Source organism: Sminthopsis crassicaudata, chromosome 2, assembly GCF_048593235.1.
Source record: "Sminthopsis crassicaudata isolate SCR6 chromosome 2, ASM4859323v1, whole genome shotgun sequence".
NCBI lineage: Eukaryota > Metazoa > Chordata > Mammalia > Dasyuromorphia > Dasyuridae > Sminthopsis > Sminthopsis crassicaudata.
This window is the reverse complement of record NC_133618.1, coordinates 467,134,491-467,192,574: the sequence shown is the minus strand read 5'-3', so window position 1 is coordinate 467,192,574 and position 58,084 is coordinate 467,134,491. Positions and strand designations below refer to the sequence as shown.

Sequence of the window (58,084 nt, the reverse complement as noted above, 5' to 3'; positions counted from 1 at the left end):
GGGCCTTTGGAGAGCCCAAAGGCCAAATCCCCCATGTTGAGAAAACCGGGGCCTAGAGGAATGAGAAATGCTCTGCCTTTAGCAGGTGCACTCAGTTTGGGGACATGGCAAAAGCTGCCAGGACCACCTGCTGTGTGATACCGAGAGGGGAGTGGGGTGGGGGGCAAAGCCATCAGGCAGCAGGCCAAAGCAAGCATTTCTGAAGTGGGAGGGAGCCTCGGGCTGGGCCAGAACTGGGGGGAGTGAAAGGAGGGGAACAAGCTGATGAAAACGGCTCCCTTCCCGACGTTTCCTGGCACGCAGGCACTTACTGCATTCTTGGGCCCCGACTGCAGAAATAGATGACAACATTTATGAATTACAAAAGAAAAATCATTGTAGAAGAGAGGGAGAGGACGTTGGAACAAGTTCTCGTGTTTTCTTGGTATTTGATTTCAGGCCGGCTCGTGGGTGACTGTGGAGGGATGGAATGTGAGTCGGACAGTGTGCAACAGCATCCCAGGAGACCCGGAGCCAAGGGCCTGAATTTATATGGGGCGGCCTGAGGCTAAAACAGCCCAGGCTTCCAAGGACAGGAAAACAATGTTCCCTTAACTGGGGTTCTCTTTGCATACAGAAGATGCTTAATATTTGTTGAGCTGAAATAAGTCTATAAAACCACAGGATTTAAAGTTGGAAGGTTTCAAGAGGTATTCTAATCTGATTCCCTCACTTTCACAAAGAAGAAACTGAAAGTGACTGAGCTGAAGGGGTATTGGTTCAAGTCCACGCTGGTAAAAGTCAGGACTTGAATCCAGGACTCCCAGTCGAAGCACAAACAGGTCCCCCTTGCACCCTAGTCCAAACCCCTCTTCTCTGTTCAACAAATCATAAGATTTAGAGCCAAGAAAAAATTTAGAGGTTAATTGTCAGGACTTCTTAAACTTTTTCCCCAAGAAATTTTTACATGATCCCAGGCATATAAAACAGGTATAAAAATCAAACATTTACTGAAAATAAATCATAATTTCATGACCCCCACATTGTTATCAGACCCCTATATGGGGTTGTGATCCACAGTTTAAGAAGCTGGGATCTAGTTCAGTTCCTTTGTTTAATAGAGGAGGAAGTGGAAGTCCAGAGAGGGGGCCTGATTTGCCCAAAATCTTTCATCAAGTCAGCTGTAAAATCTGCTTTTAAAAAAATTCATAATTAGTGCTCTTTCCATTAGGCTACACGGCACTGAATTAAATTAAATTAAATTAAACCCAGGGAAATGACTGCTTCTTGGGTAGACAAATAGGGAGAAAAAGACCAACCAAGAATGCCTTCTCCTACCTGTTTCGCCACATGCACACACACGTGCACATATGTATGGATATGTATGCGTGCACATACGTGTATATGTATGCAGACACGTGTACACATACAAATACACATTCCTATCATTGTAACCTCACCCATGTTTCTTTCCCTGATACATCCTTCCGATGCAGGGGGGTCCTGGTTCTCCCAGCCATGCCTAGGAAGCCAAGTTCTGGTAGGAGAGCCCAGTGACAGACAGTGCCTCGCAAAGGGCAGAGAGGGGCTCTTCCCAGAGGACGGCCACCAGGAAGTGAACTTTTTGGCCCGGAAATTCATTAAACCGCTCACTTTGGAATGAGGGCCTGGAGCCAGTTAGACAAGAAAGAGTAGCCATGTCAAGAGCATCCCTGGTCTTGGAAGTGTTATATATATATATAATCTTTCTATAGTGTACTGTCATATGCATTTACTCAGGTGAGAAATGATGGTGACCCCTGATTTCTGTTAGAGAGGGAAAAACATTTCAGCCTCAGACAGGGTCAGTGATGGCCTCCAAGGGCCCTTTCAAAGCTAGAGCTTCTAGAATTCTCTCATCCCCGTGCTCCAGTGACCAGTCTCCTGGTTCTGGCTGCAGGAGGTCCCCTGGGAACACAAGAGCCACGGACTTTTATTTCAAGAATGAAGAGACAGAAGAAGGGGGAAAGTGGGAGGGAGAATGGGGTCTAGCTCTGGAAAGCTTGCCGGGACAGGCGAAGGCGGTCAGGAGACTTCGGTGGAGCTGCCCCCTCTGCGCTCGGTTCTCCTCCCCGCCCCCGCCCCCGCCCCCGCCCCCGGCCGCAGTCCGGCCACCCCAGAAACGTTCCCACACGCCCTGTTTGGGGGGAGGGCTCTCCGAGCGATCTCAGAAGGGGGCACCGGCTCCCTGCGGCCTCCGGCTCTGTGCCTGGGGCCCCCAAAAGTGCTGGCGGGAGGACCCCCCTCCGTCAGACCACGAAATGGAGGGCGTAGGTGACCTGGTGGCCGTTGTCCCAGGCGTAGAGGACCTTCTCCTTGGGGTTGTAGTCGATCTGGGTGGTGAAGGCGTGCTCGTTGAGGAAGGGCAGCCGGGGGGCGGCGTCGGTGCCGGTGTGGGTGTCGAAGGCGTAGGAGATCTGGCCCTCGCTCCGGTTGTACACGTCCACAGCGTACAGGATGCCGCAGACCAGGAAGCAGTTCCCGTAGGAGTTGCGCCGCAGCCGGGTCCTCCACGTGGTCTCCCGCCTCACGGACAGGTCCCCGGGGTCCAGGCGGCTGAGCACGATCACCTCCTGCTGGGAGAAGCCGCCCTCGTCCGCGGCCGGGTAGATGACCCACAGGCCGCTCTCGTCCACGGCGAAGTCGATGTCGGAGTGGCCCCGCCACTTCCAGGGCGTGGTGTCCTCGTAGACCACGTCGGGCAGCAGCGTCCAGGCCGCCACGTAGCGCTGCCGCAGGTCGTACTTGATGATGTTTTTGGTGAAGGCGCGGTTGTAGTAGAAGGCGCCCTGGAACACCACGTGGCCCGTCCCGATCCAGTTGTACGGCAGCTTGTACACGTTGCTCCAGCGGCCTGCAGCGGGAGAGCGGGAGCCGGTTATCACAGCAATAAGCAACTTACTTCATATCAATTTCACGTTAGTAATAAACAGTTTTAAAATAAAATAACAAATTAGCCCCTGCGGGAAAAATGTTTCAGGGCTCTTGGACCTGGCCCCGCAAAATGATCAGAGAATTCTAGGGGCCTCAGAACAGGTCGCTCCCAGATCAGCACCCCAAGGGCGGCACGGATGGCCCAGAGACCCTCCCGGTCCCGCTCCCACAGCTCGGCCCGGGCAGGGGAGCCCAGGAGTCAGAAAGCGCGCGGCCGCGCCGCAGCCGCCGCTGCTGGGACCGAGGGCCAAGGCCCGGAAGTGGCTCCCGTAGTCGCGGGGACCCGCCCAGGACAGGCCGCGGTCTGAACCAGGATTTTCTGCCTCCAGATTCAGAGTTCTGGGTCAGGGCTCTTCCAGCTCTAACCCGCTCTGCTTGAGGTTCCCTTTCGGCTGTAAATCTTAGAGGGAGGGAGGCAGCCTCCAGGCTCTGAAGCCCCGCCTGGCACTTCCCTGCGGGGAGAACCGAGCACTTCTGGCATCTTCCCTTTGGGTATGTAAGCCGGCCCGCAGGTTCCGGCACTGTCCTGTTCCCGCTGGGCACCGAGCCAAGCCCAGGGAATCCCGGAGGGGGCTCCGCTCCGAGCTCATGATCTTGTTTATGATCTCTTATCTTGTTTAAACACCCGGATCGCATTAGGCACATTCCAGCCCTCTCCCTGGCCCCCCGCGGCTCCTGACCCCGCGGCCTTTCGGAGGAGGCCATCTTTCCTAAGGAGAAAACCAGGGCAGCCTCCCTTGCTGGCACCCAGGGCTCCGTGGCAGAGAGGGGGCCGGAGAGCACAGACCGCCGGCTGGAGGGGCCGCGCTTCACTTGTCTCACTCATGACCCCTTGGAGGTTTCTGGCTATGGCAGTGGGGGCCATCTCCTTTCCCACTTCATTTTGCAGGTGAGGAAAGGGAAGCTGAGAGGGTGATGTGACTTGCCCAGGATCACATAACTAGTGGGTGTCTGAGGGCAGATTTAAACCCATGAAGATGAGTGTTCCTGCCCCCCAGGCTGAGACTATTCCCTGGGCCACCGACTGCCCCAGGAGGACTTTAGGTATTATTTAGTCCCATTACTCCAGTTTTCATGTATGAAAACTGAGACCCAAGAAACAAGATTTGGACAGAACCTGGAATAAAACTTCAGTTGTCTAACTCTCACGACAGCGTTTTTTGTTTTTTCCATCATATTATACCCAAACAAAATCCATTCTCAAATGTTCTCTCTATCACAACCCAAGTGCTTTCCTGGCAGAATGGGACACATTTCCCAAAACAGACTAAGTGTGGAGACAGATTAATTGACTTCTAAGGTTCCTTATGGATTCTGAGATGCTGTGATTGTTTGGTTCCATCAGGTCCCTCGTTCCCGTTTGACGTTCTGGGTTTTACAGTACATTCTGTAAACCAACACCCTTTCTACTCCTATCTGTTTGCTGTATCCTAATAGCCTAGGTTTTGAATTTCAACTTTGAATTTTCTACATTTTGAATTCTAATCTTTTGTCATTCATAAATATGAAGACACGAAACAGGAGAAGCTATTTAGAGAGAGAGGGAAAGGTGCCCAATCCCAACCAGTCAAGTCAAGGGAAGGCTCTACAGACTATCAGGTTTCCCTAGACCATATGCCCCATTTCCCGGGGGGGAACATGATTCTTTTGTGTCCCACCGGCTTCTGTAAATACTCCCCACGCCCTTGGGAAGGTTGGTTCTGAAAAACTGCCCCATACGCAGCGGAAGCCAAGGGCCTCCACTTTTTGTACCAGCCCCTCTCCCAGAGCCCCCACGGGGTCCCTGACCTTGTTGGAAGTTGTACAGGTTCCGGAACTCCACCAGGCTGTTCCCATAGTAGTAGTTGGTGATGTAGATCTTGTCATCCCGGGCCGTGGGGTCCTTCATCCACGCCCCCTCATTCCGCCCATAGCTGTGCTGCTTCACAGGGGCATCAACAGACTTGATGGTGCCTTCACACCCCACTTCTTTGACTGTACAGAGAAAGGATTTTCATTAATGAAGCTTCCAAACCCCAAAAGTGTGGAACAGTGGACAAAGAGCAAGGTCAGAGGAACTGGGCGACCTTGGGAAAGCCATCTAAATGTTGTGAATCTCGGTTTCTTCCTTTGTAAAATAAACAGGTTACACCAGATGCTCTCTGTGGTCACTCCCAGCTCTAAAATCAATGATCCCAGGTAAGTCCTGATCATCTCAGCCTTTCTCCTGTCTTTGAACATAATCATTCCTCTCTCAGATCAAAGAAGACAATCATACCTGTTGTTAAAGGCCTCCAAGGATTACAGCAGCTCTCTGTCTGAGATCCCATCCTTAGAGACCCAGCCAAATGTCACTTCTAGGAAGTCTTCTCTCACATCCTCGTTAGCCAGAAATGAGCTTTCTTTCTTTGGACCCCACATTACTCTTAGTCCTTCTCTTATCGACATTCTATTCTGCATTATTCTTGTGTGCTATATCTTCTAATCGTTAGATACATATACATATTGCACATCCCAAGGCTCTCACAACTTAGCAAGGCTCTTCTATTCAACAAAACAAATTACAGAGAGGAGGTGCTTAATAATGATTTTCAGATTGTGATTTGCATCCACATTCTCTACCTTGGAATCATCCTTAGCTTCTCTTTCTCCCTCACCCCATCTCCCATTAGTTGCCAAGTTTTGTCAAGTCTACTGGACAGTCTCTATGTCTACTATATCTCCCACCAAATTCAGGCACCCTTTACTTTCCACCTGGGTTACTGCAATAGCTTCCTAATTGCTTTCCTTCTGAAAAATCTCTTTTCCAAATACATCTTCTACACAGCTGCCAAATTGTGCCTAAAGTATAATTCTGAGGGGCAGCTACGTAGCACAGTGTATAGAACACTGACCCTGGAATCAGAAGGACCTGAGTTCAAATTCAGACTCAGACACTTAACACTAGCTGTGTGACCCTGGGCAAGTCACTTAACCCCGACTGCTCTGCCAACAAATAGACCAACTTAAATCTGACCATGTCTTTCCTCTCTTCAATAAACTTCAGTGATTCCCTACTAACTCTAGCATAAGTACAAACTTCTGTTGGGCGTTTAAAGTCTTCCATAATATGTTTCTGACATTCCTTCCTCTCTCCCTCCCTCCCTCCATTCCTTTCTCTTTCTTTCCTGAGAATGAGGTGTTTTTTTTTTTTTTATTTTAATAGTATTTTTCCAAGTGCATACAAAGATAGTTTTCAACATCCATCTTTACAAAAACACAAAAATTCCAAAATTTTCTCCCTTTCTTCCTCCTTCACCTCCCCTCTCCCCAAGACAACAAGCAATCTGATATAGGTTAAACATGTGCAATTTTTCTAAACATATTTACATATTTATCTGACATCTTTTCAGACTGACTCCATATCCCTGCCCCTCATATTGTCTGCATTTCAGCAAGGTGACCAGTTTGCTATTTCCTGCATATGACGTCCCACTTCTGAGCCTTTGCACAGGCTTTTTTCCGTACTTGAAGTATTCTCCCTTCTGATATTCTCCCTTCTGACCTTATCTCTCACAATCCCAGGGCTCATTCCACTCTCCCTGACATTTTAAAGGCTGATACCATACCTTGGTTAGGACTTTCTGACCCATTGGGGCTTGCAGCATTGTAGCCAATGGACAGTATGGTGACTGGAGGGCTCCTGGGGCTGGTGGTGGTAGGGGTGGCGGTGGTAGTGGTGATGGTACTGGGAGCCATGGTGGTGGGAAGAGGGGTGGTGCTGGTGGGAGGACCAGAGGTGGGATCTCCTTCATCTGTAGCCCCCACTTCCTCCTGTTCATCCGAGTTGTGCTCCAGGTGTCTTCCTTCTAGTTTGGTTTCCTGCTGCTCTATGACCCCTTTGAGGGTGTTTTCTATGAATAATAAAAATATTAATCAACCACATGTTAAATATCTCCTATGTGTCAGGCACTATGCTAAGCAGATAAGACAATAACGAAATAAATCCAGTTCTCCAATAGATAGAGCAGCAGCTCTGTAGTCAGGAGGACCAGTCATGTAACTGATTTCCTCCACCAAAAAAGTCCCTCTTTTCGAGGGGCTTACTTTTTTTTTTTTTTTTTTTGGCAGGGAGCAGGGAGGGAGGCAACTCATATACATTAAAATACAATCAGAATAAATACTAAATAAATTCAAGGAAATTTAGGACATTAGAAGTTGAGGGGAGATCAAGAAAGATTTCTTGCAAAAAGTATTGCTTGAGTCAAGTCTTGAAGGCAATAAGGCATTCTATGAAATAGAGGTAAGAAAATAATAATAACAGCACCCTTAAAGAATAATTTACAGGGCAGTTAGATGGTGCAACGGGGAGAGCTCCAGTCTTGGAGTCAGGAGGTCCTGAGTGCAAATTCAATCTCAGACACTTACACTTCGAAGCTGTGTGACCCTGGGCAAGTCACTTAACCCCAATTGCCTCACAAGAAAACAACAACAACAAAAAAGAGCAATCTACTACTGGTAAGTGCTTTATGAAGTCACATAAGTTGATAAGTATTATTTATGATATTTATGCATAATTTCTATATGCTTAAGTATTATCATCACCACTTGGAATGGCAGAACCAGCGATATAATTCAGCCCCTTCACTTTGAAGATAAGGTACCCCAGATGGGAGTCTAGGGCCCAGAGTTTCAGGGCCAAGGGGTCCTTTGCCGCCCAGGCCCTCGCCTCTGGGAAGCAGCTCTGGGGGTGTGCAGGCTGGCCGGCTGCGGCCCCGCTCCTCCCCTCCTCCCCTCCTCTCTCTCCAGCCTGCCTCCCATGCTTTGCGGAGTTCCTTCGGAGCACACTGCTAGCTGGGGGAAGGTGGATGCAGATTCAGCCAGCCTTGGCAGGGTGGGCGGGGGCCCTTTCTCCTCAGCTATGCTCCTCTGACAGGGGTAAAGCAACAGGAAGGAAATGGATTCCTCCAGCCTTGTTTGTGATGGCAGCCTCTGATGCTTGAAGCCACATGGGGCTATTAGTATTCTGAGCCCACGTATCTCGGGCAGCCTGCGGGCCCCTAGTCAGCAGCGGGGTGTCTCTGCGTTTTTAAAAGGGCCTGAGGCTGTCCCGTCCCCAAAAGTCATATTCCTAAAGACAGTTCCTTGTCATGGAAGGAGCATTTGGCAGAGGACCAGAAGGCCTGGATTCAAGTCCTCTGCTATTACCGATGGTCTGTGCTACGGACTCCCTTATAGGCTCCGTTAATGTAGCACTTCATACTGGACCTTTCTTCATGCCTTGTTCATCCAGCATCTTTTCCCTCCTCAAACAATCCTATATTGTGTGAGCTCTTTACAGCTGTATGACCTCCAAGAGAGTAAAGAGCATTTCACTTTCTGTCTGTGTTCCTCACACCTAGAAAAGGGCCTTGCACACAGCTGGTGTTTAATAAATGCTTCTTGGGTGGGGTTGGGTTAAAAGAGTAAAAGCCTCAGGCTCCTCAGGCATAAACTGAGAATCCAGGATAGTCAAGGTCTCCTTCAGTTTTGTGAAGGGGGAAGAGAACTGACTTCTTGTTCATTATAATGAAAAAGAGCTGAACTCCTAGAGGAGAAGTCCTGTTTCTGCCCCGTGGGGGTAATCCTGGGTCCTTCCCATCAGCTCTCCTTGTCCTGGGTTCTTCCTTTGATGGGGAGGAGGCTCCTAGGAAACCACCCTCCATCTGGATTTAGACAACCTAATGTTAGGTCCCAGCTCTCCCACTTACTGTCTGTGTAATATAGAGGCTAGAAATCCTCTCCAACCTTGAATTTACAACCTCATCTGACAAGGCCATGGTGAAGAAACTTAAACCTAAAAGTGCTCTCTCCAGAAGTGCAAGACGCAAGAATTATTTCTTGGATCTATTTCCTCTCTTTCATTGCCTCTGCACTCCCTCCCCCCCAAGTCTAGCCCTCCTTCCCTCCATCCAGTCTTTCTTCTCCCCAGTCCAGAAGGGCTTCACTGGTGTTCAGGATGCCCATGATCAAGGTCCCCATCCCTCTTGCATTAACAGTAGTTCCTCATTACTTAGAACAGGGATTCTAAACCTGGGAGTCTTTGGATAGATTTCCATTGCTCCATGAACTTTAATAGGGAAAAAAATTACACTAATTTCCCTTGCAATCCTACCTATTTTATTTTATGCATTAAAAAATTATTCTGAGAAGGGGTCATTAGGCTTCACCATACTTCCAAAGGGGTCTCTGACACAGGAAAAAATTAAAAATCCTTAGCAGAGAGGTCAAAACCTACCCATAGTCTGGATTTCATTATATCTATATATCCATTATGTGTGTGTGTGTGTGTGTCTATAGATAGATGGATAGAAAATCCTATACTTACCTTTTCAGCCTTCAGTTACACTCTTCCCTTTCACATACACAGAGGCAGCTAGGTGAGATATTGGACCTAGAGTCAGGAAGACACTAGCTATTCACTTAACCTCTCTGTCTTTTTCTTCAACTGTAAAATGGGGATAATAATATGCATTTATCACCCAGAGTTGCTTTGGATGGGATGGGGGAATCAAAGGGGATGATTGTAATGTGCTTAGCACAGGGGCTGGCATACATAGGCTTGATATAAATACTGGATTTTTACTTTGTTATCTTGCAAATTTGCTAAAGTTTTTAATTTTTTCTAGTAGTTTTTAGTGGATTCTGTAAGTATATTATCATATCATCTGCAAAGAGCGATAATTTGGTTTCCTCATTACCTGCTCTAATTCTTTTAATCTCTTTTTCTTCTCATTGCCGAAGCTAGCATTTCTTTTTTTTTTTTTTATAATATTATCCCTTGTATTCATTTTTCCAAATTATCCCCTCCCTCCCTCCACTCCCTCCCCCCGATGATAGGTAATCCCATACATTTTACATGTGTTACAATATAATCTAGATACAATATATGTGTGTAAATACCATTTTCTTGTTGCACATTAAGTATTGAAGCTAGCATTTCTAATACAATATTGAATAGTAATGGTGATAGTGAACAACCTTTTTTCACCTCTGATTTTACTGGGAATGGTTCTAGTTTATCCCCATTACATATGACACTTACTGATGTTTCAAATAGATGCTGATATAAATGCTTATTACCATCCTAATTCCTACTTATTACCTCATGTTTACATTCTAACTAATGCGACATGCTTGTTTTGCCCAAAAATGTCTTACTTTTCCCCACTTCTGAGTCTTTCTTCAAATAGGAAATTGGAGATGTTATAAAATTAGAATTAAAATGACTTTGTAAGTAATTAGACATGAGAGGTGAAGAAAAAAGAAAACATCCAACTGAGGTTTCAAATGCAAGAGGATGGATGAGTGAAGAGAGCCCTGCCAGAAAGAGAGAAATCAGGAGAAGATACAGTCTTGAGAGAAGTTAGCAAGACTGCAACATATTGACTTTGAGGTAAACTCTAAATCTTTTCTGAGAGTCACCTTATCTTGGTCTGGACTTGAGGAGCACGGGAGTGGAAGGAATGGTGGAAGAGACTGGGTTTTATTCCTGGCTTGACCATGGACTTTACATGACATAGTACATGCTACTTTCTCTCTCTGGGTTGCAGTTTTCTCATCTACAAAATGAAAGCATTGAAGTAGATGGTCTCTAGGGTCCCTCCTGGTGCAAATAATCTCAGTTTTATGCTTCACCATGTCCCTTCCAGCTCTCAGGTCCCTTCTGCCTCTGACAACATTCTAGCGCCTAACACTTGGACCCTCAGGGTGCTGAGTCCGACTCCATCCTTACACCATCGCACTCCCCTTTATCTCTTTTTCCCTTTTGTTCTAATACTTTTCCCCTACATGCTTCCTTTTTGTTGCCTTGACTTTATTTGCCATGGAGGTTAAAGGTGCCAAAGCCACCCGCCCTGTACATGGGATCCTGGAGAGACAATATTGTTTCTGCCACTGCCATCAAGACATCAATCACATTGGTCCCTCTCCCTGAGAGAAAAGACATCCCCTTCCTCTCACAAAAAGATTGCTTGAGACAACTTGGCAGCAGGACAAAGGCCCCTTACCAGCCCAGCCTCTTGCTTCTACAGCTGTGGGCGAGTAATAGAAAAATATACAGGAAAAATGAAGGAGGTCTCTTGGGACAATAACTTATAATCTCAGAGAATGTTAGAACTGGAAGGGACCTTAGAACATAAAACGTCTAGAGCTAGAATGGACCCTGGAACAGAACGTTAGAACACAGAATTTTAAAGCAAGAAAAGACTTTAGAACAGAGGAAGTTAGAGTACAGAATCTGATAGTTGGAAAAAATATAGAATGTTAATTAGAAAGGACTTAAGAAGTCATATAGTACAACCTTTCATTAGACAAACTGAAGACTAGATAGAAGTGAGTGGATGAGGGGATAGTTAGCTAACAAGATCCCATGTTTCATGAATTGTGTACCAATCCAAAGTTGCTTCCACTATACCATCCTACTTGATTTCCACCAATTGATTTGTCTTTGAAAAGTTTTAATCCTTGCTTACTGGAAAGACTAGCGTGGTTCTAGAAAGGAGAAGTCCCCTTACCTTTTCTTTCTTTCTTTTTTCTTTTTTTTGGTTGTGTGTGTGTGTGAAGGGGGGGGGAGTTTTTGCAATTCATTTATAGTAGAGTTCAAATCCTCTCCATCCCAATCAACCTAGATACTGGCTGAGTTTTCCTTGGGCTGCAGCCAAAAACCACAGAGCCATACCAGCCTTGGTCTCCGAGCAATAATCTTTTATCCTTTCTCTCCTCAAGGCTGTCATGGTGATGGGGTCAAACAACATCCAAATGACCCCAGCATCCCTCTTTATCCCTGGGCTATGGCCCTAAACTACAGAAACAAACCAATCTTGGTCTCAAAGCACTAACTCACCCCCTTGTCCCCACCAGGACAAGTCAGAGTGACAGGCAAAAACCACCCAAAGTTAGCCACAGCATCCCCTTTTATGCCTATCTCCACATTCTTCACCTAGAAATCTCTCCCTTACAATTCTGCGATTCAGTTCAGGTAAGCAGGTGGCTGCCTACTCAGGGATAATAACATTTCTGTGGGACTTTAAAGTCCACATGGTACTTTCCCTTCGACAACACCTTTGTGAGGAAGATAGTATAAATAAGTTATTCCTATTTGATGGGTTAAGAAACTGATTCTCAGAGAGATTAAATGACTAATAGTCATAGCTATTTCTTAGTGACCCGTAACTGAATTAAAATACCAGCTCTACCTTTGTGATCTTGGCAAATCATTTAATTTCTGTTTCATTTTCTTTAACTAAAAATGATGGGTTGAGCTGGTTGGAATCAGCTTGAAACAGAAAGCTGATTTTCACTGTGAGCATTTATACTTGGTAGATAAGAACTTACAACCACTACAAATCAAGGCTTGATTTATTATTTTGTTGATTATTTAGACTCAAAAAACTGTCAACCAAGCAGATAAGACATAAAAGTCTGTCCTGTAGCCATATCCCTCCACTTCCCATAACTGTTGTTAAACACTTTCTGGCATGTCCCTTGTCTAGATGGCCTCTGAGGTCTCTTCCCATTTAAGAGTTACCCTCTTGTACCCAGTTTGCTTTTGGGAAGGGGGTTAAGGCTGAAACATGATGATTCACCTTAATACTAAGTGAAGAATATGTAGAATGAGGGAATGACAGTGTTAGAACATAGAATCTCAGTGCTGGAAAGGACCTTGGAACAATAAAATACACACACAGGTATGTATGGTAGGCGGAACAAGAGATAGAGCACTGGGCTTCGAATCAAGAGGACTTCCTGAGTTCAAATCTAACTTTGGACACTAGGCTGTGGGACCCTGGGCAAGTTAACCATTTGCCTCCATTTCTTTATCTCTAAAATGGGCTGGAGAAGGAAATGGCACACCACTCCCGTATTTTTGCCAAGAAAGCCCCAAAATGAGTCACAGAGTTGGACACAACTAAAACAACTGAATAACAAACATGTATACATACACACACACACACACACACACACACACACACATATATACACAATACAGATACAGTCTTATAACCAAAGAGAACACTGAACTGCAGAATCTTGCCCCTGAGTCAGTATATGAATTTTTGTCTCCTCCTGGCTGTTTTCCATTATACCTCAAGCACACACAATGTGAAATATAGAAATGCAAAATACAGATTGTGAAAGCACAAAGGGACCTTAGAAATCACTTGCTCTAATTTCATTTTACACAGGAAACAAGCATTGGATCGGGGGGGGGGGGTACCAGAGAGGAAGGGGGGCCAGACCTCGTCTAGACCAGGTTTTCCCCCCAGCCTCCGTTGCCTTTGATGTGCTAACAGTTTTTCTAGGACACATCCGCATTTCCTGGCCTTCTTCCTGTTCACAAGTCAGGCCTGGCCCTGGAACTCCTCCCAGTCAGAATGTGAAGGTGGACATTAGGGCCTCACATCCCTTTTCAGAGTCCTTGCCATTGGCCCGGCCAGCCCAGCAACATGGGAGGGAGAGGGTAGATGGGTCGTGGGCTCCTTGCCAGGGACAAAGCCTTGTTTCCCACAGGTCTTGTTGGCAAAGTGAGACTCCTGCAGCTGTTTTTCTGCTGTGTGCCTTTTTTGGCAAAGTAAGGAAAGGAACAAATAGGGGGACATGGAGCCAGGCCGTGTCCATTCCTCAGCTGAGCTGGGCAGAAGGAGGCACCTGATGCTGGGGAAGTCCTGCCATTGTGTGAGCCCTGTGGGCTGGGAGCAGCAGCAGAGGAATCCCCACATATGCTGTCTGGGCTTGACAACAGGCTCAGTTCAAACACTGGCAATGTAAGGCCCCCTCTAGTTTTAACATTCGGTGGTAAATATTATAAAATTCTATGTTTTCCGGTTTATCCATCTCTAAAAGCCTCTATTCTTAGATTAGTTCTAACACCCTATTTTCTTTCTTTGTTTTTCTGTTTTCTTTCTGTATTTTCTTTCTTTCTAGGCAACTGAGGTTAAGTGACTTGGCCAGCATCACACAGTCGGATTTGATTTCAATTCCTCCTGACTCTGGGTAGGTGGTCTATCCACTGTGCTAACCAGCTACCCCCAACATGCCATTTTCTAAAGCTCCCTTTCCACTCTCACATTCCATGCTCAATTTCCCTTGCCATCCCGACCCCCCATCCCAAGCTTCTCCAGCATCCAAGGACACTCAACCATCTCCTAACGTTATCTGTATCAGAGAAAAATCTGAATCCTCCTCCCCAAAAGACTTACCAGCTGCACCCTCCACCTCTTCCTGCCTTGTGGACTTGTAGTAGGTGATGCCCCGGATCACTGCTTGTTGGTGCGGGAGGGCCCGGGGCCTGGCTGTGGCCTGCGGGGCTCTGCCCTTCACAGTGTCCTTCCTCACCTTCTCCACTTTCAGAAGCTTGTCTTTGGGAGGCCTTGGGACAGACTTGTCCACAAAGTTTTTCTTGACTCCAGAATATTTGCTGGCTTCCTTGCCTTTTCCACCAGCTGTCTCCTAGGAAAGAAAGAGGGGGGAAGCTCCTAGAGCTGGGGGCGCCTCTGACCCCAGCCTCAGACTGGCCGTGTGACCCAGGACGGGTCTCTCACTCTGCCCCAGCGCGCTCATCTGTAAGTGAGCCGGAGAATGACAAACACTCCAGCATCTGGGCCAAGAAGGGCCCAACTGAGCCACAGGGAAAACACAAAACTTCTCATGTTTCCATCATGCCTTTTTCACAGCGACCTGCCTATCAGGTGGGACATGTTAGGAGACAAAAGCGTACCAGCATTATAATCACCTTGTCATATTCATCTACACTGACAGACAAAACAGCCCCGTGAAAGAGCCTCTCACCTCGTACAGGAGAGGTGGACGAGAGCAAAGGAGTGCGTTTGTCCAAGGTCACACAGCAAATTAGTGGCAGTTGGAGCTGAAACCCCAGCCTTCTGACTCTCAGTGCAGAATGTATTCTCTCTCTGTCTCTGTTTCTCTCCCTGTCTCTCTCTTTCTCTGTCTCTGTCTTTGTCTCTTTCTCACACACATATGTATACTCCGCTGCATTGCTTTCCCTTTTCTGCACACCCAGGAGCTCTACTCTGCCTTACGGGTAAAGATAAATGTCCCATCATCTCAATATTCCCCTCAGAAGAAACATCTGAGCCTCTTGTTGATCCTGGCTAATCCAAAGCTTTTTTTATCCTATTGTTCTGCTCCAAACTAAAGAAGTGTGGTACTTCCTGACAAGAACAGTTCCAAATTCAGATTGAAAAAAGTACAAAATACTCAAGTGAAAGTGATGATCAGGAACTGTCTTATTATTTGTATTGGTCTGAATACTCCACCAACCAAAGGAAAATGGTAGAGAAGGAGCTTCAACTCAATGGGAAGAAACACATCTTGATAATTAGAGCTGCTCCAAGCTGGGGGAGGAAGCTGCCTTGAAAGTCCCTCTTCTAGTGGAGGATTGAACGACTACCTGTCTGGGAAGATACAGAGGAATCTCCTGAGGTCCAAATTAGATTAGATATTTTATCAGAGTGCTTCCAATTGTGGAATTCTGAGATTACTAGCAACATCATCAATCAATGAATTACATATGAAATGTAGAAATCTAAAATAAATATCAAATGAAAGTCACACATTACCTTCAGGGGGAAAAAAGATGATTGACAGGATTGGGAATTGGATTATATATGTGACATTTATCATATCATGAAGAATTTTTCTAGACTGTAAATTATGGTAAAATGTGGGAGAAACCCCAAATATCTGGGTTGGAAGGGAACCCTTAGAAGGTCATAGAATGTTAAGAGTAGAATTAGCTTAAGAATCACTAGTTCAAATCCTTCAATTTTAAAAAAAAATTCTTATTTCAAATTTTATTTCTCCTTTGTGGCAAATAATTTGATCAAAGCCTCCTAATGAATTAATGGAATAGCCAGAACTTGAACCCAGATCTCTGGATTCCAGTGGGGTGTGCAGTTCCTTACTATGATTCTTCCCTGATGTACTTCAACAATAGATTATGTAATGGACTTGGCCCATAGGGCCCCCATGCTGTTATAGTGTGTTAACACCAGTCATCTGAGCAGTAATAAAAAAAACATTATTCATCCTCATAATAATAATAGGGAACAGGATCTCTAAATGCCTATACACTAGAAACTATTCCTAGGAATAGAGTGAGGTCATGTTGTTTAGTCATTTTAGTCGTGTTGGAATCTTCATGACTCCATTTGGGATTTTCTTGGCAAAGACACAGGAGAGGTTCGCCATTTCCTTCTCCAGCTCATCTGACAGGTGAGGAGACTGAGGCAAACAGGGTGAAGTGACTTGCCCAGGGTCACAAGTGTCTGAGGCCAGATTTGAACTCAGAGCCTCCTGACTCTAGGCCTGGCACTCCATTTACTTCACCACCTCAATTCATGAAATCCCAGACAATCCAGACACCTTCACTGAATCACTCAACCAACCAACAGAACAAACTTGGTATTAAAGAGTTTTTCTAAGACTTTTACCACAATGTGTGAATAAGTCTTTTAGTCAACTTGACAGAATTATAGTGTTTTGGCCATTGGATGAAGGCAGATGATATTGAAAGATATCAAAATATTTTATGAATAGCTGAATCAGACACGTCTCTGAGCCTATGCCCTGGGCAACTCATTTAATCCTGCTTGCCTCAGTTTTCTCATTTGTAAAATTTGTAAAATGAGTTGGAAAAAGGAAAGGAGAGGAAAATCCCTCTAGTGTCTTTGCTAAGAAAATCCCAAGTGGGATCCCAGTGAGTCAGGAACATTGCTGTATCGGTAAGTGTCTGGCAGGGGGCCTGGAAAGCAGTACATGCTATGGGAATCCCACTCCCTTCCCTTCCCCTATGCACAGTATGGTGATAATGCAGTTTTCAGTGGCGAAGGACTGCAAATCATGGAGTTGGTGATTCCAGTTTCAGAGTCAAGCCCCTGAGAGGGAATTATTAGCCAGACTGGTGCAGCAGCAAGCAATGCATCCAGCTAGAAGCAGAGATCCTGGATTGGAAGGAGGCGATGCAACCAGATGACCACTGAGGAAAGCAGATGTGGAAGGAGGGTCCCCTGAGGAAGAAAGAAGCATGATCCTTTGCCTTAAAGAAGAATGGTGGCTAAGGACTGAGAGAGGACTTCCAGTCAGAAAGCTCCAGTCATTGGCACTTTTGTACCTTGGGGGAATCATCCAGTTCTGGGGAATCAGACACTCCCGCCTGTTGCAACAACCGTTATTAGTAAAAGCTTTTGCTTAAACCTAATTAACGGTGTCTGCCAGATTGTTACCAGGACAGAGAATGGTGGGGGCTCAGAAGAATTGGTATAGACACAGAGCCCCTCAGAGGTACCCGCTGGACCTGTGGGAGTAGCCGGTGATCCCTTAGAGACTAACCTGACACCAAAAATGGTGATGAGCAGCCAAGAAGGCCTACTGTACTCCTGGTTCGGTTGTGTGGCCTTAGGCAACGACTTTTTCAGTTTCCTCATTTGCAATACAAGGATAATAATATTAGCATGACTTACCTTAAGAAATCAGATTGCAAACTGGCCATAGTCAAATCTCTATAATCCCCGGCTGGCTTACCTGGGCTTTGCTCTCAGGGCCGGCAGCCGCATCCTTCTGTAGCAGCTGGTAGCCCAGGCTGGAAATCTCCTTCTTAATACTCATCATGATGTCCGAGTAGTTCTCATAGCGCTTCATCTGGTGGGTCAGGTGAGCCACGCTTTCTTTCATGAAATCATTCTCCCGGCTCAGGTTTGTCTTAATGGTCTGCAAGGGACATGGACAAGTAGCAGAACGTTGGACTTTTGGGTAGAAACATCTGGATTCAAGCCCTGCATCTGGTAGTAGCTGCATGACCTTGGTCAGGTGGGTCACTTTCTTCTGAACCTCAGTTTGTCCATCTGTATAATGAAATAGCAATCCTAATATTCTCGCTCTCTCAGGACTATTGTGAAGAAAGTGACTTCTAAGAGTGAGATGGCAGAGTGAATTTAGTGCCTGCCCTGGAGTCAGGAGGATCTGAGTTCAAATTGAACCTCAGACACTTACTAGTTATGGAATGCTAGACAAGTCACTTAACTCTGTTTGCCTCAGTTTTCTCATCTGTAAAATGAGCTGGAGAAGGAAACTCAAATGGGGTCACAAAAAGCAGGATATGACTGAATAGCAACAAAGCTCTATAGTACATTGTAATTATTATCTTTACATCCCAGGGTCTCTTCTGCACTCCTTAATCCTCATCCCCTTTCCTCCTGTCCACCATGTTGTGTACTAGGGGAATACTGGAACTGGAGTAAGGTTGTAAGACCCGAGTTCAAGTCTTCCCCCTTTCGTAACCTTAGAAAAGTCACTTTGCTGTGCTGAATCTCATTTTCCTCACCTGAAGAATGGTACTCCCGTGGGCTGCCTTCCACATGTACCTCAGCTGACTATACAGCAACTCTGGGAGGAAAGCCATGTGCAGTTCATTTCCTTCACTTTACAGGTGAGAAGACTAAAGTGGGGGAAATTGTGGAATTGTGCCAAAGTGACTGCCCAGGATCACAAGTTAATGGCAAAGTTTGGACTCACACCCAGATTTTCTGAATCTCCGCTTCCTGGGGCTATTGTGAGGATTCAGTGTAGTCATTAATACATGCTTTTTGCTAATAGCCTGGATAAAGCCAATTTTAATTCTTCACAGATCATGGCATTTCATGACTGGAGGTCAGTGAATATCACCAGAAGCAGCAGACTGCAGGGAGATGAATTCTGATTGGGAGTCAGAGAGCTTGGGTTGAAATCTTTGCTCAGCCACTTAGCACCTTTGTGACCCTGAACAAATCATTTAACTTTCTTAAAATTCAGTTTGTTCATCTACAAAATGGGTCTTTTTAAGACTAGATGACCTCTAAATTCCCTTTCAGTTCCACATATTTTTCTCCTAAAGTCAACCATCACTATTATATACATATAATTATTAATATTATTAATAATTAATATTATACACATATAATTATTAATATAATTAATAATTAGGATGTAAGTTATGAGAGTATCTCAACCATAGGAAATCCATCCCTCCCTCCCTCCCTCCTCTCTTCCTCCCCTCCCTCCTCTCTTCCTTCCTTCCCTCCCTCCCTCCCTCCCTTCCTTCCTTCCCTCCCTCTCTCCCTCCCTCCTCTCTTCCTTCCCTCCCTTCTCTCTTCCTTCCCTCCCTCTCTCCCTCCCTCCTCTCTTCCTTCCTTCCCTCCCTCTCTCCCTCCCTCCTCCCTTCCTTCCTTCCCTCCCTCTTCTCTTCCTTCCCTCCCTCCCTCCCTCCTCTCTTCCTTCCCTCCCTCCCTCCCTCCTCTCTTCCTTCCTTCCCTCCCTCTCTCCCTCCCTCCTCTCTTCCTTCCCTCCCTCTCTCCCTCCCTCCTCTCTTCCTTCCCTCCCTCCCTCCTCTCTTCCTTCCCTCTCTCCCTCCCTCCTCTCTTCCTTCCCTCCCTCCCTCCTCTCTTCCTTCCCTCTCTCCCTCCCTCCTCTCTTCCTTCCTTCTCTCCCTCCTCTCTTCCTTCCTTCCCTCCCTCTCTCCCTCCCTCCTCTCTTCCTTCCTTCTCTCCCTCCTCTCTTCCTTCCTTCCTTCCCTCTCTCCCTCCCTCCTCTCTTCCTTCCCTCCCTCCCTCCCTCCTCTCTTCCTTCCTTCCCTCCCTCTCTCCCTCCTTCTCTCCCTCCTTCTCTCCTTCCTTTTTTCCTTCCCTCCCTCCCTCCCTCCTTCTCTCCTTCCTTTTTTCCTTCCCTCCCTCCCTCCCTCCATCCTTCCCTCCCTCCTTTCCTTCCTTTTTTCCTTCCCTCCCTCCTTCTTTTTTTTTTTTTTTTTTCTTTTTTCCTTTTCCTGAGGCTGGGGTTAAGTGACTTGCCTAGGTCACACAGCTAGGAAGTGTTAAGTGTCTGAGATCACATTTGAACTCGGGTCCTCCTGACTTCAGGGCTAGTGCTCTACTGCACCACCTAGCTGCCCCTCCTTGCTTCTTTTAAAATAACAACATGTGGTTTTTTTTCATAGCTTAAAAAATGTACTTAAAGGTCTCGAGTGATAATTAAGAAGCTTGGTCTCAGTTGGGCATTAAATCTGGCTGGAAGCAGCTGGAAGATAGAACACTGGATTTAAATTCAAGAGGACCTAAGTTCAAATGCTATCTCAGGTTAGTAACTCTGAGCAATTCACTTAACCTCTCTGCATCTAAAGTAGGTGTAATAATAGCACCTGTTTTCCAGAGTCATTTTGCAGATAAAACAAAGTAATATTTGTAATATGCTTTGTAAACCTTAAAGCACTGTGTTATTGTTGTTGCCCACAGAAGAAGGTCCTCGCTGAAGCTGGAGGAGTCTGAGGGAATTGGGAGACAAGAAAGGCTGGGCACAGAAGGGGGCAGGGGAAGGAAGCCTGAGAAGACAGGTCTCTTTTCCCAGTTGAAGCACTGTGGGGGGTTTGGGGGGATGCCCCCCCAGGCCAGCCAGTAAAGGCAAAGGACAATATTACCTGCTCCTGTTTTACTATTTACAAAGTGCTTTCATCTCCATGGTGTGGGGGAGTGCAAGGATGACTATCCACAGGTGAGAAAAATGAGGCTCAATTACATTCAGTTACAAACATTTATTAGCTATTCACTATTGTGAGCTGAGTCTTGGGCTCCATGCCAGTAACACAAATCCACATCCATAGGGTGTTTTAGAAATGCTATAATCGGTATCTTGGTTATTATTTACTGTTTACAGAGCACTTTATTCACCCTATTTCACCTTAGCTTCAAAGCTACATTCCGAGGCAGACAATGCAGAAATTGCTGAGTCTGACTGGAGGAAATTAATGCCCACAGTGAGGGCCTGCTTACCTCTCCTCCATAAACCAGGAGCACTTTTCGTTCTCCCGGGAAGCCTCTAAGAACAAAGTGGATGGAGAGCTGTGCGTAGATATTCTCTACCCCATAACTTCCTCGGGTCAGGAGGCAGGTTTAGGGAGTGGTGAAACAATGAAGAATAAAAACCACTCGCATTTCTGTCATGCTTGAACATTCCAGGAGGGCAAGGATTATTATTCCATTTTATAGAGGAGGAAACTGTGGCTCGGAGCGAGTGACTTTTCCAGGATCCAGGAAATAACAGAATTGGGATTTGAACTCACTCACTCACTAACAAATAGAGAGTGAGCACCTTTACCTGCCAGACTGTATGCTAGGGAAGGAAAGTTAAGTCTCCTCTTGATTCTGTGGCAACAGAACTAAGGGCTTGTTCTATTTGTTTGGGCTGTGCCGGCCCTGAAGGAGGGAAGGTATGGAAGGACACATAGACAAGATTAGGGGGAAAGTGTCTCCTGTATCTGAGCCCATGTGGAACTTTGCTTCCACTCCGATCATTAGCCCATGCCCACTGCTCTCTGGGAAAGGCCAGACCCTCTTACCTCTTCCAGCGTGTTCATCTGAGAGGCCACTTTGTTGATGTAGGCGTGGACTTTCATCAGGTCCATGCTGTACAGTGTCCCTTCCAGGAGGTCGACCATGGACTGGAGCTATGGAGGGAAAGGCCACAGTTTTCCTCCAGATCTCATACTATACATCCAGGACTCTCCTCAGGGCCCCTAACTGTGTGGGAAGATAGTGAGCTCCCTATCAAAGGAGATAATTGAGCAAAAGTTGGGTAAATGCTTGTTGGGGGTGGTCTTGAGAGGATGCACCCTCTAGCAAGGGGTTGGACTGATGACCTCTGGCTCAGGAAGCTTGAGCAGCAACAAAAAAGAGCTATACTAAGCATCTCCTCCATCACTTTCCACTTCTCAGCCACTGGGGCTCCATTGCTGTTGAGCTCATCTCTATCAAGAATTTACTTTGACTCTCTGAACAGTTGTCATGGGAATTAGATTTATTCTGGTTAGCTCCAAGTGCTGGACTTGAAGCAATCAGAGTAAATTATAAGGAGGTAGAGCTCAATGTGAAATAGGAAAGAACTTCTTCATAATTAGAGCTCAATATTGGAAAAGTTTGCTTCAAAAGATAGAGTTCCTCATCATTTGGGGTATTCAAGCAGAGTCTGGATTTTGGAGGTACAGAGGGTGGAAGGTAACTTCTGAGATACTTCCCAAACAAGGTCTCTTTGATACTCTGGTTTTAAGGGAAATTGGTGTAGCGGAAAGAATGCTGGACCAGGACTCAGCAAACCTTGGTTCCAGTCTGGAGCTCACAGTGTAACCCCAAGAAAGTAATTTCCCTGTCTCTGGAGTCATTTCCTTATCTGTAAAATAATATTATTAGATAATGGTTCCTTTCAGTTTTGACAATTTTTGTTCTAAGGTCCCTTCAAGTACTATATTCTAAAGTACTTTTCAACTTTTCTAAGGTCTCTCTTTATTGCCTTAAAGCTCTTACAATGCATGTTCTAAGGTCCTCTCCAGTTCCCACTGTCAGAGCTCACATTTTATATTCTAAGAACCTTTTGAGCATTAACAATTTCTGTATTTTAAGATCTCTTTTAGCTCTCACATTCTATGTTCTTTTTAAAAATATAATAATAGCTTTTTATTTTTCAAAATACATTCAAAGATAATTTTCAACATTCACCCTTGCCAAACCTGGTGTTCCAAATTGTTTTCCCTCCTTTCTCCTACTCCTTCCTCTAGAGAGCAAGCAATCCAATATAGGTTAATCATGTGCAATTCTTCTAAATGCATTTCCACATTTATCATGCTTCACAAGAAAAATCAGATCAAAAGGGAAAAAGCACTGAGAAGAAAAAAACATATAAGCAAACAACAAAAAAAGATGAAAATACTATGTTATGATCATATTCAATCTCCATAGTTCTTTTTCTGTATGCAGATGGCTCTCTCCATCACAAGTCTATTGGAATTGGCCTGAATCATTGCATTCTTTAAAAAAAAGAAAAAAAAAAAAAAAAAAAAAGGTAAGTCCATCTTCTTGTTGCCATGTACAACGTTCTTTGGTTCTGCTCACGTCACTTAACAACAATTCATCATATTCTATGTTCTAAGGAGCCTCTTAGCTTATGGTCTTTGTTCTGAAGTTTCTTCAGTCTTCATAGTTTGTGTTTTAAGCCTTCTTTCAACTTTCTTGAAACTTTAACATTTTTGATTCTGAGGGTCCTTTGAAGTCTAACAATTTGTGTTTTAAAATACCTTCCAGCTCTAACATTTAATATCCTAAGCTCTCTGTTAGCCTTGAAGGTCTACATTTTAAAGGCCCTCCCATGTTCTGCAGTCCTTTTAGCTCTAACATTCTATGTCATTTCTTTCCCATCTTAAAATTCCGTCTTAAGGTCCTTTCTAGTCATTATATTCTATGTTCTCTAAAACTATTTTACTTCTAAAAGTCCATATTGTAAGGTTTCTTTCAGCTAATACTGCATGAAGGCCAAAACCCAATGCTTCACAAAAGCCCAATGGTGGGTGGATGGGGTCCCCTCCTCAGAGCCCACCCTCTGCCTTGAGGCTTCCAGCTTTGGTCCTAGCCCCTTCCTGCCGGGGAAGCTGGCCCCTTCCCACAAGTCTTTGATGTTACTTTGCCTGATCTGGGAGCAAAGAGGGAAACAGAGTCCACACCCTTTCCCCCATTGCCCCCATGGCTCAGGTTTCCTCCCCACACCAAACTGGAAAAATGATGAGACAAGAAGTACACACCCAGGTCATTGTCTTGATTGACCTTTAACTGAAGTCACTGCTCTCTTGGGAGGGTGTGGAAGGGTTGGCATAGGAAGCCAAAGGACTTGGAGGGGATTATCACACAAAACAGCTCTTGTTGGGGGGAAGAGCATCAAAGGCTATGACTGCAAAAAAAAAAAAAAAAAAAAAAAAAAACTGCTTCGGGCTTCCCCCCCTCTCCTCTGCACCCCTGCCTACACATACTCCATTTCCCCAGCTCTTCCCTGTGTTCCACTGGATTCCTGCCTTCCTGTGTATACCCATCCCACCTCACCATTTCTCCAAAGAGCCCTGCTCCTTCCTCACTCCCCCGAACACTCCCCTCACTAATATCTGCCATCTCATGACATCTGCTCCTCCTTCCAAGGTCTTGCCCATGAGAAGCAAGGCTGCCCTTCTCTGGAAGCCTCCTAAATCTCCAACCTCAATAACATTTATCCCTCCTGTCAACCAACACACACAGGAAACATGGGTTTGCCTCTTACACTCTACTGGGGCCTCGGGGGACACAGCTGATCCTCAGTTCCCTGGCTCAGTTTACTGAGGCTGGAGGCTGACTCATCCCTCTCCCCAGAAAAGAGAGCCTGAGATCTAGGACCTGGAGAAACACCCTTTTTAGAGTTTGGAAGGAAGATAGGAGTGAAAAGCGGAGCTCTGCCAAAACTTGAAGCAAAAAGAATGTCCGAGTGACTCCCTGGAATCTCTTGGACAGACAGGGAAATCCACGTGCTGCTGGCAGATGGAGCAGAAAGGACAGTGTACTAAGAGGAATTTGTGTAATTCTGGGCACAACTTTTCCTCTCTGAGCCTCAGTTTTTCTGTAAAATGATGGAGTCAGATGGAGAATCCCTAGAGTCCCATTCTATGTTCCAAGCTCCCATTCCATGTTTTATGTGCTAATGTTCTATATTTTATAGTCTCATTTCAACTTGGACATTCTACACTCAAGGTCCATTTCAGTTGTAATTTTTATTATAATTATCCTTTCCACATTGTGAGGGGTTTAAGGGTGAAACACCCCCATGATGGAAAATCTGTGTAAAATTTTTTGGCTCTCCTTTCGTACCAGAAAAGTCTTCATCTTTTTTTTTTTTTTTAATGGGATATTCATGATGTCTTATTGTAAAATTTGGGTTGATATACAATACTATACATATATTTTATGCATTTCTGAGCATTTAAACTTTTTCTGTGTTATTTTTTGGCCTTCATGTGTCATTTGTGACCTGCAAAATTCCCCCAAAATACCCACGTAATTTCTTTTGCCAAACTGAGATGTACTGTAATTGTGATGGAGAAAGTCACAATGCGGAAGGGATAACAGGATTCCAAGATCCCTTCCTTCTCTAATACTGCACGATTCTACAATTTACTGAGATCAGAAATTAGGAAATTTATTGAGACGGGTGACTCCCTAGAGCAATGATTTGTCATTTGGTTGACTATCAGAAGCTGTGTTTCTTGGATAACTTACTGCTGAGTATCAGAGGTACTGCCCTAGGGCCTGCCTCCCTCCCAGCCCTTCCAGAGCCAGCCAGAGCCGTGGCTTCCCTTTCCCGGGGAGCACCTACCTTGAAGAGCTCTGGAGCTTGTTTCTTGATCTTTTCCATCTTCCATTCATTCTCACAGGGGTTGAGAGAGGAAGGGGGTGCCGTGCAGGAGCAGCGGCAGTCGGCCCCAGAACTCACAGTTTCCACTGTGTAGAAGTCCTCCACTCTCATGCTCCCGCTCCGGACGCGGCTGCAGGCATCTTTGCTCAGGGGTCTCAGGATGCACTTGCAGCGGCAGTCGGAGCCCTCCGACGTCATCCGAACCTGGTCCGTATCACCGAAAACCTTGGGGGAGACAACAGCACAGAGGTTCCTAGGGAGAAGTCACAAAGACGGGACCAGGGAGAGCGTGTCTATTTAACTAATAGGCTGAGAAGGCACAGGAGTAATAGGGGCCACCAACTTAGGAAAGTTGAAAGGTCCCTTCTCTCTTAAGTAGGAAAATTTCCCTTTCATGGAAGTAAGGGAAGTAGCAAGTGGGCTGTTCTGGATCTGAGTCTCTCCAACAGGGAGGAACAGGCTGCCGAATCAGAGATATTGACCAGCTTGGGGTGGGATAGGGGAGACCCCCTCAACCCATCTTAAAAGTCGCTTATAGAGGAGAGGAAACGCAGGAATAACAACCTGACAGGCAGCCCAGATTTTCAGAGAACAGGTTGGAACAATGATAAAGGACAACAGAGTAAAGGAAGAACTGCTCAACTCGTTTTACTTCTCTTTGCTCTGCTAAGAGAAGAAAATGATTAATAAGGAATCGAAGCCCAAATTAAGTAAGGAAATAGTAAGAGAATGCTTGATTGCCCTTTATGAATTTGAATCTTCAGACCTAAATGAATGACATCCCAGGATACTATAGGATACTATAGTAATTACTGAGTCAGTCACAGAGATTTTAAAAAGTCTGTGGGGAAAAAAAAAAGTCTGTGGAGAATGGGATTTATGCTTCAGGACTGAATAAGGGAAAGTGTCCTAATTTTGCAAGCCATGAAAAAAGGCAAGTTTGTCCTCTATGGCAGTGGTTCTCAACGTGTGATCCAGAGAATCCTGGGGGTCTCTGAAATCCTTTAGAGAGTCTATAAATTCAAAATTAGTTTTTATTTTCAATATGGTGAATATCTATAAGAATCCACATAAACAAAAACTCTTTGGAAAGATCCTCAATAATTTTTAATAGTTTGATTTATAAGGCGCCTGAATTTAATTTCAGTTCTGAGAAAAATCCTAAAAAATACATTAAAGGTAAAGGTTGGAAACATTTATAAAGAGAAGCAATGACAAGCATGAGATTGCATGAATTCCCCAAGAACAAGCCTTGGGAGAATAACTCATCTCTTAACAGCACATTATTTTATTTTTTCATAGTCAATTAATTTATTTTTTTATTTTTATTTTTATTTTTTTTTGCTTTAAAAGTGATTTTTTTAAATTCATTTTTCCAAATTATCCCCTCCCTCCCTCCACTCCCTCCCCCCAATGGCAGGTAATCCCATACATTTTACATGTTTAACAACACATTATAAAGGAAAAGCGCAAGACCTGTCACTTCTACTAGTATGAGTGGGAGAAGGGAATTGGTTGATGGCTGAGGTTTCTTCCGGCTCTAAATCTATGACCCTATGACAACAGGAGGCAGCTAAGTGGTGCAAAATCAGAAAAACTTGAATTCAAATCTAGCCTCAGACCCCCAACAGCAGTTTGTCACTTATCTTATGTTTGCCTCAGTTTTCTCAACTGTAAAATGGAGACCATAATAGCATAATAAACTGCCTTCTACAGTCATTGTGGGAATCAAAATGATTTTTGATGAATGATATTTGTAAAGCACTTAGTATAGTATCTGGCAAACAGCAGAGGATTAATACTTATTTTCCTCCTATGATCCTCCTCTTTTTTGGATAAGGTTACTTGATCGATAGAGTATAGAAATATTATAGACGCTGGAGACTTCATTTTGGCAAAGCATTTGAAAATTCCCTGATAACCCTGGACGAGATGAGGAGTTGTAGGCTATATAAGAGAACAGTTTGGTGGGTTCAGATCTGGTTGAATGAGTTCCAAAGATTTTTGAGCAGGAGAGGGAAGGGAATAAGCATTTATCTGTTATCTCATCTGATCTTCATAACAATTTTGTGAGGTAGGTGCTAATATTATTCCCATGTTACAGTTGAGTAAACTGAGGCAGACCACAGTTAAGTGACTTGCCCAGAGTCACACAGTTAAGTATGTCTGAGGCTGGATTGGGAGTCACATCTCCTTCACTCTAGGCTTATCACTCTTATCTGCTGAGCTACCTAGTAACCACAAGGTAGATATCAACTGGGAAGAAGGTCTCCAGTTAAGAAAGTCCCAAAGGGGACCTGTGTGTGCCAAAATGTTTGTGGCAGCCCTTTTCATAGTGGCTAGAAGCTGGAAGATGAATGGATGTCCATCAATTGGAGAATGGTTGGGTAAATTGTGGTATATGAAGGTTATGGAATATTATTGTTCTGTAAGAAATGACCAGCAGGAGGAATACAGAGAGGCTTGGAGAGACTTAAATCAACTGATGCTGAGTGAAATGAGCAGAACCAGAAGATCACTATACACTTCAACAATGATACTGTATGAGGATGTATGCTGATGGAAGTGGATATCTTCAACATAGAGAAGAGCTAATCCACTTCCAATTGATTAATGATGGACAGAATCAGCTACAACCAGAAAAGGAACACTGGGAAATGAGTGTAAACTGTGAGCATTGGGGGTTTTTTTTGGTTGTTTTGTTTTGTTTTTCTTCCCAGATTATTTTTACCTTCCAAATACAATCCTTTCTTTGCAACAACAAAATTCAGTTCTGCACATATATATTGTACCTAGGATATACTATAAGATATTTAATATGTATGGGAATGCCTGCCATCTAGGGGAAGGGGTGGAGGGAAAGAGGGGAAAAACTCGGAACAGAAAGGAATACAAGGGATAATGTTGTTTAAAAAAATTACCTATACATATGTACTGTCAAAGAAAATGTTATAATTATAAAAATTAATAAAAAAAAAGAAAGTCCCAAAGGTCTGTCCTGGGTTTTGTGCTTATTTGATCTTGTGATAAATAATCTGGCTAATGATGTAGATTGCAGATTTGCAGGTGGAACAAAACTTGGGAGATAGGTGATTGAATGATGAAGCTAGGATCCCAAAAAGTCTCCATAGACTAGAGCAATAGACCAAATTGAATAAAATGAAATTTACTAGTGGTAACTTTATTAAAGTCCTATACTTATGTATTTTTTAAAAGTCTTAATTTTTGTGAAGAAGATCTGGAAGTCTTAGTGGACTGCAAACAGTTCAACTTGGCAAACTTAATTAAACCTTAGTTTGGATGAAAAATAGTATTCAGAGTTTGGGTCTTCTTTATCCTGGGCATGATCCATCTGGAAGGCTGTGTTCAATTCTGCCTGCCATGTTTGAGAGAGGAGAATAATAAGCTAGAAAGGGCCCAGAGGAAGCATTTGGGATGACAAAAAAAAAAAAAAAAAAAAAAAAAAAAAAACCCAAAAAACCAAAACAAAACTTTGAGATCATGCTATATGAAGAACCTTTGGAAGAAACAAAAACATTTGGCTTGGAGAAGATCTGAGGGGCTGGGAGAATAACCACAAGTAATCTAAGCATTCCCAGATAAAAAGATATAAAGGTATAAAGGGAAGGCCCTGTAATGAGATTCCGGAGGCAAAGAATTGAGCTGTGGTTCTGATACATAACCAGTTGGGGGCTTGCACAAGTAAGAGATGAGATCTGGGAGAGTCTGTAAAGATCTTTTAGTCTGTCCCTCTCCATTTATAGATGAGGAATTACAGTCCAGAGTAGAATCAGAATTTGCACTCAGGCTCTTTGCCTCCAAAAGCAATGCTTGTCCCTTTACCTATCTTTAGATAAATGGGGACAATAATCCTCATACCCATTAACACAGGGTTGTTATGAAAAAAGTACTCTGTATACTTAATAGACTATGTGTTAAAGTGAAAAGTGCACTGCGTTTGAATCCCAATTCTGTTACGTGAGACCCTTCTCTGGGCCTCAGTTTCCCCTTCTGTAAAATCAGACTTGAGCATTTCTTTTCTAACTCTAAATCCTATGATTCTGTGAATTATAAAGAACTAGAGAAATGCAAAGTTTTATCAGGAAAATCACTTCTACTCTCCAACTTTATGGGGGATAATAATACTTGGATTGCTATCTCATAAAAGTTGCCATGAAAATAGGTTTTTGTAATCAAGAAATGTAGTCTTATTGCTTTTATGATTTGTTTTGGATTCCCAATTCTGGAATAGCAGTGTTATTTTAGTGTTTATCTTTTAAAAATCTGTCTTATTTCTTATTTGATCCCTAGACATGAGTTTTCTCTTTTCCTTTTTCGTTTTTTTGAAAGGGAAGGCCAGGAATAATGGTTCAACTCTCACCTCATGATCCTGTGGGAAAGATGGGCCAGTCTTGAGCAGGGAGCTCTGAGACTGCTGGAAGAAGTTTTGATAACAAGGACATTTTCCTGGCAAAACTTGCTTTTGAAGTTGCCAGGTAATTATCTCTTACCTGTTAATGGTTAACACCAGACCAGCATGAGGGCTCAGTGTTTGCCACATTCCACGATTTCATGCCATTTGTAGGAGGAGCTTCCAAATGCTAATTCCAACTAATCAATCATAGAATCATATATGCAACCTAGATTGGAAGGGACATTAGAACTTCTAATGTAAAACAAAGAAGTTAGGATATTAGAATGAAAAGGATCCTTAGAAAAGATCCTCAGAATATTAGCTATAGGAAAGGGGTCTGAAAACACAATATTAGAGCTGGAAGGTTTGTTAGAACACAAAATATCAAAGCAGAGTTGATAGAGACCTTAGACTTCAGAGCTTAACCCCCAACTTTTGGTTAAGGAACACTGAAATCAGGCAGATGACTCATGGGAGAGCCAAGTCAGAATTCAGGTCTTTTAGCTCATCCCCTAGATCTCTGCACTAAATCAGGCTGCCTCTCAGTGCTGTAAGACCCCCCCCAGGGGTCTCCAGCTTCTCAGAGGGTCTGTGTTCTGCCGGCCTCCGGGTTCCGGGCTTCTGCCCCTCACAATCTCAGCCTGTGCCTCTCGGGCCTGCTCGGATGGGGCCCTAGCAAAAGGGGAGCTCACAGAGAGTTTGGGTGTGGGGGACTTAAGTGGAGCCTCCTCCATTACTGGGCAGGAAAAGCTGTTTAGCTCATCTGCCCAAGCAGCGACCATCTGCTACATTCTTTCCCTCGGTGATGAGGTGCAACGTCCTATGTGGCGAGGGAGGTTGGCAAGGCTTACTCAGGCCCACTGGTGGGCCAGTTTTCAAACTGGCCTGGAAATGGCCTTTGGTAACAATCCTGGGTTTGGTCCAGGAGGGGAGCCCACTACCCCCACCAGCTGGCTCCTGCTTCCCGCCCCCACCCCCCTCCTGTCCTTCCCACCACCCTTCTTTTCACTTTTGAACCTAAGATGGAACTTGGAGGTGGAGCTGACTGAATTCCTTCCTCTTCTCCACTAATTTACACAATAAAGGAAGATTCCTAATAACAGGAGGACGGAAACTGGAAACCTGGAACCTTAGAAGTGGGACCCAGAGGGCCGGGGCTGGAAGGGATGTCAGAATAAGGAACCGAAGACCCTGAGCCAGAGGGTGAGAGTTGGCAGTGACCATAAGGGGCTTTCTTCTTTGTCCTTTTAAAGAAGAGGAAATGGAGACACCGAGAAAAAACAACTTTCCCAGTCAGAGCTAAGCAGAGGGAGCTAAGATGAGAGCCATTCTCCTGCCTCCCAGGCTGGGGCTCATTCCAGGACATCACTCTGGAAAGGGTCAGGAGAGCTTTTAGAAGACTGTGCACCAGGCACAAGGGAAGTCTTTTGGTGACTCTTTTTCTTAATCCTGTCCTCCCTCCAGGCAAACCTGGAAAACGTGTTTCTTCAAGTCCAGAGCTCCCTGGTCCCCACTCCCACCCCTTCCACCTCTGAAACAGAACTCACTGCCCACATGGACTGCTGCTGTCCTCGTTTTCTCCGTGGCTTTTATATCAACAGGACTCTGAATGCTTATAAGTAGTTCACAATGGAATCCAAAAACCATCAGGGGGAAAATTAGTGGTTTTACTGAAAATGAGTCAATTAGACTCTGGGATGGATCAGATGGATCAGATTTTGCAGGCACTAGTGCTGCCAAAGGAACTTCCTCTTTCCCCTTTCTATCCCTTTGTATTTCCTCTCCAACCCCTCCCTCCTTCTGTAAGGATATCCTGCCACCTACTTGGAAGGTGATTCTGACCTTCTGAAAGCCTGAAAACCTGGCCTCTGGAGCTCTTGCTAGAGACAGTTTAGTTACTTTAAATTTAAGCAATGGGATCTAATTTACATGTAATGCAAATCACCTAACTGTGAACATACCTTCCAGATCAATTTCAGTCTCTTGGGTGTTCATCCCTAAATGCTAAACTTGGGGTTAGCTGGCACAGGTATGAGTCCTAACTCTCACACTTACTAGCTCAGCAATTCATGATATCTCTCTGACCCTCAGTTTTTTCTTCTGTAAAATAGAGAAAATAATCTTTACTTTCTCCCTGCCTCAGAGGGATGCTGGGAAAAATGTTTTGTACATCTTAAAACACTATAGAAATGTGCACCCTCTGTAAAATGATGTGGACTAGAATCAAGCATTCTTTTTGAGGCAATTGGAGTTAAGTAACTTGCCCAAGGGGTCACACAGCCTGGAAGTGTTCCGTTTCTGAGGCCAGATTTGAACTCAAGTGGACCTGATTTCAGAGCTGGTGCTTTATCCACTACACCAACTAGCTGCCCCTAATCAAAGTTTCTTAACTTTAACTCAACTTATTTTTTATATTTTAATAGCCATATTTCAATATATTCGGTTCCTTTGCAATTTTTGCTTTATTTATTTTAAAATTTGTATTTTTAACCTAATGAGATAATATTTGTAAAGTACTTAGCACAGTGACTGACATATAATTGGCTCTTATTAAATGCATGCTCCCTTCCCCCCTTTTTTATGCATTTAAAAACATCATTCTGTAAAAGAGTCTATAGGCTTTACTGGACTGATAAGGGAATACATGACACAAATAGGTTAATTACCCTGGACTAGAGGATCTCTAAGATTTTTCCCAACTTTCAATCTTTTAATCCTTCTATTACTTCTACTACTATTCCTCTTCCTCCTATTCTTCTGGTTCTTCCCTTTCTTCTTCCTCTATTAATATTACTACTCCTATTCTCCCTGCTCTCCCCTCCCCATTACTACTACCTGGGAGCTCTCATCTACTCTCAAGCTCCAAATATCTATCTACCTTGCTAACCACTCTTCAATCTCCTCCACTTCCTTTTCTTTCTCCTGATTCCTAAGCATAAGTTCATAGGTTCGTAGCTTTGGAACTGGAAGGAACTTAGAGGTCAGCTAGTCCTTTCGCCTCTTTTTACAGATGAGGAAACTGAGATCATGAGAGTTTAAGGCTTACCCAAGGCAAGGGACAGATCTAGGATTTGAACCCAGATTCTCTGACTCAAATCCAATCAAACGCAACCTTCTATCCTTAAACTGCTGTAGGCCTCCTTCCCCAAACCACTTTATTATATAACATAGTTATATGTGTATATATATATATATTTACTTATATAAGTATATAATACAACATTATTATATATAACTCATTCATTTTGAATATTTTTTAGATATGCTTATCTAAGCCAAGTTGTTTCCCATTTTTGGAGTAAGTTCCTGCAGGAATGCTTAGCTAAGTGCCAGGCCCACAGCAAGTACTTAATAAATGCTTGTGATTGATTACATCCCCCCCCCCCCCCTCCCCTGAACCTTAACAGACTTTTCTTTCCCTCTACTTTCTCCCTTTGTAGTCTAATTTATTTCCATGAGTTCAATGACTTTGTCTCTTTAGATTAGTCCCATTTCATCTTGACCTCCTTTTGGAAATCTAAATCCATGGGTTTAACTAATTGACTATTTCCACCAGAGCCTCAAACTCAGAATATCCCAATCTGAATTTATCATCCTCTGCCTTATATCTGCTCTTTTCCATGAATTTTCTATTTATATCCATGGCATTACCAAAATACATTTGTATTGGTCACCTAGGAGGAAACCATTACTTCCCCCTCTCCCCATAAGTGTCTTTCAACCCTTTTCTCTTCTTTTTTCCTCCCACTGTTATCAACCAAGTTCTGCTACAATGGAAAGAGCATTGACACGGAAGGTAGAAAACCTGAGTTCAAATTTCATTTCTGACAGTACTCTTCTTGAATAACTTTGGGCAAATGTCTTAAGCTCCCTGGACCTCAATTTTCTCACCTGTAAAATGATGGGTGAAATAGAATTAATGATCTCTGAGATCCCTTTCAGGTCTAGATTGATGCTATTATATCCAAGTCATCTCCTTAATCCTTCCAATTCATTCTTTTTAAAAATGCGTTTATATTATTAATATCTTTTGTTTCTTTTTCTTTCTTTCTTTCTTTCTTTCTTTCTTTCTTTCTTTCTTTCTTTCTTTCTTTCTTTCTTTCTTTCTTTCTTTCTTTCTTTCTTTCTTTCTTTCTTTCTTTCTTTCTTTCTTTCTTTCTTTCTTTCTTTTTTCTTTCTTTCTTTTTTTTTTCTTTTTTTTTTTTTTGAAAGGCAATTGGGTTAAGTGAGTTGGCCAGGGAAATACCTAATCAATGATAGTCATAAAGAGTCTTCATTCATGGGTGGCTGTCAACTTGAAAGGAGGTCATATAACGCCCCAGATTGCTATCCTGGGCCCTAGGCTGTTTACCATTACTACATACAACTTGGATGACAGCATGGACAACATGCTAATAAAATCTGCCTATGACATAAAGCTAGGAAGTGTTAAGGGTCTGAGGCTAGATTTGAACTGGGGTTCTCCTGACTCCAGGGCTCTCTATCCATGTACCACCTAACTCTCCCTCTCCTCCCACCCCCATTCAGTCTTTATATTGAGTGCTGGATTCCTAATGACTTGCTGAGTTCACACAAAGCAGTAAGTGATAGAAGCAGCATTTTAACTCCAAGTCTTCTGAATCTAAATCTAGGTCCCTTTCCTTTATACCATGCCGCTTCCAGGCTCAAGGTATAGCTTGTGAGCAATTTTCTACAACATCCCATCCCCCTCGCTGCTCATCCTTATACAGTCTAAATGAGCTGTCCAGTCCTGGGATGTTTTCTTTGTTTTCTCTGCCAAGGAGAATCATCTTTGGTCTGGAAAGAACTGAACAAAAATGGTTAACAGGGAGTAGAACTCAAGATAAATGAGGAAATAGTCCAGAATACCTAGCAGCTCTCCTTACAAATTATAGCACAAATTACCCTACTTGAATGAAGTAGATCCCAAAGTACTGAAAGAATAATCGGGCATTACTATTAAGTTATTGTCAGTGATCTTTGAAAGACTGTGGAAAATGCGATAAGTCCCACAGGTCTGGAGAATGGCAAACGTTACTTTAATTTTTTATAAAAAATAGGAAGATCTGAAAATTATAGAATGGCACATCTTTTCTTCTGTGCAGAGGTGGGGAGCCATGCGTCTTGGACCCTATAGATAACTAAAGTTTGATTTCAATTTCTGGAAAAAATCTAGAACATATTATTATTTGGCAAGGCAATTGGGATTAAGTGACTTGCTCAAGGTCACACAGCTAGAAAGTGTGATGTGTCCCAAGCCACCTTTGAATTAAGGTCTTTTTGACTCCAGGGCCAGTATTTTATCCATTGTGCCAACTGTCCCTAGAACATATTATTGAAGGGATGATTTGTTAACAAAAACTACTATGACCTCTTTAAAAACATGTCATGACAGACAAATCTCATTTCTTTTTATCCAGGTTCAAAGACTGCTAGATCAGGGTAATAAAGCAACCATTCTTTTTTTTGCATAGATTTCAACAATACACTTGACAATATTTTTCATATCATGCTTACGGACAAGATGGTAAAAGAAGAGTACAATTAGGTGGACTTAGATCTGGTTCAATTCTTCATTCATGGGTAGATATCAGCTTGAAAGAAGGTCCCTCATATAATGTCCCACATTCCTATCCTAGACCCCAGGCTGTTTAACCTCACTATAAACCACCTGGAAGACAGCATGGACAGCATGCTAATAAAATCAACATATGACTTAAAACCCAGTAGGATAACTAATACATTGGAGGACAAAACCAAGATCCCCAAAGATCTTTATAAGATGAAATTTAATAAAATAAATACAAAGTTCTCCACTTGCAATTTTTTTTAAAGATCAATTCCATAAGTATATAATGGTGGTTCCTATGAAAAGGTCTGGGGGTTTTAATGAATTGTGAGCTCAATGTGAGCCAACAGTGCAACCTGTTAGTAAAAAGAGCTAATGCGATCTTGGGATTTATCATGAGAAGCATATTGTCCATAAATTGGGAGAGGACCATGTCCTTTGCCTTGGTCAGATCACATCAAGAGTACTGTATTCAGTCCCACATAGCATATTTTAGAAACTACTTCATTGACCTGGAGAAGACATTGAGAAGGGCAGGAGCCTTCTTTCACCAGCAGAGTGAGGAACCTTTTGACCATATAATAGAAGAAATGACACATAATGAGCTAAATATATTAAAGATTTCCAGAGAAGAAAAAATTCAGGGATTAGCAAGATGACTGACTTCAAGTATCTGACAAGCCATCAGATGGAAGAGAGACGAGACACATTTTCCTCATCCCTGATGGTTGAACTAGGAACAATGGCAGGATATTGGAGAGAGGCAGGCTTAAACTTGATGTAAGGGAAAAATTCTTAACAAGTTACCGGTAACACAATGCTAGCACATAGTTGGTACTTCATAAATGCTTAGTGATCAACCGATCTGTCACTACTGTGTTACACACTAGAGATACAAGTACAGTGGAAGAAAGAATTCCTATCATTAAGATTCTGGAAAGCACTTCTCTGCCCTCTGTACAGAGGTGAGAGGCTATGGATCTGAGGCCCTATAGATAACTCAAGTCTATTTTGATGGGTTGCTTGGTTTTGTTGATCTGTTTTCTTCCATCTTTCCTTCCTTCCTTCCATCTTTCTTTCCTCTGTCCTTTCCGCCTTTCTTTCTTCTCTCTCTGTCTCTCTCCCCCTCCTCCCTTCCTTCCTTCTTCCCTCCATTCATTCATTCATTTGTTCCTTCCTTCCCTTCTCTGTCTCTCTCTTCCTTCCTCCCTCCCTCCCTCTCCCTATCTCTCTCTATGTTATAAGGGATGGTCCTCTGGAAAGACAAAGGGGAAAGAATACATTTGGATATGTATCTGGTATTTTTAAAAGATATCAATAAAAATGTTTAAAAAATTATAGCTAATCTAAAATGGAATGACTTTGGAAAATAGTGGGAGGTCTGTCTCCAGAGGTCTTCTCAAGTCAAACTTGGAAGAACACTTGTTGAATATTGTTCTTGGCCACTAGATGGGACTGGTTGGTTTTTAGGGTCCCTTCTAGTGCTGAGATTCTAGGATTCTGTGGGGGGGGGGGGGAAAGGAAAGCCTTTCCAACTTGGTACCTAGTTCATTCCCTGAAATTCTTGCCATTTCCTTCTATTACTTTTCTGAATCCTATTCAACTACTTCAGCTCCTCTGAGAAGCCTTCCCTGACTTACAGGAATTGTTTTTCCTCTAACTTGTCTGTGCCATTCAGTTGGCACTTAAAATTCATCACATAAATCTTATTGCTGTTCTATGCAGAACAACACTCCCAGTAACTGAAACAAAAGGAGGGACAAAATTTAGGTTAAATAGGTCACTGCCCTCTTTGAGCTTCCATTCTGATTGAGGAGTGACATAAATTATGGAATAATGGAAAGAGCACTGAATTTGGACAAGGGTTCAAACACTAGCTCTATTACCTATTACATGGGTAACTTTGGGCAAATAATTTCCTTCTTTAGCCTCAGTTTCCCTATATATAATGTGGAATATTAGGTGATCTCTATAGTCCTTTCTAGATCCTGTAATTTTCTTTGAACTGTTTGTAGATTATAAATTCCATGATAAGTGGAACCTGAAATAGATCTATTATGCAATCTATAAATAGCTATCGAGTGATTTTTCTATCAAAGTTCAATCCATGTTTTAATATATTAAACACAAAGAAATCCTCAACCATCTTTCATGTCAGGCTAAATCCATTTAGAAATTATTAGCTGAACTCTGCTGTCAAGCTTGTGAGCCTTGAAAATCACCAGGTCTCAGTTTCTGGTTGATATCACCACATTTAGTTCTCTTCCTCTGCAGCAAAGTCAGAATCAAAGTATTTCCTATCAATGTTTGATAGGGGAGCACAATATCTGTCTGTCTGTCAGTCGAAGGAAATGCTAAGAGATCTGGCTCTTCTTCAATGGAGCCAGAGTCTGGAGTTTACTGGCAGCCAGGGTGTCCATCCCCTACTTTATCTTCACCTTCACCCACCCTACCAGTACAAAATTTTCCAAGGCTGGAAATCAGGATCAATCTTGTTGTCTCCCAAAACATACATTTAGGCTCTGTGACTCTCCCCAACCAATTAATGTCTCCTTTGCTCCCACCTCTGCATGAAATAACTTCCAATTTTCTCAGAATAACTGGCTGTCTGCCCCTTATTGTTTGTGTCTCTCTCTCCTGGCTTGCCTCTTTTTCAGGTTTCCCGTTCTCCTCCCCTCTTTCCTTTTCTCTTCTCCCTCCCTACTTCTCTCTCCCTCCCTCCATCTTTCCCTTCCTTTGTCTCCATCCTCATTTCCATCCCTATGGCTGCCCACATTTTGAAGTCTTCGATCTCACATGAGGATAGTGCACCTCTGTAGCCACCAAACCACCTCTAGTTCCCATTTCCCTTCAGGCTGGGTTAGAGAGAACTAGAGCTAAGGGCAGGCAGCAGCCAGAGGCAGCGGTGAGGTGGGGGTGGGAGGTACTGGAGTGGGCTTCAGGAGCAAGGGATTTAGAGTTGGAAGGGACTTTAGAGAGCTACTTATCCAGCCTGCTCATTTTACAGATCAGGAAACTGAGGTCTAGAGAGTAATCTGACCATAGTTAATATAAATGGTAGAATCAACATTTAAACCCAGTCCTCTGACTCAGAATCCAATGTGTCCTACCAACTATTTCACAGAGTGTGGGAGAGGAGGGGAAAAGACTAAGTAAAGCCTAAGGGGGGGGGGGAACCTAACAACAAACAGAGGTAGAGAAGCCCCCCAGAAAGATCATCAGAGGGAAAGAAACTGAAAAATGGGACTACTCCAATGGGATAGAAAGGGATACCAGAAGTGTGTCCAGAGGCCAGGTTTCCAATAGGCCGCAAAGACCTAATGGTAGGAGTTGCTAGAAAGAGAGGAATTCCTAGACTAAGACCATGCTCATGGAGCCTAAAACTCCAAAGATAGGCCCCAGATCAGAGTGACCCTGGACTCCCCCTGCCCTGCAGCAGAAGGGCCCCAGAAGAGAAATGAACACAGGCAAAGGGCTCCATCGAGGGAGATTGCATAGAGGCTCCCACTGGCAGAGAAGCAAAATGGTCCCGGAGAGGGGCTCCCGGAGGAAAGGGGGACCAGGAGCACATGGAGGTCAGAAATCCCACAGACCTCACAGGCACTGGGCCGGCCCTGGCACTGAAGAGTCGGGGGAGTGCTGGAGGGCTGAGGGGTGACAGCTGCAAAGAGCTTTTCCTGCCCCAGCTTGTCCTGTTTCCAATTACACCCCCGGGCGGAAACTCCACAAGTTAAAGAAGAGCTACCTAAACCCCGGAGGCCTGGAACATGTGAGCAGTCAGCCCTGCCCGATGCAGGGGAAGGGTCTGGGCTGGGGCCACCTCCTGCCAGCTTCCTCCCAAGCCCCACCTGCTCCCCAGGGACCCCGGGGTCAGCACGCCAGCAGCCCAGAGCTCTCCCTGCAAGTTACCAGCTGCTTCCTTCTCCCCCAGCCCCCGCACTCTGTCCCTTATTTCCATAACCCGTCTTTACCAGCTAAAAGGAGGCTTCATTCTCCCACCCCCCAGCTCAGAGGTCTGAGAGAGGGCAGCTCCCTGCCCTACCCACCCCCCAGCCCATGCACAGATCTTACACCTGCCAGGACCGCTACTAGTCAAATCTGCAGAGAGGTCTGTGAGGAATCATGGGATCACCATTTAAGAACTGGAAAGGACCTCATAGGCCATCTAGTCCAATCCCTTCATTTTGGGGATGAAAATCAGGGAGATCAAGTGACTTTCCTAATATCACATGGGTAGTAAGTGACATAGCAAGGATTTGAACCCAGGACTGTCTGATGCTAAATTCATGATGTGCTTTTGGAGCAGAGAATGTTAGAATGTTAAATGTTAGAGCTGGAAATGACCCTAGATCACAGAGCATAGAATGATAACACTCACAGGGATTCTGTGACCCCATTTGGGATTTTCTGGGCAAAGATACTTTACCATTTCCTTCTGCAGATTATTTTTATGGATGAGGTAAAGGAGGCAAACAAGGTTAAATGACTTGCTCAGAGTCACACAGTTATAAGAGTCTGGGGCCAGATTTGAATCCAGATGAATCTTCCTGAATCCAGGCCCAACACTCCATCCACTGGGCCTCTGGGCCATCTATCTGCTCCTCAAAAGGACTTTTGAACCCACCTTTGGATATAGAGTCAAGGGAATTTAAAGATTACTTAGTCCAATTCCCTCCTTATGCAGACAAAGAAACAGGTGAAATCACTTGCTAAAGGTCATATCACAACAAATAAATAGCAAAACTGAAGCTGAACCCAGGATTCTTGAATTCTAGCCCCCAGGACTTTCAGGTAGTAAATAAATAGAAAACTTGGGTTTTATTTTTCCCAGCAACTCCAGACTTGGATCATATTAAGCAGAGTGCCCCTTCCTATGGACAGTGAAGATTCCTGTCTTTTAGATGGCAGAAACGTACAACTCCTCAAATGCTCCCTCACCGCAGGAGCTCCAACCACAAAAGTTGTCCACCTGGGATCCGGCTGCTTTGTCTGCAGTTTCTTATGTTTTTTAAACAAGTGATGTTTGGCTAACACAGCAAATTTGTATTTTCATTTTTTCTGCTTTCAATTTAAATTCTTCTGTCATAAACCCACACAGCCTCTTGTTTAGAGAAAACTTAAAGGAGGAAGGAGAAAAAGATAATAAGATGACATGTGATTCCTGCATCTATGACATATAGAAAAGTAAATTAGTGGAAATAGCTGATTCAAGAGATCTGGATATGACCACTAACCAAGGGCAAGATAGAGACTCAATGTTGGGTTTAAAATAGACCCTAGACTATAGACTGCTAGGACAATGAACATTCTAGTCCCTTCCCACTATTTGACATTTGGGAAAACTGAGGCACAGAAGTGAAATAATTTGACCAGGGTCACCTAGAAAGATAATGGTAGATCTGGGCAGGATTCCTCACATACAGAGCCCATGCTTCCCTTGTCCAAATCCAACCAACTTCAGCCTAGCTCCAAGAGCTCCACTTTTTTTCTGCTTGGCTGAGGCAGCCAGAAGTACAGGGACAGGGCAAGAGTCTGAAAAAGACAGATTTAGATTGACATCCAGTAACTTGATCTTTATGACTAGAAGACTTCAGTGAGTGTGGAAACTACTTATTGAAGTTGTTTAAAGGACATTCTTGGTCAGATAAAACCTGGACTGGATGAGTCTTCAAGTCCTTTCCCATCTTAAGATTCTTTGCTACATTGTAGCTCTGTGTGTAATTTGTGATCCCTGTGAAATACTAGATAAATGGTACTTATTATCATTATGTTCTAAGCTCCTTCTCCACTCTTCTACAAATTAAGTGAAATTGCATTTCCAGAGGATCTCAGTAAATCACTTGGCATCTGAGGATCAGAGGAGAGATGTATAAGAAAAAGTACAGGAGACTCCAGTTGCACCAAAAGTCTTTCCCCTCCTCTCCATGCTCAATGGAAAGAGAAGATACGGGGCAGCTAGGTGGTGCAGTGGATAAAGCACCAGCCCTGAAGTCAGGAGGACCGGAGTTCAAATGTGGTCTCAGACACTTAACACTTCCTAGCTGTGTGACCCTGGGCAAGTCACTTAACCCCAATTGCCTCAGCAAAAAAAAAAAGAAAGAAAGGATACTTCCCTACAGGTCACCTCATTGCAGACAGGCATTTGTACCACTTTTTATGTTATACTTTTCTGGTGAAAACCCCACCAGAGACTAGGTGAGCCAGCTGCCACAGGCTGTAGAAGTGTCCCGCCTCCTTTTTCTTTGAGTTCCCAGACGGTATTGGCTCTTATTCCCTTCCCCATGTTCAGTGGGGGGATCCTTCTCCCCTACCCCCTTCCCTCCCACCCTCCCATCGGAGGGCTCGTAGCTAGCGAAAGGTCTGGAGGGACCACAGGACAGAAGAGAGCTGGACAAGACTGGAGAATGCACAATGTTCTAACACAGAGAATATGTGACTAGAAGGGACCTCGGAGGTCATCTGGGACAAGTCTCTCATTTTACAGATTTGAAGGAAAAACACCTGGTCTCAGATGCTGAATCCGCTGTATTATTCACCTAACTTAGTAAGAATTTAAACGGGCTGAGATGCGCGCCAGGCGGGGTGCTGCCGAACGGAGAAGGCACTGCTCAGGATGCCTCCTCCGGGATCCCGTCCCCTCTCCCAGCCCAGCCCGCTCCCCGCCAGAACCCGGCCTTCTTTCCCCACGCCGCACAGCGCCCGGTCCCGTGCCAGCGGTCAGCTTTCCCGGGGGTGGGGGTGGGGAGCGCTTCTAAAGAGAAGAACGGTTCCTGGGCTTTAGCAGAGTGCTGACGGGCCTCAGTTTCCCCACCTTTAAAGCCGGACCAGGATGGGAGGGGGCCTTCCGCCCTCTGACGTTCTAAGTCCTGAGGTAACTGGCCTCGGAAGGTCCCTCCAGCCTGACACTCTAAGGTCCTTCCGAGGACTCCAAAGGTACGCGACGAAGGGGGCGAGGAGGGCATGGGAGGCGCCCCCCAGCTCTTCAGCACCTACCTTGCTGTTGGCCCTCACTGCGGCCACGTATAGCACCAGCGGCAACCACAGCAGTCCGCGTCGGGCCATTGCTCGGGCTGGACAGCTGGACAAGCCAGACGGGCGGCTGGGCCGGGCTCCGCTCGCGCTTAAGTCCCGGAGCTCCCGCCGCTCTCTCAGCACCCCGCCCTCGCCGGCCCGGCTGGTGTAGGGGCCGGCCGGGGGGTGGGGCCGGAGCGGCCCGCCCCACCCCCCCATCCCTTACCCCTGGGATCATGGGCTGGGCTCCGGCCCCCGCCCCGCCCCGCCCATCCCTCCGGCCCCCAACCCTCGGTCCTGGCACTTTCCCACTAGCCTAGTGGCTTGTTTGAATTTACGGCTCCCTTTCCTCAACGGGGCAAGTTTTTTCTTTTCGTTTCGTTTCTTTTTTTAAATTAAAGTGTATTGAGAGCATTTTGTTTGGAGAATTTCACAACCTAGAGATAGCCTTAGACACTGGGAGTGCGATATCAAAACCGAGATGAGGAGGGGTCACTCCTCATTTCTCCTCAGCTTTTTCCTAGCTCTCCTCTTCCTTATTCACCATTCCCGCCCCGCATCCTGACTATTTAACGTACTTCTTCCCTGTTTTTCTCTTTCTAATCCCTCCCTGTACCTCGTCTTTTCCCCCTTACTTCGGTAACGTCTGCCTTTCCTATCTCAGTTTATGTCTCAACTTCTATCTTTTTCTCGCTTTCTTCTTTTTTGCTTGAATTTAACTCAGTGTCTCTCTGTCTCTCTCCCTCCTCCGCCCAGACTAATTGCTTCTCTATTCCGGAGCACAGATTTCTATGCCGCGACCCTCAGTTCTGCTTTCTCTAGCCAAACACGTGGAGCCAACGACGAGCCCGACTCGTTACTACGGGGCTTTTAGCTTACGGTTTCCCGCTCTTTCAAGTCCTGCCCGACTCTTCAGGACCTTATGAGAAAGTGGAGCGGTTTGCCATCTCCTTCCCCAGCTCGTTTTTTGTTAAGGTAAAAAAGGCAAGTGGGGTTCAGTGATTTGCCCAGGGTCACACAGCTTAGTAAATGATTCGGGAAGGTGAGGTCTCTGACTCCAGGCCTGGCACTACCCACTGCACCACCTGGCTCCCGTATTTCCCACTCTAGAGCAATCTTCATTTATTCTTTCATCACACATAGCTTTCCACCGGAAGTAAGAATGTACGCTCCTTGAGGGTAGGCAGTTACTTTGTTCCGTTCCTTCTTATACTTCCAGTCCCCGGCACGGAGCTTTGCATCCAATAGTTATTTTATTATTTACATAACTTAGTAAAAGTTTAAATTGATTGAACTGTGTGCCAGGGTAGTACCAAGCAGGTGGGCTGGAGGGCAAAAGATGTAGATTACACTTCTGGCTCTGCCCTTTACAATTATGTACTTGGATAGAGCACCAGCCTTGAATTCAGGAGGACCTGAGTTCAAATCTGATCTCAGACACTTAACATTTCCTAGCTGTGTGACCCTGGGCAAGTCACTTAACCCCAGCCTCAGGAAACAAACAAACAAACAAACAAAAACAATTATGTATTTTCAGTTAAACCTTTCCTCTTTCTATACAATGGGGTCAAGGATACTGCTCCCGGCTATTGTGAGGTAAATGATTTGTGAATTTTATTCTCTGAGAGAAGACTGGAAAGAAAAAGAAAAAAGAATTACAATAGAAAATGACAAAGTTCACCAATAACTTTCTCAATATCCTTAAGGATATTTCTCCTTTCCCCTTTCCCTCTACTCCATCCTTCAACATCTTCCTCCTAATCTCCCCTCAGCCCCTTCAGTCCAAAAAGAATAAAGCCTCAGAATCTCTGAGCTGGGGCAGTCTTCAGAGGTTAATTGCTTCCCCCTCTCCCCAAGTCTTTTAGAATATGATGGTCTCTTTTAAAATATTTTAGAAAAATGTTTGTAGGAGCTCTTTTTGTAGTGGGAAGAAAGTGGAGCCAATCAGTTGGGGAATGGCTGAATAATTTATGCTATATGAATGTAATGGAATATTATTGTTCTATAAAAAATGGGCTAATTTCAGAAAAGCCTTCCTGGAAAGACTTACATGAATTGATGCTAAGTGAAGTGAGTAGAATCAAGAGAACATTGTACACAGCAACAAGATTATGTGATGATCAATTTGATGGACTTGGCTCTTTTCAACAATGAGATGATTCTAGGAAATTCCAATAGACATGTGATGGAAAGTGCCATCCACATCCAGAGAGAGCTATGGAGCCTGAATGTGGATCAAAGCATAGTATTTTCACCTTTTTTGTTGTTCATTTATTTTTTACTTTCTTGTTTTCTTTTTTTCCTTTTGATCTGATTTTTCTTGTGCAGTCTGATGAATATGGAAATATGTTTAGAAGAATCGCACAGGTTTAACCTATATTGGATTGTTTGCTGTCATGGAGAAGGAGGAGGAGGGAAAGGAGAGAAAAAACAAAACAAAACTTGGAAGACAAGGTTTTGCAAAGATTGAAAAGTTGAAAACTATCTTTGATATATTTGGAAAAATTAAACTCTATTAATAAAAATTCATTTTCTCTCTCCACAATGTGATAGTACCATTAATAACCATTGAGAAAATGTGATAGAAAGTTAGTATGAATTCAGAAGCACTTTAAATGAATTTGTTTTCTTAATCACATCAGCATCTAAACTCAATTAAAAATAGGAAATATGTGCATAAGTTTATTCCATCTGCAGAAGTTATGCTTGCTTATTATATTTAATCATGCTACACATTTCCTTAGAGTTAAATAAAAATAAAAAGGACAATGAATTGGTGGGGATATGGATTTCTGAACCTCTTGCAAAAACCCTGAGCCCACTCTTCCTCCAAATGAGGGAATCCTTGGCCTGCTGGTTGGGAATGACTAGTCTAGTCCAATTGATATCTGAACAGGAATCCTAGGGTCATATATGCAATATTGAACTTAAGAGTATGAAAGACCTAGATTTCAATGTTCTTTCAAATATTTAATAACTGTGTGATCCTAAGTGAGTAATTGTCTCTCTGAAGTCAGTTCCTTCATCTGAAAAATGAAGGGAAAAAAAATTAGGATTGATGCTAAACTCCATTAACTGTTTTGTAAAAAAATTGCTATATAAAGATCAGTTTTTATATTTTTTTAGACAGGAAAGAACTGATCATTCCATGTTCTCTCTGAAATTCATTTTCCTCTATTGGTGAAATCATGCGTCATTGAATATGGAAGCCACATTTATGAAAGGCATCATTGTATAGTGGTTAGAGCTGACTTCGGATTCAGGAGCACCTGAGCATGAGTTACTCCTTTGCCACATACGGGTATGTGACTGGGTCATAGGAGCTCCTCGATACTCAAATGATAAACTGCAGAACAGATGCATACTCCCATTGATACATGATTGTTTTCTTACACTAATTACATCACCGGTTACGTACTCTCCCCACTCCACTTTATTTAATCGAGCTTCGACCTGGGTCCACTGATGCCTTGTCCTGGAAGCCTACGGAGCACAGTGACAAAGGGAGACTTTCTCCATCCGAGAGGTCATTGAAAGAAAGATGAGGATGAAGCTGTGGAGCTGGTCTAGCAGCCCAGCCAACTGGAGTTTCCCATATTCTGTCCCTGAAGTCTTTAAACCGGCGCTTTCCAAGTTTAACTCAGCTCCCGCCTGCCCTCTGGTGTTTTTTTCTGGTGATTTTTTTTTTTTTTAATTTAATAGTTTTTATTTATCAGATATATGCATGGGTAATTTTACAACATTGACAATTACCAAACCTTTTGTTCTAATTTCTCCCCTCCTTCCCCCCCACCCTGATGGCAGGTTGATCAATACATGTTAAATACGTTTTTTTTCTTTTTTTTAATTTAATTTTTATTTAATTTTATAATTATAACTTTTTTTTTTTGACAGTACATATGCATGGGTAATTTTTTACAACATTATCCCTTGCACTTAGTTCTATTCAGATTTTTTCCCTTCCTCCCCCAACCCCCTCCCCCAGATGGCAGGCAGTCTTATACATGTTAAATATATTACAGTATATTCTAGATACAATATATGTATGTAGAACTGAATTTCTTGTTGTACAGGAAGAATTGGATTCAGAAGGTAAAAATAACAGTTTACATTCATTTCCCAGTGTTCCTTTTCTGGATGTAGCTGATTCTGTCCATCATTAATCAATTGGAATTGGATTAGCTCTTCTCTATGTTGAAGATATCCACTTCCATCAGCATACATCCTCGTACAGTATCATTGTTGAAGTGTATAATGATCTTCTGGTTCTGCTCGTTTCACTTAGCATCAGTTGATGTAAGTCTCTCCAAGCCTCTCTGTATTCCTCCTGCTGGTCATTTCTTACAGAACAATAATATTCCATAACATTCATATACCATAATTTACCCAACCATTCTCCAATTGATGGGCATCCATTCATTTTCCAGCTTCTAGCCACTATGAAAAGGGCTGCCACAAACATTTTGGCACATACAGGTCCCTTTCCCTTCTTTAGTATTTCCTTGGGATATAAGCCCAGTAGTAGTATGGCTGGGTCAAAGGGTATGCACATTTTGATAACTTTTTGGGCATAATTCCAGATTGCTCTCCAGAATGGTTGGATTCTTTCACAACTCCCCCAACAATGCATCAGTGTCCCAGTTTTCCCACAGCCCCTCCAACATTCATCGTTATTTGTTCCTGTCATCTTAGCCAATCTGACAGGTATGTAATGATATCTCAGAGTTGTCTTAATTTGCATTTCTCTGATCAATAGTGATTTGGAATTTTTCTGGTGAATTAAGCAGGAACCACAGTAAACAAGATAAGTATTACAGTAAACTTTTGGGAGCTTTTTACAGCTCTGTTGGAATGAAGTTACCCATTTTATGGATGAGGAAACTGAGATTCAGGAAAACTACCTTGAACAAGATTACATAGCTAGCAAGTGAAAGAGTTGGGACTTGCATCTAGGTAATTCTGACAGTTAAATTCAATGTTCTTTTCACTCAACCAACACTGTCTTTAAATCAAGAATCCCAAAAGCTAAATCAAAAATAAAAATTTTCTCTTACAACCTTTTCAGCCTCCCAGGTCTCTTGAACACCATATTCTCTAAAGAATCAGAATAGCACCCCTCAAAAGTCAGTGACAAGTTGTATGGCAGATGTGAATAGGCTGAATTCTATTTCCAGCAAAAATGTAGATGGAAGAAATGGTGTAAACTATATTCGATTTATTTTAACATGCCATTTATTAAGCACCTATTATTTCCTGAAACTGAGCTGAGCATACAAAGGAAAATAATAATGGTAACTACACTGTCCTCAAGTCTTACCCTTGAATATGGAAATATGTTTTAAAAGAATGTACATATTTAATCTATATCAGATTGCTTGCTGTCTTAGGGAGGGAGGAAGTAAGGGAGAAAAATTTAGAACACAAAGTTTTTTAAAAATTAATTTTACAATTGTAACATTTTTTGACAGTACATATGCATAGGTAATTTTTTACAACATTATCCCTTGTACTCCCTTCTGTTCCGAATTTTTCCCCTCCTTCCCTCCATCCTCTCCCCTAGATGGCAGGCATTCCCATACATATTAAATATGTTATAGTATATTCTAGGTACAATATATATGTGCAGAACCGAACTTTGTTGTTGCTGTTGTTGTTGCAAAGAAAGAATTGGATTCGGAAGGTAAAAATAACCTAGGGAGAAAAACAAAAAAATGCTAACAGTTTACACTCATTTCCCAGTGTTTCTTCTCTGGGTGTAGCTGATTTTGTCCATGATTGATCAACTGGAACTGGATTAGCTCTTCTCTATGTTGATGATAATCCACTTCCATCAGAATACATCCTCATATAGTAGTGTTGTTGAAGTATATAATGATCTCCTAGTTCTGCTCATTTCACTCAGCATCAGTTGAGGTAATTCTCTCCAAGCCTTTCTGAATTCATCTTGCTGGTCATTTCTTACAGAACAATAATATTCCATAACATTCATATACCATAATTTACCCAACCATTCTCCAATTGATGGGCATCCATTCATTTTCCAGCTTCTAGCCACTACCAAAAGGGCTGCCACAAACATTTTGGCACATACAGGTCCCTTTCCCTTCTTTAGTATTTCCTTGGGATATAAGCCTAATAGTAGCACTGCTGGATCAAAGGGTATGCACAGTTTGATAACTTTTTGGGCATAACCAGATTGCTCTCCAGAATGGTTGGATTCTTTCACAACTCCCCCAACAATGCATCAGTGTCCCAGTTTTCCCACATCCCCTCCCACATTCATCATTATTTGTTCCTGTCATCTTAGCCAATCTGACAGGTGTGTAGTGGTATCTCAGAGTTGTCTTAATTTGCATTTTTCTGATCAATAGTGATTTGGAATTTCATATGAGTTTCAATTTCATCATCTGAAAATTGTCTATTCATATCCTTTGACCATTTATCAATTGGAGAATGGCTTGATTTCTTATAAATTAGAGTCAATTCTCTGTATATTTTGGAGATGAGGCCTTTATCAGAACCTTTAACTGTAAAAATATTTTCCCAATTTGTTACTTCCCTTCTATTCTTGTTTGCATTAGTTTTGTTTGTGCAAAAGATTTTTAATTTGATGTAATCAAAATTTTCCATTTTGTGATCAATAATGATCTCTAGTTCTCCTTTGGTCACAAATTCCTTCCTCCTCCACAAGTCTGAGAGGTAAACTGTCCTATGTTCCTCTAATTTATTTATGAACTCGTAGAACACAAAGTTTTACAAAAATGGATGTTGAAAACTAATTTTACATGTTTGGAAAAGTAAAATACACAAGAGTCTTACTCTTTCTTGGGGAAAAGATGGCATACTGTAACACATACACAGATTAAAAAATACCATATAATTTGGGGAGGTGAGAAAATAAATAATTAGGAGGTCAACAATTAATTAACTAACAAGCATTTATTAAATACCTACTATAAGTGAGATACTATATTCAATGAATAAAACAATCTCTGATCTTGCATTCTGTCTGAGAATCTAACATATAAACCTACTTTTAAAATATACAAAATAAGTATGATAACTTGGAACTGAGAAGAAAGGGATGTAAGGGGAGAAGAGAGAACTCAGGAAACATTTCAGGGAGAAATGTCCTTTCGAGCAGGGCTTTCAGGGGATGCTAAAAGCCAGGGGTGAGAAAAGAAGGCATTCTAGAATTGAGGAACGGCCTGGGCCAAGTGGAAGACATAGGAGATGATCTCTCATCTATGTAAGAAGACCCATTTAACTAGACTATGCAATGGCAAAAGGGAGAAATATGTAACAAATATGAAAAGGGAGGAAGAGTCAGACTGGAATGGATTTTAAACACTAAGCAGAGCGGTTGTATTTTATCATAGCACCAACTGGGATTCATCAGAGAATCTCAAATCAGGACCTGTGCTTTAGGAAAACTATTGGAGGATAGGTTAAAGAAAGTCCAGACTTGAGGCTGGAAAACCGATGTAGGAAACTACAGAAGTACTAAAGGGGATGTGAGAAGTATTGTCAAGAGGTAAAAATGACATGATTTGGTAGCTGATTGGAAATGGGGGTAAGGGAGAGTGAAGAGTAAATTATGAAGGGTAAGTTGTGAACTTGAGCACCTAAATTGTTGAGACAGATGGTGTTATTTTCAATTAATTTGGGAAGTTTGGAGAAAGGACAAGCTTAAAGAAGAAAATGAGTTCTATCTTATATATATATATATATATATATATATATATATATATATATATGTACATATATATATACATATATATATATATATTTCTGAACCTGACAAATACCAGGAAATATGAGCATTTCTTTAAAAAAAAAAAAGAGGCTTGTATAGGAAATCACAAATCTCCATTACATACAATTTGGGATTATAAAAGTATACAATACATTTATCGGGTTAGTTCCAAAGATCTTCCTCTTACTCTTACCTTGATTTGCTTTCAAACCTCTTTTTGTCCTGTATACATTTTTTTTTACTCCCCTGGAATTTTTTTTTAATTACTTGGAACAGAAAAAAAAAAAAAAAGGGTTGCACTTGAAACTGGAATCTCTATTGCATAATGCTTGTTTTTCTTTTAAAGTATATAACAAATTCAATATGAAACTTGTGAATGCTAAACAGAGGATTTTGTATTTTTTCCTAGAGATGATAGGGAGCCACTAGATTTTGGTGTATTTGGGGATGACATGGTGAGATTAGTGCATTAGGAACCTTATGGAAGACTGGATTGGAGTAGGGAGAGACAAAGCGGGGACAACTAAAAACCTGTATCAGAGAGGGGGGAATAGAGATGTTGAGAAGGTAGCATCAACAGGACTTGGTGACAGATTCATATGGGAGGTGAGAGAGAGTGAAGAGGAGTTATGGATGACATCTAGCTTATGAGCATGGGTGACTGAAAGGTTGGTAGTACCCTCAGTAGGAATAAAGAAGTTAGGAAGGAGAAAAGGTTTTAGAGTTTTAGGGGGGATGATAAGAAAGTTAGAATGATAGGGAAAGAGAGAGAGACAAAGAGAAAGAGACAGAGATAAAAAGACTGAGACACAGAGAGAGATGGAGGGAGATGGGGGGGAGAGACAGAAGGGAGAGGAGAGAGAGAGAGAGAGAGAGAGAGAGAGAGAGAGAGAGAGAGAGAGAGAGAGAGAGAGAGAGAGAGAGAGAGAGATTCATAGCAAGGAATAATAGCTTAATAACCCTCCTCCCTTTTTTAGCCATCACTTCTCTGACCCTTCCGTCTCAGTTGCCTTCAATGAACCATCATTCATATCACTCTCCCTAATTATGCCTGTTCCCCAAGGTCCTGTCCTGGGCCCTCTTCTCTTCTGCTATGCTTTCTCCTGGAAAGTCCTCAGCTGCCATGGATTTACTATCATCTTTGGATAAATGAGGACATAGACATGCATCTATATATATAACATATGTGTAACATGGATAAGGACAAATATCATATATGTATACATTAGTGCATTGTGAATGCATCCCCATACAAATATATGAGACACATCCTTGTACACATACAATATACGCACAAGTATGTTTATAAACATGTTTGGAGATATAAAATGTATACATGCACAATGTGCCATGTATGCAATGCCATATAGAGATATAATGTATGTACATTATATGTACACATACCAGAGACCAGCCCCCATGCTCTTCCCTTGAGCTTTAGTCTTTTATCATCAATTACATATTGGTTATTTCAAACTGGATGTTTCAGAAGCTATACGTCCCATACATCCTAAGCTAAATTTATTATCTCAAAAACCCCCCAAACCTTCTTTCTTCCAATGTTCCCTATTCCTGCCAAAGGTACCATCATCTTTCCAGTCTCTTAGATTTTTAATCTAGGATTATCTTCAATTCCTCATTTTTTCTCACTCCATGTATTCCTCCAGTTGCCAAATCTTGCCATTTTTTGTCCATAGTATCTCTTGCAGACATTGTTCCCCACAAATTTTGGTTGCACCTTTGATAAAGTCTTCATCACTTGTTGGTCAGATTATTATGACAATCTCTTGATTGGGCTCCCTGCCTCTAATCAATCACCATTACAGTTAATCTGACACATTGATTAGCCCCCAATCTATCTCTCCAACCTCATTGCATATTACTCCCCCTCTCATACTTTGTGACAAGCCAAATAGGCTTCCTCATCATTCTTTTCTCATGATATTCCTCCATGTTCTGGATTCTGTGCCTTCCGTCTCTGTCTCTGTCTCTCTCCTCTCTCTCTTTCTCTCTCCCTGTCTCTGTTTATATCTTTCTTATATATACATATGCACACAAACATACATATATGATATACATGCACATATACATATATAGTATGTATTTGTTGTCTCCAATATTAGGAGGAAAGTTCCTTGTGGATAAGGTTTGTTTCATTCTTTGTACCTATATCACCATCACTAGCAAATAGCAGTTGCTTATTAAATGCTTGCTGATTGATACAAATACAAATACAAAAATAAATAGCGCCTATTCTCATGAAATCCACACGCTGATTGGGTGAAGAAACATATCTATAGGAAGGTTCTGTCAGAGTGGCTAGCAAGCCTAGGGCTCCTTAGAGTGCATCTATAGGTTAGATGGCAATCCTAGGGATCTCAAGAGCATGTAGTGAGGGCAAAGGACCTTAGGACCAAGTGGTAAGCCAAATGGCAAGCTTGAGTTATCTTCCCTCTTACCAATCCTGCATATTATGGGTGGTGACTACTAGATCCTCTGACTGATGCCCACTGAAGGGTGGGCATGTAAAGGAGCCTCTGGCTTGCCACCATTGTGAAATGATGAGTTTAATTTGAGGCTTAACTTCTTAGTCATTTAAACTATTTATCCCAGATTGGGACAAGTTACATAGACTATCCTTTCATCTGCAGGTCATAATCTGCACAATAAACCTTCTTCATCTATTTGGTCTTTTCAATGCAGGCAATCACGTCAAACCCTTTTGAGTATTACAGATCTATTCCAGTAAGCTTTACAAAATTCTGAGACTTCATGCAATCAGAAAGCTGACATCCATAAGCAAGAGAATCTGGAAGCTCTTACCATCCATGGGGAATCTCTATTAAACTTTTAATTCTGTACTAAATTTCCAGGGATGAATACCTTTACTGAGCTTAACTTTTACATTTCTGTTTTTTGCTATGCCTTATGATCATTTAGCAAAGTTATCTTTGTTGTTACATCTATCAAAGAATCTTATATGATCCTGATGCATGGATTTGAGAGATCTTATTAGAAGAGATAATTCTTCTCTATTGAATAAAATATTTTTTCATGATCAGCAAATAATAAGCAAGCAAAGTGAGACTTTGAATTCTCTACATCTTTGAGTCAATTGTATAGATGATGCTTATAAAATTTTTTACATAGATGGTAAAGTAGGCACTTGGTCAGTAAATGTTGATCTTCTCTCAGTTGTCTTCTGTTTTTATTAATGAAGACTGAGACTCCTTCTTCCTCACTCCTTAGTAGCTTCTTTAGAAACCTTACAAAGCGATCTCTCAAAACCTTTCTCCCTCAATTGTAACACTAGACACTCTATATTAGCACATTTAAGACTATAATATTAGTGTCTATCAGTGGTTCTACTGCTTTTGAAAATGAAAACAACTTTTTATAAACTATTTGCATATTTTTTCCATATTTCTTCTGTTTACTATCCTTCCATTTTTATGTTTAAATGTCATCTGGATGCCTTTGTTTAATTGACTCTCTTGCTAAGCTTTATTTAAGCTGGTTTTAAACTTCCACTATTTCTCCCTGAATTGAACTAATACTGCTTATAATCTCCTCTAGTTCTTTGTAATAATTCACAGATAAATTTATCTTATAAATGGGTATTATCTTTGTCTACCATTTCCCTCTGTTTGGTAAGTTGTTTGCTGACAAAATCTTTTTGATTTGTATTAATTAAACTTTCTATGTGACTCTGAGTAAATCATTTAACCTGTATTCCTCATTTTCCTTATTTGCAAAATGAGCCCAGGAAGAAAATGTCAAACGACTCCAGTATCTTTGCTAAGAAAACCCTAAAAGGGGTCACAAACAGGGGGCACAACTGAAACAATTAAACAGCCACCATAAAATTATTATAGTAAGTGTTGCTATAACTTTTGTCAATGATTTGTTTAAATAGGTCAGGATTGAGTTGTTTCAAATGGATCTTTTTCTCTTTCTTCTAGCTTGTCTGAGCTTTGTTCTGGTAAATTAATGATTTCACTATATGAAGATAGCTGATTAAGAGATAGCTCATCTTTCCTATCTATTAAAGTTCAGCCACTTTAATTCTTGTGATGTTGTTTGATATTATTTGCTTGCTGTGTCCACTGCCTTTTCTTTTATTTCTTTTCATGACTTATTTAAGATTGTATTATATTCATAATATGTTTTGGTAGTAATGTCCTTTGAACTGTATTATTATCTATATAGTGGTCCTCAAACTTTTTAAATAGGGGGCCAGTTCACTGTCCCTCAGACTGTTGGAGGGCCGGACTATAGTAAAAACAAAAACTCACACTCTGTCTCCACCCCTCAGCCCATTTGCCATAACCCAGCGGCCTCAGCCATCTGGCCCACTGGCCGTAGTTTGAGAATCCCTGATCTATAACATATATATTTATTTCTCTCATAAGTTTATTTAATTATACAAAGGCTCACACTGTATTAATGTTATTTCTTGTATAGTTTGGAATATATAATTTTAGAATAATTGGGATTTTTAAATGAAGCCAGTGTAATACATGTGAATCTCAATGGCTATTTAGTATTAATATAAAAGCTATTCTTGGTTATGTTAGTGACTTACATTTTAACTTTAACAATTTTTATTTAAGAATACCATATCAATATATGTAGCACTTTGAGTAACCATACTCTAAATGACAATGAAGTTTAATACAGATTACTTTAAAACCATTTTGAAATCACAATAAGCTTTTAAAAATATTTTATTTTTTCCCAATTACACATAAAGATAATTTTTAAAGTTCTTTTAAAAAATTTTTGAGTTCTAAATTCTCTCTTTTTCCCTTACCTTCCCTCTCTCCCTTCCTGAGACAGTAAGGAATATAATAAGCTTTTAAAAACATTCAGAAATCAATGTACCACTTCATACCTCTCAGACTGGCTAAGATGACAGGAAAATATAATGGCGGATATTGGATGAGATGTGGGAAAACTGGGACACTAATATATTGTTGGTGGAGTTGTGAATGGATCCAGCCATTCTGGAGAGCAATTTTGAATTATGCCCAAAGGGCTATCAAAATGTGCATACCCTTTGATCCAGCAGTGTGTCTACTGGTCTTATATCCCAAAGAGATATTAAAGAAGGGAAAGGAATCTGCATGTGCAAAAAATGTTTGTGGTAGCTCTTTTTGTAGTAGAAAAAAACTGGAAAATGATTGGATATCCATCAGTCAGGGAATAGCTGAATAAGTAATAGTATATGAATGTTGTGGGATATTATTGTCCTGTAAAAGAAAAAAAAAATCAGCAGGATGATTTCAGAGAGACCTGGAGAGACTTACATGAACTGATGCTAAGTGAAATGAGCAGAACCAGGAGGTCATTGTACACAGCAACAAGAAGACTATATATTATGATCAATTCTGATGGACTTGGCTCCTCTCAACAATGAGATGATTCAGGCCAGTTCCAATGATCTTATGATGAAGAGAGCCATCTACACCCAGAGGAAAGACTGTGGGAATTGACAATATAGTATTTTCACTCTTTTTGTTGTTGTTGTTTGCTTAAATTCATTTTTTTTCTCATTTTTCCCCTTTTTGATCTGATTTTTGTTTTTTTTGTGCAGCAAGAGAATTGTATAACAATGTTTATACATATTGAATAATGTTGTTTTTGTCCTTCCTTCTTGAAGATGATCGTGACATCATGATGCCATGAAATGCAAGTAAATTGGATTTCTGTATGATGGAGGGCTGTGCAGATTTCATCAGTCTCCCTTTCTATTCCAAAGACATCTGGGTCCAGTGGCTGAATATAGATTAGGATGGCTTAAGATGGGCCTGGATCCAATGGAAACCTTGGCCTTTTAAAGTTCCTTAATTAACTGGGGCAACTGCCTTCAAGTTTTAAAGATTCAAAAGCCATTCCTTCTTACCTAATAACAGCTGTTAAAAATATATCTAATAATATATTCTTTAATATATTCAGCATATTATATATATATATAATATATATAATATAATATATTCAGCACCATAGTGAGACATCAGAATAGAACTTTGGGGGATTACAAGGGGAAAATACCTGCAAAATAGCCTTGACTTCCTTCCCTCTGATTGCCTTTCATTTAAATCTTGAGTAGAAAAGAAACTAACTTGAAAGAGAGGGGAATATCAAAAAAATCAACTAGTCACCAATTCAGATCTTTCTACAGCCCACTATTTATCACCTAAGTATTTGTAAAGTTTGTAATCATTTGCCCATGAGCTTTGCATCTTCCCCAAGTGATGAGCACTGGAGGCATTGAATAAATTCTTGTTGCATTCAACTAATTAAATTTAAAGAATCCCTCTTTTACCAAATAAGGTAAGGGTAACCGAATCCCTCCAAATCTACCCATGGGTTTCTCTGTCATATCCTCTTGACAGAAGATATATTGTACGAGGGTGAGGGCCCAGTCTCATGCAAAGTCACAGACCATCTTTGGAGGGCAGCCTTTGATGCCAGGGATCTCTAACACCGAAGAAATGGGGAAAAATAAAAATCCTATTTAATTAAGAATCCATTTACTTGAAATGTATTTTATATAGCCCCTTGAGCTACATTTTCAAGAAGATTCAAGGATAAATACAGAGTATCTATTTTTCAGAAACTTCCAGTTTTTTTTGGAAGTAGGGGTGAGGAATGAAGGAAAAAAAGCACACAAAATTGCAATAAACAAACATTATAGGATTTAAAGCAGTGTTGGAATGTAGGATGGCTAGCTCCAGCCCACCATTTTATAAATAAGCATAGCCCAGATGATTACCTATTGCCTACATTTCAACTTGTTCAATCTATATCTGATTGTTTGCTGTCTTGGGGAGGGGAGGGGTAAGGGAGGGAGGGAGAAAAAATTGGAACATTTTGTAAAAATGGATGTTAAAAACTATCTTTGCTTGTTTTTGAAAAAATTAAAGCAAACTTTTTAAAAAGTGGGCCAGGGTCCCACTCTTAAATGGTCTCCCTGCCTTCATCCTTTGATTTAAATTTGTTCAAGTCACAGTCTCTGTAATCTTCCCAATGAGTAGGTTACTCCATTGCTCAAAAACCATGACTAGCTCTCTATTGCCTGTATTGCAAACTTCTTAAACTGAGCTAGACAGCACAGTGGAGAGTGCTGGATTTGCAATCAAGAAGATCTGGGTTCAAATCCTGCTTAGATATTTACTGTCTGTCAGATCCTGAGCGAGCCCTTTAACTCCTTTTAGCCTCAGTTTCCTTATCTATAGAATGGGAATAATGAGAATATCAAAGGAGATAAAGTTAAGAAGAATGGTTAAAAAGGGATAGGTTTAAAAGCCTTCATTTCTGCGACACTTTGGTGAGAGATTAGGGTGGGGGAGGAATAAAGAAAAGTGAATGTATTTCTGTTTTCCCACACGCTAAGCCAGGACCTGGGCGTAATCAAACTGGCGCCCAGCCTTCCAGTGCTCGGAGGGCTCTCGCGCCGGACCCTGGGTCGCAGCTCGGCCGCATCGGTAGTGGTTGTGCGCCATCTACCGGCCAGAGGTGGCTCCGCCGCTCAAAGCAAACGCTCGCTTGGGTCCGACTCTGGGGGACCGGTTTTTGTTTGTTTTTGATAAGGACGCCGGAGGGTTCAGCGTTTCCTTCTGCGGCTCATTTTTACAAATAAAAAGTTCTGGCAGGCAGGGGGAAGTGACTCGGCCCGGGTCCCACAGCTGGCGCGGGGCCGGATCTGAACCCCTCAGCCCCGCGCCGCGCCCCCGAGCGGCCTCGGGAAATAACCGCAGACCCCGCGGGGGATTTGGCTGCTGGACTAGTCCGGATTCGGAGGAGGGCTGGCCCCGCTGTTCTCTCGAGGCTCATCCCGCCCCCACATTGCATCTGGTGGAAGTCACAGTTCCTCTCTCGGATCTCAGTTTCCCTTTCTGTAAAAAGACTGCGGCATTCCTACGTCACCGGCACTTATTGATAACGTAGGTGTGGAAAAGGAAGACAGCGTAGGATCGTGAGATGGAGAACTGGGAAGAACTTGAGAAATCATCATCAGGTCCTACATTTTCCATAGGAGGAAACTGAGTTCCAATGGTGTCGTGGTATAAAGTGCGGGGTCAGCGGAAATTAAATTCCAGGCCCACAATGGTGTTTGTGCCACCCAGGGCAATTTATC

General features: G+C 42.5%; 1 protein-coding gene across 1 annotated transcript; it reads right to left on the bottom strand.

The window, feature by feature from the left end:
• Positions 1 to 893: 893 nt before the first annotated feature.
• Positions 894 to 42,344, bottom strand: OLFML2A (olfactomedin like 2A). The gene is made up of 8 exons (XM_074293065.1): positions 42,168 to 42,344; positions 25,153 to 25,416; positions 21,332 to 21,439; positions 17,494 to 17,679; positions 14,151 to 14,400; positions 6,540 to 6,824; positions 4,741 to 4,926; positions 894 to 2,872 (listed from the first exon to the last, which is right to left on the bottom strand). The coding sequence occupies exons 1-8, from the start codon at positions 42,234 to 42,236 to the stop codon at positions 2,268 to 2,270; spliced, it is 1,953 nt and encodes a 650-aa protein (XP_074149166.1). The 5' UTR covers positions 42,237 to 42,344; the 3' UTR covers positions 894 to 2,267.
• Between the last annotated feature and the right edge of the window lie 15,740 nt (positions 42,345 to 58,084).

Excerpts from the sequence above, each read along its gene's own strand:
- OLFML2A (XM_074293065.1), bottom strand. The coding sequence starts at position 42,236 with ATGGCCCGACGCGGACTGCTGTGGTTGCCGCTGGTGCTATACGTGGCC. Across the intron at positions 21,440-25,152 it reads AAGCTCCAGAGCTCTTCAAG|CTCCAGTCCATGGTCGACCT; the intron begins GTAGGTGCTCCC and ends TTCCCTCCATAG. Across the intron at positions 6,825-14,150 it reads AGAGGTGGAGGGTGCAGCTG|AAAACACCCTCAAAGGGGTC; the intron begins GTAAGTCTTTTG and ends TATTATTCATAG.